General features: G+C 32.8%; 4 protein-coding genes across 4 annotated transcripts in view; all 4 read left to right on the top strand.

The window, feature by feature from the left end:
• The window catches only part of LOC132720646 (uncharacterized), a 7,433-nt gene extending 4,155 nt beyond the window's left edge, over nucleotides 1-3,278 (top strand). The window contains exons 2-5 of the mRNA XM_060704813.1: nucleotides 445-623; nucleotides 1,095-1,252; nucleotides 2,502-2,680; nucleotides 2,985-3,278. Of these exons, the coding sequence (XP_060560796.1) occupies nucleotides 445-623; nucleotides 1,095-1,252; nucleotides 2,502-2,680; nucleotides 2,985-3,025 (557 nt within the window). The 3' untranslated portion in view covers nucleotides 3,026-3,278. The remainder of the gene's footprint in view (nucleotides 1-444; nucleotides 624-1,094; nucleotides 1,253-2,501; nucleotides 2,681-2,984) is intronic.
• A 20,399-nt stretch (nucleotides 3,279-23,677) lies between these two features.
• Nucleotides 23,678-26,969, top strand: LOC132720645 (uncharacterized). The gene is made up of 4 exons (XM_060704812.1): nucleotides 23,678-23,830; nucleotides 24,676-24,833; nucleotides 25,229-25,407; nucleotides 26,312-26,969. The coding sequence occupies exons 1-4, from the start codon at nucleotides 23,750-23,752 to the stop codon at nucleotides 26,350-26,352; spliced, it is 459 nt and encodes a 152-aa protein (XP_060560795.1). The 5' UTR covers nucleotides 23,678-23,749; the 3' UTR covers nucleotides 26,353-26,969.
• Nucleotides 26,970-47,027: 20,058 nt separating this feature from the next.
• On the top strand, nucleotides 47,028-50,840 carry LOC132720650 (uncharacterized). The gene has a single exon (XM_060704819.1). The coding sequence runs from the start codon at nucleotides 47,028-47,030 to the stop codon at nucleotides 50,838-50,840; it is 3,813 nt and encodes a 1,270-aa protein (XP_060560802.1).
• Nucleotides 50,841-51,177: 337 nt separating this feature from the next.
• On the top strand, nucleotides 51,178-55,652 carry LOC132720644 (pre-mRNA-splicing factor CWC22 homolog). The gene has a single exon (XM_060704811.1). It carries the CDS (start codon nucleotides 51,222-51,224, stop codon nucleotides 53,343-53,345), a length of 2,124 nt encoding a protein of 707 aa, XP_060560794.1. The 5' UTR covers nucleotides 51,178-51,221; the 3' UTR covers nucleotides 53,346-55,652.
• Nucleotides 55,653-72,089: the final 16,437 nt, after the last annotated feature.

The raw sequence follows: 72,089 nt of genomic DNA, 5'->3' as shown, positions 1-72,089 counted from the left end.
TATTGAATATAAATCCTAGTTTGCATATTTACAATACAAAAACATGAGACAAATACATTTGTTATAATGGTAATAATAAACAGTTACCAATTGAATAATAAGAGATAAATAGGGTCGGAATGTGATAATCGGCATGCAAAACGAAAAAGAAATATAAAGAGACAAATACACGGCAGAGCAGTGCCGGACGGTGAAAATCGGTCCGCAAAATGAAAAATGGCCCCTGGAGCACTCATAATCAGTTCAAATCATAGTAATTTTGTTACTTTATGTGTATATTTAGTAACAAGTGTAAATACCGTTCTAATGCAAGGTCTATACAAACCTCTCTTGAAAATTACTCCTCTTGCAAAAAGGTGTCCTAAATTCATGTTATATCCCCCAAATAAAAAATGGGTCTATTATTTGCAAATACAAGCTTAACAGATAAATTACATATTTCAGAATGGTTGTTAGTGTTTCGTGGAACTCCAGGTATCGGTGGTGATATATATACAGCATGGGTTGACGGAATTGGCGTCACCGTAGATGACGTCACATGCATGACGACTGACGTTACTACGTGCAATAAGAATTATCGTAATCCAATAGTTGATTCTTGGAGTTCAGTAGGAATGCAACAGGTACAACATACTTTTAACAGAGAAAATATGATTGAATCATTTTATTTTATTATGAAACATAAATGTAGCTAAAAAATCACATCAGTCAATAATACAGTTTGTTCAAATGTCCACCAACCTCTAAATACTTTCCGCTTTGCAACTTTCAGAGTCAGTGAATAGGCAAATTAACACTAATTAGATTTTCCTTTTTAAAATCTTGTTGTAATACACTAGTGTATTGAAATCGTTTTTTTAAAATCCATTATTATCAATGTTCAGTAAAGTAATAGCTCACAATGTTGGAGAATCTTGTTTGATTCTGCATCTCCCACCATGAATGTCCTTTAGATAAATAACAAAGTAAAAGCAACCGGTGATAAATCAAATATCCATACATACAATTATACTTTACAAAATATAAGTTCAAAAATGACTTAGACTGTATCACATTGCCCGATTCACTTACTGAACGACCTTTTTTCTTACCAGGTAAAGTTTGCTTTTTACAAGGACAACGAAGAAGCTGCCTACGTAATATTTGACGCGACCGGAAGTGACATTACCAGCTGGTTCTCTTCATCAAATATTGTGGATTCATCTTGGACCACACTTGCCACGGATTCTTTGAATATTTTCTCCATCTATGGGTGTGTAGCTTCATTCTAAGCCATTTCATAAAATCTAAATTTTAAATAAAAAAACACAAACAAAAAACAACAACAAAAACAAACAAACAAACAAACAAAAAAAAAAATAAAAAAAATCAAAGCATAAAAGGTGCTGAATTTGTTTGGGTCTCAGAATGTCAGAAAGGTGAAGGTTGTGAGATTATAAACCAATTTGTGCCACCAATGCTTTCAAACGTTTTAATTGTAGTAAATTGGCTATAAGACTAATTGCAACACTGATATTCAATTCAATGTTTATTTGACTTAAACAATTTGAAAAAAAAATGAGTTGCCTTAACTGGGATTTGAACTCCAGACCTCTTGCATCCTAAGCGAACGCGCTTACCCATCGACCACGGTGCAGTTATATGTTATCGGCCATATTATACTAAATTAGGGTTTGTAACCCTTATTATTTCGACGCTAACTGTTGTTTAACACAGATATAAATAATCATGGAGCTTACTATAAGCATGTATATCTATAAAGAATAAAACAATATTCGACCATTCGGGAACTATTTTGCTTGAAAATTAATGTGCCTGTCATTTGACCATCTTTACGTAGTGATCTCCCCTGAATTTTTCGGCGTTAGTCTTATAAAGGGAAGTAACCGCTTCAAAAAAGCGGACTTCTTTCGGCAATTAACAGCATCAGAGTCAGAAATTTCGCTACCATTATTTGTTTGGTCTGACGACCCAAACAAATAAAAACCAACAAAAAACAACAACAATATCTTTGGAAAGATATAAGCTTAATTAAAAAATTAATAACAAAGATTTTATGGTAGAAATTTTTTTTATTTCCATGTTTATTTTTCTTAATTTTATCTTTTTTAAAAAAAAAAATCAAATTTTCTTAAGGTATTATTTCAAAATTTAACAGTTAAGTTCTACTATTTCAAATTGAATAGTACTACTGTAATTCCAGCTGTTGTTTCTTAACTATTCAAGTAGACAGCCTCCGTGGTCGAGGGGTTAGAGTCGATGACTTCTAATCCAGTTACCTCTCTGGCGTGGGTTTGATCCTCGGGAGATGCTTTGGTAGTTTAGCGCGGAGGAAGGTAGTCTAGTACTGGTGTAACTCTCCAGGAACGATGGTTAGGAAACTACCCGCCTATATGACTGAAATACTGTTGGAAAAGGCGTAAAATGAAACAACCAACAAACTATTCAAGTTTTTTTTACTCTGTCATATTGAATGAAAACTTTTATTTTTAACGTTATAGTCATGATCCAGGTAGAAGGTTTATGATCAATCGTAATTATGGTGGATGCCCTGCAGATGCCGGATATTCGATTATTGTTATTAATAAGGCACTACCTTGTACGTACGACATCCAATCGTCTTACCCACAATTCATAATTTCTACATCCGCAACTTCTGGCACTCCCGAAACGATGACAGGTAAAACGAACCTAATTATCATCAACTCTAAATTTCTAGATATTTAAGCAAATTATGAGCAAAAATGAAAGCCGCCATATTGGTATGTTGTGAAATTATGAACTCATAACGGAAAACTCCCTCTCTCTAGACAGAAATATACTAGAAGTACTTTGTTTTTTAATGTCTTGTTAATTTTGGCTAAAGTCCTGAAACATCTTTTATATTTGTGCAATGGGACTAAACATATACATTTTTGCACTTTGATTTGTAATGTAAAGTTTGATTTGTGTGAATTCCCACGGTGTCGCTATTTTTCTTTCAGGAATGGATAAAGCAGATGTTATGGCCATATTCATAAAATAAAAACACGTCGGGGAGTTTAACGTCGTATACTCGTGAACATCTACATTTGCAGAATGAACAATTGTTGAGCCAACAAAAGCATGCACCGCTTCATAATACAGCACATCACACCGTGTTATATTCATAACTTATTTAATGCTTTCATCCGTAAAAATTATATTTGATGATTTTACAGTGAAAATTATCAAAATATAATCTCACACTCTTCAATGATGAGACTACATTTTTAAGATTTTTTCCATGTGGTACCCCATTTGTATTATTGTTCACAATTCTAACATTGTCAGAACTGTTGTAGACAAAAGCAAAGTTGAAATTGATAAATAACTTAAATTTCAAAAGTAATAAAGAAGAAGACTTACTTCAATTCATTCAAATAACCAATCACCAAATATCGTCTCTAAATTTTTGTTTCATTTTTACAGTCTGAAAAATACAATTCCTTCCACATGCTGCTCTTGATGACATTTGGTCATATTTAAGTATCCAACGAGCAATAACTGCCCAATCACTTACAAAGCAATGACAGCCATCAGCCCGAAGTATAAGTAAACAAAGCCAGCGTTCGTAAGGTGGCCTTTCCACAATTCCATGTTTTCTAATTGCCTAGCTTTTTTCTGAATGTTTACACATCTGCCAACACTTATTTATTGTCTGTAACAATCCTCAAATAAGTTTTCTTTCTTCTAGAAAGATATATGACTAACAAATCCAAATGATATCCCTCTGAATCAAACACAATTTTTTTCCTCCCGTGAAATACACCACTTTTAAAAATGGCGGCCGCTTACATTTCACAGAGCCAGGTCTGATATAAATTCGCCGTGAGTAACAGAAATAAGAATGGATGGTTTGATTTTTTCTCTTACTTGAATTGTTTGGTTGTATTATTAAAACAAGCGATCATTCATATAAATTAAATAAAATGAATAATATCATCGCCATTTAACGTTGATTGACGAACTTATTTTTCAGCCAAAGCCTTCTTGTAATTTAGGAGAAATTTTACTTAATGCGGCTACCAGTGGGGAAAACAGATTTAAATATTAAAAATCATATTAAGGAAATTTAATTTAATTTTATTTATATGCATAAAATAAAAAGAAAATTTGTTGTTTTTTTGTTGTATAAGATGTAATTTTATTTCATCTCGTGAACTTTAAAAACAGTATTCTCACTAGTGGCTAAGCCACTCGTGAGAATACTGTTTTTTAAAGTTCAAGAGATGAAACAAAATTTCATCATCATCATCATCATCATCATCATTGACTATTAGCTTTAAATAAATTAACACAAGTTTTGTTTCTTTTTTAGTTTTTTAATGTTACTTACTACAAAACAGTAAAGTCAGTAAATTTGAATTTAATCATTGATATTAAATGGTAAAACAAAACATCCAAAAGTCTACTAAAGTGTACTTTGTTCTCCCAACAAAATAAAGATAAAAGTTGGATTGGGGATATTTTAGTCAAAATAAATAATTGACGTCTCGGGTAAAGGCGAAAATAATGTCGACACCACACGGAGCTATTCATGAAATGAAACTGTGAATTAATCGGAACACCTCAACAATAATTCGTAATCATCCCGGAGTTAATACGGATTAAAAATACTTAAGATGATGTAAACACAAAATTAGATGTTATCTGTGTATAATGAATAATGAATAGATATATTTGACATCCAAAGAAAAATAGTATATTCTATTTTAGTAAAATTGTGATTAAAAAGGATGTCTGACAGTCATTATTTAAATCCCTTACTGATGTACAATTATAACCATATCAGAATTATTATCAACAGGTACAATTTTTTTCACTTTCGGTTTCTATAAACATAATCAAGTCGAGTCAAATATTTCATTTTTCGAAAAAAACAAAACAAAAAAAAAAAAAAAACATGTTCAATCGCCATTTTGATTACCCAATTATTTCTATTTCATTCATATTATATCAAATCCATTTCCATACAAAATGTCGAAACGTTTTTAAAGCATGTAAATGAAGCAAGTTTACGTAAACGAAAATTAAATATAATTGAAAACACTTTTGGATAGTGTTGGATGTAAAATAATTTTCTTAACGTAAAAACAGTGGTACAAATTTTACAGATATTTGAATTATACTTTTAAGTTGGTCAGCCAATTACATGACGCCTAGTCAGACTGCGCGGATGAGCAGGCTGGCTTGGCATTATACAGGACACAAAGGCTAACCACGTTTGGTTCGAGCAGTGTAAACGTTAGGTAACGTTAATCTTAAGTTAGAAAATAAAATGGGTCAAAGACAGATAAGGCCGGGTTGCATTTGTACACCAAATATCATGAGGCTGTGATGTTACGAAAAAAATTTCCATTGACCCATTAATGTCGAAAATTTAATTCAGTAGGTAAACAGGAAGTGGATTTAAGCTACACACCTAAAATCAAATCCCACAGTATGGGACCATGTGTCAATGCTGTATGCCAAATATCAAGAGGCTGTGATAAGTAGTTTCTGAGAAAAATGTTACGAAAATTTCCTACCATTGACCATTAATGTGAACAGGAAGTTGATGAGCTGCAGACTTGAAATCGAATCCCACAGTATGGGACCATGTGTCAATGCTGCATGCCAAATATCAAGAGGCTGTGATAAGTAGTTGCTGAGGAAACTGTTACGAAAATTTCCTACCATTGACCATTAATGTCGAAAAATCTAACTAATTTAACTAAGTGGATTAACAGGAAGTGGATGAGCGACAGACCTGAAATCGAATCCCACGGTATGGGACAATATGTCAATGCTGTATGCCAAATATCAAGAGACTGTGATAAGTAGTTGCTGAGAAAACTGTTACGAAAATTTCCTACCATTGACCATTAATGTCGAAAAATCTAACTAATTTAACTAAGTGGATAAACAGGAAGTAGATAAGCGACAGACCTGAAATCGAATCCCACAGTATGGGACTATGTGCAAATGCTGCATGCCAAATATCCAGAGGCTGTGATAAGTAGTTGCTGAGAAAACTGTTACGAAAATTTCCTACCATTGACCGTTAATGTCGAAAAATCTAACTAATTTAACTAAGTGGATAAACAGGAAGTGGATAAGCGACAGACCTGAAATCGAATCCCACAGTATGGGACTATGTGCCAATGCTGTATGCCAAATATCCAGAGGCTGTGATAAGTAGTTGCTGAGAAAACTGTTACGAAAATTTCCTACCATTGACCATTAATGTCGAAAAATCTAACTAATTTAACTAAGTGGATAAACAGGAAGTGGATGAGCGACATACCTGAAATCAAATCCCACGGTATGGGACCATGTGTCAATGCTGTACGCCACATATCAAGATGCTGTGATAAGTAGTTGCTGAGAAAACTGTTACGAAAATTTCCTACATTGACCATTAATGTCAAAAAATCTAACTAATTTAACTAAGTGGATAAACAGGAAGTGGATGATCGACAGACCTGAAATCAAATCCACAGTATGGGACAATATTCCAATGCTGTATGCCAAATATCAAGAGGCTGTGATAAGTAGTTGCTGAGAAAACTGTTACGAAAAATTTCCTACCATTACCATTAAATTCGAAAAAACTAACTAATTTAACTAAGTGGAAAACGGGAAAAGTGGGGGACGACAGACCTAAAAATCGAACCCCACGGTATGGGGCCCCATTTCAATGCTGTTTGGCCAAATATCAAGGGGATGTTTAAGTAGTTGCTGAAAAAAACCCTGTTACGAAAGGTTTTTTCCCCCCCCGCCCCCCCGCCCCCCCGGGGAACGCCGCCCAACTTTAAACCATACAAACCCCCCGGGGTTTTTCCCAACCAGTGAAACCCGGCCAAAAATATAAAATAACAACTTTTATTTTAAGCGAGATTTATAATCATAAATCTGTTTATAAGGGTTTTAAACCGGGTTAAAAGTATTTTTCCCAAAAACGTTAAAAGGTAAAGTTTTTTAAATTGGGGGGGGCCTTTTTTTTTAAATTTTTTTTTTGGAAAAAGGCTAAATAAAAACGGTGGCAAAATTTTGAATAAAATTCATGTTCGGTTTTTATTGCTATCAATGGGCCTACCCTTGTCAGACCTTTTTCATCTACTGAACGTGTAGATATGAATATAATTATATTATTGTTATAATACCGTAACTTATCGCCATTTTATTTCAAAGTTCATTAAACATATAGGCAATTCTGACGTCATATATCAGATAACAATGTACGCAACAACAGCCACGTACGCATGGTTTAATTATAAACAATAAGCCATTAATCATTAATTATCGCATGGTTTGAAATTTTTTCTTTGTTCTTACTACATTATACTCAGTACACGTTCAATGAGGATTTGAAAACTTTATCGATAACAGTGCAGTGTTTTCATTTAATTATATAGGAAAAAACTCAACTTACATATCTCAGTGTAGTTTTTTTCCACATAGGCTTCAATGGGACATGCGTAGCAAATGATATAAACAAGTGTTATAAATGAAATGAAATTTATTCTCATATAATCAAAAGGTACATCCGCTGATTGAATTATTTCAACTGAAAAAAAGCCCTTTTATCTTGAACTCCACTATGTATCAGTTTACAATCCGTCTCTAACATTGGATGTCTTTAAGTTTGCAAGGGTTGTAGATATTGTCTTTTGCCTTTTTTTCTTTTTTTTTTATTCGTCAGCGAAAAAACTTCAAACAAAAACGCCCTTATTATATTGTAAATTTATTTCGAATTTAAAAGCTGCTACACCTAATTGTATGGTTTATGGTTAGTTAGGCATATTCCCATTAGCCTTACAAGTGAAAGCAAGAGTTTTGTGTTTCTGGAGTTAAATTATTAATGCTAAGGAAAATAAGATATGTAAACTTCTTTATAAAAAAATGTTGTCATTGTCCTCTAGGAATATTGTTAATTCTAAATTGATAAATTTTTGTGAAAGTGAAACCACTTAGTAATATCAGCATGTCAGAATATTTTCCTTTAACAGAAGGTAGATAATATTAATCACTTTAAAAAATATTGTGTAAGCTTAGACTACAAGATCAATTTTTACAAGATTGGCATAGTACTGTTGAATACTTGCCTCTAAGTGTTTAGTGTATCCGTACATATTAAAAATACTCATTTGTTTTTGAAAAAATAATCTAAAGATGTACTTCCTTTTGACATAGGCAAATATTTATGTAAATTTAGAACAATGAATCACCTCTTACCAATTGAAAAAAGGCAGACATTTCGCAATTGATCATAATAATAGGCTCTGTTCCTTATGTCCGTATCAAGCTATTGGTGATGAATTTCACTTCGTACTTTAATGATATAAGACGTAAATCTCTTCTTCCCAGGTTTTATATTCATCCCAATATTTTTAAACTTGACAGATTAATGAATAGTTGTGATAAAAAGATTCATATTATATGCCTTGGTTTAATAAAAACTGAAACGAAACTAAATAGCTATAAGTACGACAGCATGCGTTTTATCTCGGGTTTCCATTTGAGACAAAAGTAAAATGACACAAGAGAGAAAAGTGCACCTGGGGTTTTTGTTTGTTTGTTCTTTGTTTGCTGATTTCTATTACAAAAAAAAATTAAATTGCGGTAAAACATTTATAATATATGAAATTCGTAATTTACGGGGGAATATTATATACATGTTTAACATATATAATATCTCGGAATGTTTCTGCAAAATAATCATCTCGGCCTCAACATATTTTTTGCAGAAACTACCCCTCGATGTCGCCCAGCCAGTGTTATATCCTCGTAACTCACTCGTTTCATAAACTATAACTATTACTAATACATTTGTTACAAAATATTTTAGACAGAAAGTATAACATCATCTCAAGTTATATCAACTTAATTAGGCAATTAACATACACATACACAATCAATGTCGTTGGCCAAAAAGATATGATACCGCATATATAGTAACAACATGATCATAATTGAATATGAGTTCAATATATGTAAATCATATACATGCATAACATATTAATACGTATTTATTATAAATAATTTATATGTTAAATATTAAATTGTCGGCCATGAAGTTATATTTAGAAATTTCTTCTTAAACTATACAACTTAAATGTAAACAAGATTGCATTTGTGAAAAATGCTCTGCCACCGCATTAATACAACACTAAATAGTAGTGTAGGAAAAGAACATTTTTTGTTTGTTTCTATACTTGTACAATTGAACTTTGCCATAATACAGTTGAGTCCACAGACACTTGGGCGTGTGGAGCTCAAAAACGCCTTTAAAGTCCCAAATAAAATGCATATTTTGTCAATCCCGACACATGTACTGATCATTATACAGTTATCAAAAAAACTGAATATAAGCCGTTTTGAAAAAAAATTCATATTTCAACGTCTATGATATATCTGTGGTTGAGTCTAGTGAATTTTGTGGTCAGGCCTAAATTTCATAACTGTACATCAAAGGACAAAGACAGTGAGTCACTTTGTAAAAATCTAGGTCAACCTCTTAACACATTTCGCTTCTGTTACCTGACCTTGAAAGTCTGCCTGCCAATGACCAGCCTCCCGCACCGGAAACAAAGCCCCTGGTTTTTCGCCCGAGTGTCTGAATCCGAACGCCAACTGAAACTGGAGCAGGCGTGGTAGCCGTCACATGCCTTGATCCTGGAATTTAACGTAAGGGATAAAACGCATCGGCTTTAAACGCCATTTCTTGTCTGGCCTTTCGATTCGCCTGCAACTGTGGCTTGATACATTTTCATTTCGTAATCGGATCCTTTCGCATGTGGCTGCGTTTCGTATTCCCTAACCTCACGCCATCCTGGGTCGCTAATCTCTTTCTTTTTTTTGACGGTACCTTAAGGTGTCCGTCCCATACCTTCAAAACTTTCTGTGTGGCTGCCTCTGCTTTTAGTCGTACATCCGCTAAGAAACCCGAGTCGTCGAGCTCGTTTCTTGCTTCAGCCAACTTCCAGCACTTTTCTTGTTTAAGCTTGAACTGTTCCTCGTTTCCCCATTTTCGAAAACTGATAATTGTCAAATATATCCAATTTTAGCTTTAATTTTTCAAGCTGTTTTCTGAGATACGTTTTTGAGCTTCAGTCATTGTTTTTCTCAAACTTCCGACAATTTATCTTAAACTAAACCATCCTATTCATACACTCAAACAGATCATTTTCTCTCTCGGTATAGAACCATTTTTTTCCACGTGGTTACGCAAAACTCTTGTTTGTGACAGGTCTATATTTTTCGGATAGACCTGTTTACACAATAGAAAATCCGTTATGAGGTCTACCTTTTGCATATGCGAAGAATTCTGATCTTGCCATACAGACCCCGGTCATCTTAAAGACATGCCAATGCGCGGACAAAGAAAACATTAAGTGTTAATCAGAAATAAAAATAAAAAGCCATTGATTTTATAGTATCACTGTCACAAAAAATCGAGACATAACGTTTTAAACAAGATAATGTTTATTGAATGCAATTAGCAATTTATTCCAACATACCTGTATTGTTTTTTTTATAATATAAATAAATGGACAGCATATTCAAATTTAAGACACATTTAACATTTATTTAAATCGAGTCATTTTTGAAAGAAATAATAATCTAAGAGGTTCTTTTTGGCATTAAAATAAGTTCACAATACGACAAAAATGAACGCTGTAAGTTCATTGTTATGAAAATAATAACAGTTATTATATTTATTACAATTTAAAATCACAAAATCACTAAAATCTTAAACGTTCTAGAAATCTCACATAACATTAAAAATTGTTACCAAAAATTCATAAACGAAAAAATATAACAAAAAATGTTCGTTTAAAATGCCTTTGTCATCCAAATGACATTTGATACACGTTTTGCATTGGAAACCGAAGTCACTACCCACATTTAGTAGCTAAGTCCCTCGTAAATTCCCACCAGCTTGATAGATTAACTTGGATATTCTTAAACATATTTTCTTGAAAAAGAATGTTAATAAAGTTTTAATGTGATTTAGTATGATTCTTTTATGATGAAAAATCATACTTTGTTAAAGAACACTTTTTTACCTGTATATGTGTCGAGTTAAAAATAATCTTTGTACATGCATTATATCAAATGCTCCGGATCAGCCATTGCTCAAGTCAATAGTTTGAAGGTGTGTTGGATATCGGCCTCGTACATCGATCTTTCTGTTTAGGAAAGACCTGGTCACGAATTTTATGAAACAAATCGAGAGCTACGCGCGCTCTCGGTGTCACCAGGTTTTTTTCCTAAACCGAAAGACCTCGTACTTGGTCGCTATATCCTATACATAAATTTAATTTTGTACGTCTTTACTAAACACGCGTGTCCGGTAGACTGATTTGTCTTTCGGTAAACATCCCAAAAATAAAATACACAAACACTTAACCAGTGCAAAAGACATTTACACACGGTATATAAACTTCTCACAAAAATGAACGCAAAGGCAATGACAGTACTTTTCGCGCCATACTAAATTTCATGATTTACGGTTAGAAAAACATATATACAATGTACTGACGTCAGTATTCAATTCAACTTAATATTTATTTGACATTTAACTACAAAGCATATAGCCAAGTCAAGTATCGCTTTTATTTAATATGCCCACGAGATGTCATTATTGAGATCTTTTTTCAGTGCATTTTACATTTTTAATGATGTTTTACTGATCCAAAAAGTTTTTTACTAATATTTAAACATAATAATTTGGCCTTTTGTTATTCTCATTCGGCAAAATTTTAACGTTGCGCAAAGGATTGAAAAGTCTACATGGCTTTAACAGAACTACATCTTAAAGTCAAATGGAAATAGGAAAATAGAAAATACAATGTAGATGTGTAGCATGGTTTTCATACACTTTAAATTAAATTTTTGAGATAAAAAGTAAATCTCTGTAAAAAAAATTCACGTATGATTTTTATTATACAAATTGGAAATAATGACTATCCCGACAACACGGGCGTGGCTTTTTATTTCATCACTAAAAATATTGTTGACATTGTTTTGTTTTGTGTCGGCTTTGATGAAAATGTGTATCAAAGGACTAACGATATATTTCTACAAAATACTTTTACGACAGTCACAATTCTACAAGAGTGAAAAATGTTGTGCTTATTGTGATCAGACGGACGGCTGTGATGAAGTGTAAGTTATCAGGAATCATCAAAAACTTGCAAGTTGTCGAGAGATCCATTAGTATCTGTGTTTGTGAACGGACAGACGGACACTACAGTTGGGAAAAGTTACAGTAAAAATGGTAAGCTTATTGATAAAGATATTATAAAATTATACTAACTTAATCTTAATCTGATTGAGAGGGCAATTTATTTATTTTTTAACATTTCACCCAAACTGACACATTCATATTCAGTGGTTCAAGGATTCAGGAGGATTGACATAATTTTAAAACTGAATACAGGAAGAAATTATTCCACGCACTGCTTATGTTACTCCTTCACGCCAAGAAGTCCACCCCCCCACACACACACCCAAACCGGAAATTCTAGAGATCGAGCTTATCAAGAGTTTCTTCTTAAAGCAGATTCATGACTTTTTAAAAAATATATATCTCTTAGATATTGTAAAGTGAGCAAAGAAAGTAGTTTACACATTTGGAAAAGGCACTTGTCATACTGTTTAATTATACACTTCAATAACAAAAGACAGAAGCCAAAATATGCAACAATAGCCCTTTACTGCGTTAGTAAACGCAATATGGTAATAAATACTTCAAAATGAATCATTACTTATCGCACATACCATGTAAATAATTAAATCATGAGTCCCTTTTCTTAGAATATAAGGGTTTTTTAGGTTTTTTTTGTTTTTTTTATTTTAATTTTCTTGAAACATTTTGGTTCATCAGGAGGCATGCAGTTTTAAATAAGAACGTATACCATCATTGATTTTTTTTTTGATAATTATTTGAATATTCTTTTTAAATGCTTTGTTATTACTGAGTAAACAAAATTTTTTTACCGAAGTGATAGTTGCGACTGCGAGATGTTAAATATCTTGAATGTTACACATGTAGTTGGTAGCTATTGAATACCGAGTCTCAAGAAATGAACAATAGTTAATAATAAGTTTTTGCATGTTGATATTTCACTTTATTCAGTTGTCATCATTAAGTGATTGAAAATTGTTAACAGAAAAAAAGCACTTTCAAGTAAGAAAAATATACTCCGCTTATTTGGTTCAACCCTTTCCGTATGTTTTATTTTATAAATTTTGAAATTGTTTGTTTAATTGTGTGTTTGTTTCTTATTCACATGCTTTCATCATGTATTGGCAGTCTGTCCACAAAACCGGCGTTTAAAATAATGCTCTATTTTTACTTTTATTAAGTTGAAAAACAAAGAGAATCATGCTAATTTTCATGAAAATTTTTGAAAATATTTTTAACAGTAATAATATTGTAAAGTAAGCAAAAGGAAGCAATTTACACATTATCAATGACACTAACCTACATGCCAAAAAGAGGTAAAGTTTTTGCAATATTAAGCCTTATCTGCGTTAGTAACGCGGTAGAAATATAGTTGTAAATATTAAAACAAATCAGCTCTAACATGGCAATTATCACTTGAATCTTTGAATCTCTTTACTTTTCCTAAAATCTTAGTACATGTACATGTAACATTTTTTCTCAAGTTTGGTTTTATTGAAATACTTTGGCTCATCTGGAGGCATGCAGCTTATCAATCGAATAAGCCTATACGTACACTAATAAATTCTTTATGTCTAACTAAATATATAATAAATTTCTGGACAAGTGACCGACTACTAATCCCAAATGATTTCGTAAATCAGCGGTGAAGAGACATTTAATGACCATTAGGCTCAATATCTGAGATACAACTGTCACAGATAAATGAGGCCGCGTCATGACAAAACCAACATAATGGGTTTTGCGACCAAGCATAGATCCAGACCAGCCTGCACATCCGCGCAGTCTGATCAGGATCCATGCTGTTCGCTTTCCAACTCTTATTACAAGTAGAGAAACTGATAGCGAACGAAATTTCACCACGTCCGAGGATCGAACGCGGTAACCACTTGGTCCCTGTTTGAGCTAAATTAACAGACATTAAAGGTCAAGTATGATTTCAACAATAATTTAAAACCGGTATGACTGAACGACCCTTAGAGACCTGATGTGTTCATCATAGTTTAGGACCTTTCTGTTGAAAATATGTCAGAGTTAAAATCGTATATACATATACATGCACAGTGCGTTAGCTAGAGTGCATGTAATTAGTTACCCGCACCCCAGAAGGTCATGCCCAATTGAATTGTGACTAATTTTGCTGGGGTTTGCTTTATTGTGACGACATGAAGGGAAACCATCGGAAATATCATATTGCAGATGGCTTGGGTTCATTAGTTACTTTTTCTGGGGTTCCATATTGTGACAACAGGGAACGTGTTTTTATGTTGATCTGAATTGGTTACAAAAGAGAAAGAAACATCAAAAGCAATTCGGCAATCTGAATTAATTTAATCGAGGGCTAACGCCCCCTCTTCAAAATCAAGATAGCCTCGTTTTTCGACTAAACTTATATATTAAACAAGTAAAAAAATTGCTGGGAAATGCAGTCAATGTGTATTGTCACGGCGCGAAAAAAAAAAGAAAAAATACAAAAAAAAACAGTTATTAAGTATAATGTTAAGGTTATCTCCAAATAGCTTGAGTTTTAAATTGACAAGGTTAACTTTTTAAAGAAAGGTTTTTAAGTATTGTAATGTAACTTGTTAAACAAGAGCCATCATATGTAGTAGAGGCAAAATTAATTTATTATTCTTGTGGCTGCATCCTCTTGAGTGAGATTCTATCCACATTGAAGTTTTCATGTTGATATCTCAAAGGCTTTTGTAGTTATGGCCCTGGAGGAAATTAAGTATGAAAAGTAACAAAGGGCAATACCTGAAAAAATAATGCACGGTAGGTGTGTGCCGCACTCCCCCAAATGAGATTTATCCACCTAGAAGTTGTCACTGTTAATACCTCTCTAACACTGTTTGAGATAAGCTCCGGACAAAAAGGGTTTGAAAAAATAACAAAGGGCGCAATAACCAAAAATTATAAAGGGGTACATTCTTTCGCAAAACATTCCTCTCAATAAGATCAATCCCCCAATGAAAGTTTATGTTGACATCGCAAAAGACCTTTTGAGTTATACTCCACTCAGGTGAAAAATTAATAATGAAAAAGTACAAAGGGCAATTACTCAAAAACTATGAAAGGATTAGTCACACTCTTTTGCACTGCACACCTCCTGAGCTGAGATCTATCTACCTATGAGTTCTCATGTTGATATTTCAATGGCTTTTGTAGTTATCAAAGGTTGTAACCTCTAAAAATTTTTGAAATAAGCTCCGGCACAAAAAGTATGAAAAATAAGCAGAGGGCATATAACTCAAAAATTATAATGGGTAAAGTTATTAATAACCAGAGGGCTATAAACTCAAAAATTATAATGGGTAAAGTTATCATTTTTGTGCAAAAACATTCTTCCTAATAAGATTTATCCACCTATTGAAGTTCATGTTGACCAATTTTCACAAGCTTTTTTAGAAAATATTCTCCATCAGGTGAAAATTTAGTTGAAAATAACAAAGGGCAAAAACTAAAATATATGAAGGGGTATATCACCTCCTGAGTAAGAATCTATCCACCTATTGATGGTTCATGTTGTATACGTCTCAAAGGCCTTTGGTAAAGTTATCTCCTGGAACAAAAATTAAGTATGAAAATACACCAACAAAGGGCAATAACTTTAAAAAAGGCCCGGTAGGTTTTTCATTCTTGCATGCTGCATTATCCCTCCTCAATGAGATCTATCCACTTATGAATTTCAAATTTATCCCTCCCTTACACTTTTGAGATAAGCTTTTTCCCCCGGACAAAAAAGTACTAAAAAATAACTAATGTCAATAAACCAAAAATTATAAAGGATAGAGTTAACATTCTTTGTGGCACAACATTCCTCCTTAATAAGATTATCCACCTATGAAGTTTATATTGAACATTTCAAAAGCCTTTTTAGAGATATGCTCCACTCAGGTAAAAATTTAAAATAGTATGATAAATAAAAAGGGGGCAATAACTCAAAAGATTATGAAGGGTAGAGTTATCAACCCTTATGCACTGAACACCTCCTGAGTGAGATTATCTAATATATGAAGTTTCAATGGTTGGGATATCTCAAAGGCTTTTGTAGTTTACTCTGGACAAAAATTTAGTATGAAAAATAACAAAGGGCACTATAAACTGAAAAATAAAGCACGCTCGGTTATCACTCTTTGTGTGCAGCACTCCTCCTCAATGAGTCGCTATCCACCTATGAAGTTTCAAGGTGTTAAACCTCTAACACTTTTTGAGATATGCTCCACTCAAGGTGAAAAAATTTAGTATGAAAAATAACAAAGGTGGCAATAACTCAAAAAGAGTATTAAAGGGAGAGTTACACCTCCTGAGTAAGATCTACCTCTTACAACTTTTTGAAAGTTTATGCTTGGACAAAAAGTAAAAAAATAAAGACAAATGTCAATACTAAAAAAATTATTAATCAGTACAAGTTATCATTCCTTTCGCAAAACATCCTCCCTCAATAAGATCAATCCACCAATGAAGTTCCATGTTGACAATCTCAAAGATTTTTTTTAGTTATGCTCGACTCAGGTGGAAAAAAAGTATGCAAAATTTACCAAAGGGCAAATTACTCAAAAACTATGAAGGGGTAGATTTATCGACCTTTTTTGGCGCACTGACACCCCTGAGTGAAGAACTTATCCTATCTTAAAAAAGCTTTTTTGAAGTTATGCTCTAGACAAAAATTGAGTTTTGAAAACAAATAACAAAAGGGGCAATAACTGAAAAAAATATGTATACTATAGCGGGTCAGAATCATATTCGTGTTCGTGCACTGCACTTTCTCCTAAAATATGATTTAATATCCACCTATGAAGCTTCAAAGTTTCGATACCTCAATACTTTTTAAAAAGATATGCGTCCGGACTAAAATTGAGGACAGAAGGGACAGAACAGACTAAGGAAGGACAGGCAATCAGAACGGGGACTAATTTTATTATCCCCCCAACCGCCTTTTTCGGCGGGATAAATTTAAAATAACATTTTCCAGCTTAAGCTAAGGAAAAACGGAATTTTGCTCACAATAATGAGACATGAATTTCTGAATGCAACGTTCAGAAGACTTTGGTGTAAAAGACCTGATTTATGGACCAAATTTTAAGTTATTGTATCACCTGGTAGGTAAATGCTTATTCTGGACAAACGCATATGGAAAACGATGAAGTCTCATTTTAGGGAAAAAATGTTTATTGCAGGCAAGAAAATGAAAATTATTAAAAAAAGACAACAAGAAAAGACATTGATGCAGAAGCATCAAAGGGCGACGCCAAAAGAATTTGACCTAAATACTTAACAAAAGATGTGTACTTTATAGCTGTAAGGCTTTTCATGGTTGACCTGGAGGCTAAGGCCCAGTTTAAAGTTTGAAACTTAATGCCAAAAAGAATTAGACAGCTGTCCTTGCCAAGATTCAAAGACAATTTATAGCAATTAACCAATCTTAAGATTTATTTTAAACCAGATACAAGGATACCTTGAGTCATCCATCATATAATCACATGCCACGAGTAACCGAACCTGGAAGAAAATCTTATCATATTTTTTCTTCCCAGGTCTGATACTTGCATAATAATAAACGGCTTTAGTATTGCTTAGGGTGCAGACATGTCATTTGAACATATTTTAGACATAAAAGAGGACCTAAAATGAACATCAGGGGGAACACCATAGTAACTCAGAGCAAGAAGTAGAAGGGGAGTACCGGCCACATCAACCAGCTGCTATCAAAGATAAAACTGAACCATGTAAGAATGTCATAACATATGCAGATGCTTGAAGTTTCCATTAAGAAGAAGAAAAAGAACTTCTCATGTGCAGTATTAATGTGATTCAACTGTATCAAATGGCTTTTGTTATGAATCTAACAGTATCATGCCAATACTGCCTTTGTCCATTTCAAATTAAATAAGCACTTTATTAAAATGAATAAAACATGTGCCAGTCGCAAACCCACTTCTAAACCCTGACTGAAACTGCCTGACCAATGACCTCGAACAAACATGACTTTCAGAAGACCAACTGAGGCTATCAGGCCGGCTACACATTTTCTCTAAGAATAATGAAACAGTTCTTAAAAACCCCACAAACATATTTTCTCCACTATATTGATTAATTGTCCTTGAATTTCTGATGTAACGAGAGCATAGTGAATTTAAACTCCATGGTTATATGCAGTCCACAGGATGATAAAAAACACTTTCTGCTTTCACCAATTATAAACTCAAACCTGTGACCCACAGAATAATGTTCTGAGGCTATCTGGCCACTTACACATTTTCTCCCCTAAATAGTGAAACAGTTTTTTAACCATGACAGATATTTAGATTTTCAAACTTAACCAGATAAATAAATTCTTTAATTAATAAATAATAAAAAAAAACATTACATAACTCATAATGTCTTAATTAAAGATAACAATTTATATACCATTGTATAATTATTTTTTACTATAAAGGGCTTAGAGAGTTATTGGTTGTGCCATATATTTATAAACAGGTTAAAATTTTAAAAGTGAACATAACTGTGGCTAATTCATGTACAATATCTATTTTTTTGTACAGATAAAAAAAACTAACCTTTTTTCTATGATAAGAATTTTATGAAAAGACTGATTTGTTTATTTTGCGATTCATTGAGGGCCCGACCGGGGCAAAACATGAAAATTGATGCAACCAAGTAGATTGTATTTTCATGTTTTCAATCTGGCGCCCTGGTTACTTTTTGTACTTTTCCATGTTGGTTTTTCATGTGGCACATTAAATCACCCACTATAAAATTTAGTGTACAAATTTATTCAAGGGCAAGTAACAATCTACTCTATGAAAATATGGTTGTCGGGTTGACTCAGGAGACTTGGAGGATTGAGACTGGTGTCCCTCCATTAAGATAAGGCAGAAGCTTGTCCATTTCAAACTATGCACCCAGTTAGAAAAAAAATAGAATGTAAAACTATTCAGAATATGATTTGTTTTGAGACTTTATCAATTATATTGGCTGGAATCCATTTTGAGATTTCAGGACATTTCAATCAATGGCATGTATTTACCATTTATAACTTTAAATGAAAGTCTCAATCTTTTAAAAAAATGACATAAAAATGTAACTCTTTAAATTCAGAAATATTATAAATCACATATATCAAAAATACTAAAATTTACAGTATGCACATAAATTAATAATTTCCCCGGGTTTTTATTAAATAAAATGAAATCCAACATTAAAAATTCAGGTTTCTTTAAAGGAGGAATTCAAAAACTAGTAGAAAGGAAAAATATAATATATAAACCGTTATAGATCATTATTAGCCAGCCCCAAAACTGGGTATTCATCTTTTAAACCCGTTGACCTTTATTATGTTTTTTCATTTAAAATTTAAAACAAGTTTTCATCCACAACTTGGGAAGTCTTTAATAAAGAAAATAACCCTTATACCAATTTTACTATGAACACTTTTATGAACATTTTCATAAAAAAATTCTCAGGTCCCTAAAAAATAAATATAACATCCTATTAACATTGGTTTTTTGGGTGGAATTCAAAAATTTTTAGGGAAAAAAAAACTGTAAAGTACATAGTTTTTTAGTATAAAATTAAAAAAAAAAACTCAAAAAAAATTTTATTAAAATTTTAATTTGTGGGGGTTTCCAAAAAAATTAAATGATATCTCTTACAGTAAAAAAACTGTCCCCATTTAAAATTTCTATAAAAATAACTGTAATATATTTAAGTGTTTTTTAAAAAGAGGACCCCCTATGTATAGCTTAAAAGTCTAAACCCTTTTTATTTAACAAAGGGTTTTTTTATGAGCAAATTTCATTCCAAAAAATACAAAAAAATAATTTCAAAATTGATTAGGGAAAATTCCCTAGCAGAAAACCTGAATGTCTAACTGAAAAAACTTTGAAAAAATTGGGCAAGGTATTTTAAAGCCCAGTAAAAAATATAAAAAAAAAAATCAATTCACTCATCATGGCCTCTATCCTTTTGATTAATACCTTACCCTGGTAAATTTGAAACAAAAATAATAAGTAAACCCTAACTTCAAACCTAAGATAGACCGAAAAAACAGATTAATTTAGTAAACCGGAGTTACTTCCCCCTTAAAAATAGAAAAAACCTGAAAACCCAAAAGAAAACCCAAAACATCAAAATTAAGAAATGTTGCAGGAATCAGTTTTATTAAGCCATATACAAATTCATGGTAAAGTATCTAAAAAAAAAATGGGATGGCCATTTACGCAGTTTTACAGAAAATCGGATAGCTTCAACATCCGGAGTACTGGTACACCTTGTAAAAACAACCATTTCTATAAAGATAAACGTAATTTTTAAAAAATTAATAGGATAATTCGTTTATAATAGTTCATTACCTTATCCTTTATACTAAATTGGAAAGGTGTGAACTTTTCTTCTTGTAGGAAAATTTTTTAAATAAAATTAAAGAATGAACGGATGGGTACCCGTAACCCGGGATAATTAGACCACAACGATAAATTTGAAAACCGTGTTTTAAAGTATTCAAACTTTTTCAAGTGTGGGCCCAAAGGATTTTTCGAAATTTTGTAAATAAAATCACGCTGACATTTCGCCTGGTTGATAAAAATACTTTAATTATATGTTTTAAAGGAAAATGTTTTTTTGTAAATTTGCACGGGAAAGGGCTGTCAATGGGTTCGTAAAAAGCCAAAAAAAGTCGGGTGTAAAATCACCCATCACAATAAACACGGGGGTTGAAAAGCCGTGAAATTTAAAGGAAACCGAAAAAAAATCACCCGGGAAATTTTCCATTTTTTAAATATTAAAAGTAGGGTTTTTAACATCCCCTGCCAAAAAAGGTAAACAAGTGAGGCATTTAAACATTTGAAGAATACCTGATTTACAAAAAAATTCACCATTCATTTAAATTTAATATTTAGAAAGTGGATTCTACAATGTTTTTGTAGTATACGGTAAATTTAAATTCTAAATCCCATTGTGGTCTTATCTATTTTTTGGGTGGTTGACTAAATGGAACGAAGGACAGAATGAAACAGTTCTCAATATTTGTTTTAATTTTGAAAATAATTGATGTAAAATATGAACATTATTCAAGAATGTTCTGGTTTCCTTCACAAAATTTTATTCCATTTAGGCATCAGCGTTAGCCAAAACGATTTTTATCAATATACCTTCTAATTGACGATTATTGCGATTTCCAAAAAAACCAATATTTTAAATTAATAAACATGGCTCAGAAACCTAATTGTTAAAAATCGTAGTTCCATTTTAAAAAAACCTTGGATGAAGTTAAAAACCAAAAAAACAATAACAACAACAAAAATAAATAAATAAGAAAAATAAAAGGGAAAAATGTTTTCGAAAATAAAGTTACGCTTAGACTGCATGCATATTCAAGAATTATTTCATTGTTTGGTTGTGATTTCTTCGAAAGCCTTTTTATTTCTGATTTTTCTTGTTATAGTTTCTATGAGATAATTATTAGCAAACTTGTCCGAACATTCTTTTATTTTGGTGCTTGTTGGCAGTTAGTACAGTTATAGTGATTTACTATATTATATGGAAGTCAAAAATACTATTGTTACATTACAAATAATTTCACAGTCACGGCGTCACGTACTTTTGGTAGAAAAAGCATCTAACATGCTCTAAAACCATTCCTTAAACGTTAAATTATTGATATTTGCATATTTGCCATGTTTGCAAAGAAGGATTTTTTCGTTTCTGAGGCATAAAGTGCCTTTAAATATACGTTTGTCAAATGGCATGTTACTGGTGTGCACTTGACATCGTCATAGTAGAGCTTTCACTTTTATCATTGTCATCTGAAGGTACACCGGGAACTGACATTTTCAGTCCATTTTTACAAAATACATGTATATAGATTAAAAACATTATGCTTGATTATTTCTGTTGTGAATAATATAGTGCCCCCACCTCGTGCCCCACCTCGTGATGCCGTAACAGTTAAAGTTTTAAAAAGCCAAAAAAAAAAATTACCTTTTTTAATATTTCTGTTTTAAAAACAGAAAATTTATCGTAAAACAGGGGACTAGATATATAAAATATCTGTATCTTTGACTGATCAAATATATTTAAATCATTATATTGTCATGAATATGTATGTTTTATGTTAAATTAAGAGTTATATGTCCCTTTATATTTATCATACTGCAAAAATGAAAAGAACGACTGACTTCGTTCGAAGATAAGTTTATTTCTTCAGCATCCCGTAAACTTCGGGACAAGAGGCCCATACGAATTCATCGGGTTATTAGGCAGTGTCTATTTGCGAGAAAATATAGTTATTCTTACAATTTCCCAAATTTGTCAATGTCTAATGAAGGGAAGGGGGACATTAAGAATATCACTGTTATTTTTTCTGTTACTGTATAAACGTATCTATATCACTGTTCCTGTACAAAGGCAGGAGCATGACATGTTAGCCGCCATTTTACCATGCCACTTGAAAAATAGTTCCAATATGTCGCCTTTTATTATGGCAAAAAGCAATAGCAAGATGAGATCCGATTAATCGATAGGATACTTCTATCTGGCTCACAAACAGTTTTTAAGTTTCAAGTTTTATTGAATATAAATCCTTAGTTTGGCATATTTACAATACAAAAACAAGAGACAAATACATTTGTAATAATAGTAATAATAAACAGTCGTCAATACATGGTTATGCACATAATGTTTTCTGAATGGGTTATTGGGCAACAAAAAATTAAATAATGCTATCAGATTGCCCTCCTATTAGACTAAAATCAATGAATGAATCTTTATATCGATTAACTTATCATTGGTGCGTGACATTTTAAATCACATTGTTTAATCTATGTCTGAAATACTGAACCTATATTTACTATAGCGGTTCGGGTTATATAATCAAACAGTCGTTTATATATAGCATTATAACTTGTCAAAACTATTTATAATCTAAAAATATAAATCATTGAAAATTGATCGCCGTAACGTATGAGCTGCGTCACGCGGCTCTTATATCGAAAGAAATATCGGTGTTAAATAAAGAAAGAGGAACTATATATATATATGTAAACGATGGGCATATTTCTCAGTTCTTGAATTCGGAAGCATACTAAAGACCCTTCCAGCCATTGAATAATAAGAGATTATTAGGGTCGGAAGGTGATACTCGGCCTGGTAAACTATAATAAGAGATTAATACATAGCAGAGCAGTGCCGGACGATGATAATCGACCCGCAAAATCAAAAATGACCCTGGAGCCTCATAATCAGTTCAAATCATAGTCATTTTGTTTCTTTATGTGTATATTTAGTAACAAGTGTAACTACCGATCAAATGCAAGGTCTATACAAACCTCTCTTGAAAATTACTTCTCTTGCCAAAATATGTCCTAAAATTCATGTTATAACCCCCCCCCCCCCCCTCCCCAAGTCAAAAATGGGTCTATTATTTTAAATTCAAACTTAACATACATATTTCAGAATGGTTGTTAGTGTTTCGTGGGAACACCAGGTATCGGTGGTGATATATATACAGCATGGGTTGACGGAATCGGCGTCACCGTAGATGACGTCACATGCATGACGACTGACGTGACTACTTGCGATAAGAATTATCGTAATCCAATCGTTGATTCTTGGAGTTCAGTAGGAATGCAACAGGTACAACAGACTTTCAACAGAGAAAATATGATTGAATCATTTTATTTTATTATGAAACATAAATGAAGCTAAAAATTTGCATCAGTCAATAATACAGTTTGTTCAAATGTCCATCAACCTCTTAATACTTTCCGCTCTGCAACTTTCAGTCAGTAAATAAGCAAATAAACACTAATAAGATTTTCTTTTTTTAAATCTTGTTGTTATACACTTTCTGTATTTAAATCATTTTTAAAGATTCTGTTACACAATTTTTTCATGGTTTTATTTCATAAATATGATGCTAAAATTAAGATTTGTCAATATTGTAAGTTCAAATAAGCATTTTTTATAAAGAGATTACCCAATTTAACATTTCATGTAAATAAAGGGAGGTACATGTAATTAGAAATTTATTTTCTGTAAATTTTAAGTCAAAATTTCCAAAAAAAAAAAAAAATGAATGCATGTAATTTATTGATTAAATATAATGTGCACAAATATTTGCAGTACACATTTTACATATTCTTCGGTGTTTGAAAATTGTTTTTTTTTTGCATAATTATATACATATATAATTTTTTTTGCAAGTGTGGTATACACACAGTAATAATTTCAATCACAAAACATACAGGATCTTTAAAATCCATTAATTGTTCAGTAAAGTAATAGCTTATAATATTATGGTTTGATTCTCAAGCTTCCACCATGAATGTCCTTTATATTATTAACAAAGTAAAAGTAACCGGTGATAAATCAAATGTCCATACATTACAAAATATAAGTTCAAAAATAACTTAGACTGTATCACATTGCCCTATTGAATTTTGGGATTCATTTACTGAACGACCTTTTTTTCTTACCAGGTAAAATTTGCTTTTTACAAGGACAACGAAGAAGCTGCCTTCGTGATATTTGACGCGACCGGAAGTACAATTACCAGCTGGTTCTCTTCATCAAATATTGTGGATTCATCATGGACCACACTTGCCACAGATTCTTTTAATATTTTCTCCATCTATGGGTGTGTAGCTTCATTCTAAGCCATTTCATAAAACCTAAAGTGTCAAGGAAAAAGAACAACAGACAAACAAACAAAATAAACAACTACAACAATATCTTTTGAAAGATATCAGCTTAATTAAAGATTCCAAAGAAATATTTTATGGTAGAAAAGAAAAATGATTTTGGGTTATTCAATTAGTCGTTTTTTTAGTTTCATTTTTATTTATTTATTTTTCAATTTTATCTTATTTAAAAAAATTATCTTGTATAACTTTAACTTCTCATATAGGAAAATGTATAATTTCATTTTTTTTACAGTTGTACCATTTCAAATTGAACAGTACTACTGTTATTCCGGTTAGATGGAAACTTTATTTTATAACTATTCAAGTTTTTCTGATTTTATCATTATAGTCATGATCCAGGTAGAAGGTTTATGATCAATCGTAATTATGGTGGATGCCCTGTAGATGCCGGATATTCAATTATTGTTATTAATAATGCACTACCTTGTACATACGACATACAATCGTCTTACCCACAATTCATAATTTCTACATCCGCAACTTCTGGCAATCCCGAAGCAATGACAGGTAAAACGAAAACGTAAAACTGTAAATTCTTAAATATTAAAAATAAATATTTTTAAACAATTTTCCAATATAACGTACCTTTATGCACCGGTGCCTTATGAGCAAATCTAAGCCGCCATAGTGATATTTTGTGAAATTATGACGTCATAACGGAAAACTCACTCTCGCGAAGCAGAAATGTACTAGAAGTACTTTTTTTTTTAAATGTCCTGTTATAGTTCGTAAAAAGTTGGCTTATTTCCTGAAACATCTTTTACATTTGTTGCCTTTTGGCAATCGGCAGTTTTATATTGATTTGGATACTACTTTGATTAACTTACATTTTGCTTTTTTTAGGAAACATAATTCCACACTCAGCGCTACTTTCTTCGGGTGTTAAGCATTTAACAACCTCTTAAATCATAAAACGCACCCCGCCTTTGTTTTGTCGTTTCTGGGGCACAATATGCCTGAAAACAATTTTTCTTGGTACGTTTATGTACTTGTTTGTAGCTCTTAAGAATCAATATAGATATGCTGCGAAGAAAATAGTATGCATATATATTTAAAAGTTTTTTTAACATAAAGAATGAAAGAATTCATGCCGTTTTTGTCCGTGAAATATAAGACAATGCGATAATTTTATATAACAATATCACCACTTTTAGGTATCACATCTTACTTTGATGTCTCTACTTTTTCATATACATCTCACTGGGATAGGGCTTCATTTTTTAAAATAGGTATAAGATTTTATTTTTCATTTAGAGGTGATGCATATGCTCACTAAATTGTTACCTATTCAATCAATTTCTTATATATTTCATGTTTAGATTTTAAATGCAAAGGGACTTTGTTTTGTAATGTAAAGTTTGATACATTTGTATGAATAAACAATACTGTTATCTATATATTTTTCTTTCAGGAATGGACAAAGCAGACGTTATGGCCATATTCATAAAATAAAACATGTCGAGGAGAAGTTTAACGTCGTATACTCGTGAATATCTACATGTGCAGAATGAACACTTGTTTAGCTTAAAATGATTATTCAACCAAATCGATGCACAGCTTTATATTACAGCACATCACACCGTGTTATATTCATTACATATTTGTTAGATTCGGTCACCTTTCATGTGTTGATACATCATTAATCATTGAAAATATCATCAAGAAAAAATGTTGTCGTAAGAATCAAAAGACATTTATATATATTACAAATGCGTTTAGAAATTTAGTAACTATTTTCAATTCGAAGTCATTGTATCCTTCCTTTATCATCATCATCATCATCATCATCATCAATATTATCATCATCATCGTCACAATCATCATTGCATATTACCTTTAAATTAAATGAACGCAAGTTTTGTTACATTTAGTTATATTATTTAATTAAATAACACTCTGTTACAATTTTACCTTTTATTTAATCTAAATTGTTATATACTGCAAACAGTTAAAATCAGTAATTTTGAATTTTAACATTGATGAAAGAAACATCGAAAAGTCAAACAAAATAAAGATAAACGTTTGATTTGGGACATTTTAGTAAAAAAAAAAACGTCTTTGGTAAAGGCGAAAATAATGTCGACACCATGCAGAGCTATTCATTAAATGGAACTGTGAATCAAATGGAACACTTATACGATTATTCATAATTATCCCGGACTTAATACAGACAAAAAATAGTAGTACCAAAAAACAAAATGTAATATGTGTATAATGAATAATGAATGAATGTATTTGACATCCAAAGAAAAATAATATATTTTATTTTAGTAAAATTATGATTGAAATGTATGTCTGAAAGTCATGATTTAAATCCCTTACTGATGTACAATTTTAACCTTTTCCGAATTAGTGTCAACAGGTTTACTTCTTTCACTTTCGGTTTCTACACACATAATCGAGTCAAATATTTTTTTTTTTTTAAATATATATATATATATATACATGTATATTATATTTTCAATCGCCGTTTTGATTACCAAATTATTTCTATTTCATCTAAATTATATTAATTCCATTTCCATACAAAATGTCGAAACGTTTTTAAAGCCTAAAATGTCTTTTATTTTTTCATGTCTATCAATATTTGAAGTTAATACAAATGTACATTATATAGTGCTCTTATTTTTTCTCAAACCAATGAAACTAGTTTAACACGTGCTTCCTTTCAGCCCAACAGATTTACGTAAACAAAACTTTAACAAAATTGAAACAGTTTTGAAAATACATTAGTCAGAAGTGCGGAATGTGAAATAATTTGTCATAACGGTAGTTTTAACGTAGAAAAAGAGGAACAAATTTTTCAGATATATTTTTTTTTGTATTTGGATTACACTTTGAAGTTGGTCAGCCAATTACATGACGCCTAGCCAGACTGCGCGGATGTGCAGCCTGGTCTGCCGTTATACAGGACACAATGGCTAAACACGTTTGATTCGAGCAGTGTAAACGTTAGTTAATGTAAATCTTAAGTATAGGATAGACAGGGATTAGATTAGCGAGACTGACAATCATGTACTGTTATAACGATTTGGCCCTTAGAGTATTTGTTCCATTAACTTTAGAAGTGAGTATTGAAAATTGCTGTAGCCGGAAAGATGTTGCATTTTTAATGTCTTTTGAACAGACTCAATCAAACAGAGTGTGCATATTGAATAAATTCATTTTCGTTTTTATTGCTATCAATGGGCCTACCCTTGTCAGACCTTCTCATCTACTGCACGTGTAGATATGAATATAATTATATTATTGTTATAATACCGTAACTTATCGCCATTTATTTCAATGTTCATTAAACATATAATAAATTATTAAGGTAATGCTGACGTCATATATCAGATAACAATTTACGCAACAACTGCCACGTACGCATGGTTTGATCATAAACAATAAGCCATATTATTCATTAATAATCGCATGATTTGAAATTTCTTCTTTGTTCATACTACATTATACTCAGTACACGTTCAATGAGGATTTGAAAACTTTATCGATATATGACAGTGCATTGTTTTCATTCAATTATATAAGAAAAAACACTCAACTTATATATCTCGCACCTTGTATGTATTAGTGTAGTTTTTTTCCACATAGGCTTCAATGGGACAGGCGTAGCAAATAATATAAACAAGTATAATAAATGCAATGAAATTTATTCTCATATTATCAAAAGGTACATCCGCTGAATGAATTATTTCAACTGAAAAATGCCCTTTTATCTTGAACTCCACTTTGTATCAGTTTACAATCCGTCTCTAACATTGGATGTCTTTAAGTTTTCAAGGGTTGTAGATCTTGTCTTTTTCCTTTTTTTTTCCTGTTTTTATTCGTCAGATAAAAAAACTTCAAACAGAAACGCCCTTATTATATTGTAAATTTATTTTGAATTTAAAAGCTTCTACACCTAATTGTATGGTTTATGGTGAGTTAGGCATATTTCCATTACTCTTACAAGTGAAATCAAGAGTTTTGTGTTTCTGGAGTAAAATTATTAATGCTTAGGAAAATAAGATATGTAAACTTCTTTATAAAACAATGTTGTCTTTGTCCTCTAGGAATATTGTTAATTCTAAATGGATAATTTTTGTGAAAGAAACACTTAGTAATCTTAGCATGTCAGAATATTTTCATTTACAGAAGGTAGATAATATTAATCACTTTAAAAATATTGTGAAGCTTAGACTTCACAAGATTGGCATAGTACTATTGATACATCCTCTAAGTGTTTAGTGTATCGTTCATATAAAAATACTCATTGTTTTGAAAAATATCTAGATGTACTTTCTTTTGACATAGGCAAATATTTATGTAAATTTAGAACAATGAATCACCTATTACCAATTGAAAAAGGCAGACTTTTGGCAATAGGCTCTGTTCCTTATGTCCGTATCAAGCTATTGGTGATGAATTTCACTACTTATTTGAATGTTCGTACTTTAATGACATAAGACGTAAATCTCTTCTTCCCAGGTTTTATATTCATCCCAATATTTTTAAACTTGACAGATTAATGAATAGTTGTGATAAAAAGATTCTACTAAAATTATCTTTATTTTGTAAAAACATTATGTTAAAATTTAGATAATTAATACTTCTCATTCTCCGTTCCCATTTGTTACAATGTAAAATACATGTTGTATTGAATTCAATTCAGTACTTGAAATGAACAATATGATCTCCTTTTTTGTTTATTTAGCTAGTCATAATTGTATTCTTTTATTGTGATATTAGTGATTTTTGACTGTTATTTTTCTGTTTGTTTGTTTGTTATAACCAGTTGCATATTATATGCCTTGGTTTAATAAAAACTGAAACAGAAAGTACGACAGAATTAGTTTTATCTCGGGTTTCCATTTGAAACAAAAGTAAAATGGCACAAGAGAGAAAAGTGCACATGGGGTTTTTGTTTGTTTGTTCTTTGTTTGCTTATTTCTATTCCAAAAAATATTAAATTGCGGTAAAACATTTATAATATATGAAATTCGTAATTTACGGGGGTATATTATATACATGTATAACATATATAACATCTCGGGATGTTTCTGCAAAATAATCATCTCGGCCTCAACATTTTTTTTTGCAGAAACTACCCCTCGATGTCGCCCAAGCCAGTGTTACATCCTTGTAACTTACTCGTTCCATAAACTATAACTATTACTAATACATTTGTTACAAGATATTTTAGACAGAAAGTATAACCTCATCTCAACTTATTTCAACTTAATTGGCATACACATACACAATTAATGTCGTTGGCCAAAAAGATATGATACCGCATGAACTATATAGTAACAACATGATCATAATTTAATAAGAGTTCAAAATATATATAAATCATATGCAACATATAAATACGTATTTATTATAAATAATTTATATGTTAAATATTAAATTGTCGGCCATGAAGTTATATTCAGAAATTTCTTCTTAAACTATACAACTTATAAGTAAACAAGATTGCATTTGTGAAAAATGCTATGCCACCGCATTAATACAACACTAAATAGTAGTGTAGGAACAGAAGATTTTTTGTTTGTTTCTATACATGTACAATTGAACTTTGCTATAATACAGTTGAGTCCACAGACACTTGGGGTGTGGAGCTCAAAACGCCTTTAAAGTCCAAATAAAATGCATATTTGTCAATCCCGACACATGTACTGATCATATACAGTATATCAAAAAAACTGAATATAAGCCGTTTTGAAAAAAAATCATATTTCAACGTCTATGATATATCTGTGGTTGAGTCTAGTGAATTTTGTGGTCAGGCCTAAATTTCATAACTGTACATCAAAGGACAAGACAGTGAGTCACTTTGTAAAAATCTAGGTCAACCTCTAACACATTCGCTTCTGTTACCTTGACCTTGAAGTCTGCCTGCCAATGACCCAGCCTCCCGCACCGGAAACAAAGCCCTGGTTTTCGCCCGAGTGTCTGAATCCGAACGCCAACTGAAACTGGAGCAGGCGTGGTAGCCGTCACATGCCTTGATCCTGGATTAACGTAAGGGATAAAACGCCTCGGCTTTAAACGCCTTTCTTGTCTGGCCTTTCGATTCGCCTGCAGCTGTGCTTGATACATTTTCATTTCGTAATCGGATCCTTTCGCATGTGGCTGCGTTTCGTATTCCTTAACCTCACGCCATCCTGGGTCGCTAATCTCTTCTTTTTTTTGACGGTACCTTAAGGTGTCCGTCCATACCTTCAAAAACTTTCTGTGTGGCTGCCTCTGCTTTAGTCGATCCGCTAGAAACCGAGTCGTCGAGCTCGTTTCTTGCTTCAGCCAAACTTCCAAGCACTTTCTTGTTTAGCTTGAACTGTTCCTCGTTTCCCCATTTTCGAAACTGATAATTGTCAAATATATCCAATTTTAGCTTTAATTTTTCAAGCTGAGTTTCTGAGATACGTTTTTGAGCTTCAGTCATTGTTTTCTCAAACTCCGACAATTTATCTTAAACTAAACCATCTATTCTACTCAACAGATCATTTTCTCTCTCGGTATACCATTTTTTGCCACGTGGTTACGCAAACTCTTGTTTGTGACAGGTCTATATTTTTCGGATAGACCTGTTTACACAATAGAAAATCCGTTATGAGGTCTACCTTTTGCATATGCAGAATTCTGATCTTGCCATACAGACCCGGTCATCTTAAAGACATGCCAATGCGCGGACAAAGAAAACATTAAGTGTAATCAGAAATTAAAAATAAAAAGCCATTGATTTTATAGTATCACTGTCACAAAAATCGAGACACAACGTTTTAAACAAGATAATGTTTATTGAATGCAATTAGCAATTATTCCAACATACCTGTATTGTTTTTTTATAATATAAATAATGGACAGCATATCAAATTTAAGACACATTTAACATTTATTTAATCGAGTCATTTTTGAAAGTAATAATAATCTAAGAGGTTCTTTTGGCATTAAATAAGTTCACAATACGACAAAAATGAACGCTGTAAGTTCATTGTTATGAAAATATAACAGTTATCATATTATTACAATTTAAAATCACAAAATCACTAACATCTTAAACGTTCTAGAAATTTCACATAACATAAAAATTGTACCAAAAATTCATATCGAAAAAAATATATAACAAAAAATGTTCGTTTAAAATGCCTTTGACATTTGATACACGCTTTGCATTGGAAACCGAAGTCACTACCCACATTTAATAGCTAAGTTCCTCGTAAAATCGTAAAATTCCCACCAGCTTGATAGATTAACTTGGATATTCTTAAACAAATTTCTGTAGTAGATATAAGCCGAAAACTGTCCAATATGTAAAATATTGAATTTCATGAGGCGCGTAGCGCCGAAGGGAATTCAATATTTTACTTATTGGTCAGTTTGAGGCTTATATCTTACTTAAATTACTACTTTTACTATCAAATATGTTATCTATCAAAAAATAAGAAATAATGTATTTTTGTGCTAGAAATGTACAATATTAATGTTTTAGCAATTATCTTTTTCTTACTTGCAAACCCCTATAGGTAGCCTCTTGAATAACAAAATGTCCCTAGCATGAAATTTTCGTGTTTTGAAATATGACCAATTATGTACATAAACACAATGATATACACAAAATATACCAGTTACACAAAATGTTGGACTTACACGCATACAGTATACATCAATTTACATTTGGGATTTTTAAAAGAAATAATAAAAATGAAATGTTTTCAAATTTGTGTTGAATCTCGGATATTTTAAATGATTGACTGAAACAATCTATGACTTTTTAGAAAGGATTTATACTGACCATTTAGTGTTAAAATGACATTTTTACTTTACTACAGCTATCACGGATGTCACATTTTGGATATTAGCGCAACACTATGATATTTTCTTATTTTTTAATTGAAATTTGTCATACCACAGGAGTCTGGAGTCGTTTCTTTATATAAGCAGTCAAACATAACCGCTTTTGTTTTAAATAGATAAATTGTATTTATTTGAAAAGCTGACCATTACCCTTATTTGAAAAGTTGACCTAACTGAAACATAACGTACATACAATAAAGCAAATCAAGTATGATTGTCAACTTAACGTATACATGTATTTAACAAGAAAATAAACAAGCCCATAAAAATCATATCCTAACTGACGCTCCGCTATCTTTCACTTGGAAAGCGTAAACAGTGATATGATGTTAAGAGCTTGAAAATCGAAAATCAGTAGGTTTGGAATAATAATTCGTTAAATGAGTCTGAAAACAAGTATTGTTCTTTTCGTAAAATTATATAAAATGCGTAATGGGCGAAGGAAAGACATTGCATCATTCCTCGTGTTAACTACTAAGAGGCTACATTTTACTTAATCGTTTTTTGTTTTTTTTTTCTTTTTTTTTTATTTGGAGAATTTTCCACAAAATCCTGTGGTCATACAAGCTTCTTTTAAGACACGGCACGCTGTCTAATATTAATGTGTTACACGATTAATATTGGACTTACACATTTATAGTGGACACCTACCTGTACTGTATTAAAAATACAAAAGGAACAAAGGAATGACGTCATAGTAGTTATTTAATGAAAGTTAATAAAGTTTTATGTGATTTAGTATGATTTTTTATGATGAAAAATCATACTTTGTTAAAGAACACCTTAATATCTGCTATACAAATGTAATGATTTAATACTCAGATTTGCCAGCAATATACATACATATACGTTTTTCGTGGTCTGGTGCAATGTCTTATACGAAATACTGTCAATTTGCATATTAAGAAGTTTTACAGATATACTTTGCTCAAATTTGATATAATAAAATACCGATTATTGCTACACAGTCTTTTTGTAAATATAAAATAAACATGTTTTGACTTAACACAAAGTAGACATGTAACTAAAAACTGCCAGTGTTTGTTTTTGTGTGTGTTTTTTAAGACCAACTTTAATTGATCTGTTAAAGGGACTGCAGTTTCTATATACATGTACATTTTATTCATCATTTTATTCAAATTAGACATATTCAGTAAGAATTTTATAGATTTCAATAAATTTCTGTGATTGAAATATTTTACACAAGGATGAGCATAGTTTATCTTTGATTATCATTTTTTTAAAGAAATGCAAAATATTTTTTATTCTTATGCAGAACGTGGATAACAGGATTCTACCTGTATATGCGTCGTGTTAAAAATAATCTTTGTGCATGCATTATATCAAATGCTCGGATCAGCCATTGCTCAAGTCAATAGTTTGACGGTGTGTTGGATATCGGCCTCGTACATCGATCTTTCTGTTTAGGAAAGACCTGGTCACGAATTTTATGAAACCAATCGAGAGCTACGTGCTCTCGGTGTCACCAGGTTTTTCCTAAACCGAAATACCTCGTACTTGGTCGATATCCTATTTGTACGTCTTTACTAAACACGTGTGTGTTCGGTAGACTGATTTGTCTTTCGATAAACATCCCAAAAATAAAATACAACCACGATTAACCCGTGCAAAAGACATTTACACACGGTATATAAATTTCTCACAAAATGAACGCATACTTTCGCGCCATACTAAATTTCATGATTTACGGTTAGAAAAACATGTATACAATGTACTGACGTCAGTATTCAATTCAATTCAATATTTATTTGGCATTTAACTACAAAGCATATAGCCATCATTTACGGCATGTTTTTTGTAGATCTAATTTTTGTTTTAGAAAACCATATTGCGTCAAGTATTGCTTTTATTTAATATGCCCACGAGATGCCATTATTGAGATCTTTTTTCGGTGCATTTTACATTCTTAATGATGTTTCACTGATCCGAAAAGTTTTTACGAATATTTAAACAGAATAATTTGCCTTTGTATTTTCATTCGGCAAAATTTTAACTTGCGCAAAGGATTGAAAGGTCTACATGGCTTTTACAGAACTACATCTTAAAGTCAAACGGAAATAGGAAATGGAAAATTAAAAAAAAAAGATGTGTAGCATGGTTTCGTACACTTTAATTAAATTTTGAAATAAAAAGTAATCTCTGTAAAAAAAATTCATGTATGATTTTATTATACTAATTGAAAAATGACTTTCCCGACAGCCCGGGCGTACTTTTTATTTCATCACGTAAAAATATTGTTGACATTGCTATGTTTTGTATCGGCTGATGCAAATGTGTATCAGAGGACTAACGATATATTTCTACAAAATACTTTTACGACACTCACAAATGCTACAAGAATTAAATGTTGTGCTTATTGTGATCAGACGGACGATTGTATGAGTGTAAGTTATCAGGAATCATCTAAAACTTGCAAGTTGTCGAGAGATCCATTAGTATCTGTGTTTGTGAACGGACAGACGGACAACAGTTGGAAAAGTTACAGTAAAAATGGTAAGCTTATTGATAAAGATACAATGCTCTAATTGCACGAATGAATTTTTATTACTTTAACCAAATCTGATACAGTGCACAAATTAATTACCAAATCTAATTACCGAAAAACAATAAAGTCGATTGTTTGTTTAAACAAAAAGCAATGAAGGAGATTATGTTGTTTTTGACCAAATATGTAAATTCTGCTATAAATCTTATACTATTCTTTTTTTAAAATAAAGCTCTTCAACACCGCACTGTTGGGTCCAACGCACTTTTGGATCCGACCCTAAAGTGCGTTACACACTTTGAGGTCAATTTTTGATCCCAAAGTGCGTTACACAGGTACATACGCAAATTTTAATATCTGACAAACGACCGCTCTTTGGGTCATAAAAATTAATTCATAAAAATGAATTTAAGTGATATTTTAACGTAATATCGCGTTGTTAAATTGAAGTAGGTGAAATGTATTATACATGTAACAATAGAATATAAGCTTTAAAGTGAGATATGTAAATATATTTCATTATTATTGAGTGTAATGATACCTTAAATATCTGTTATTTAAAGTTACATTGTGCTAATTTGTTTATTGTCAAGTTGAGCTTATTTGATATATATTTCAAAAGACTGCCCGTTATAATAAGTTAGCTTTAGATAAAATATAAAATGCCTAAAATATTCAAAAAGACTGCCCCACGTTTTTAATAATTTGAACATTACAGTTATATTCAAATGGATATTTTACAAATAATTCCTTTGGTCGCGTGATTTATTCATTGTTCAATCGAAGAAAAAGATAAAATTGAAAGGAATCATGTGGCAAAATATAAACTTATTTTGACGTTCACCTGTTCAGTCACAATATCCACTGGAATGGACAAAAATGTAAATTTAGGCTTTACCCATCAACTAGCGTGGTGCGCCGATAATGGTAGTGGTTGCGTGATATACATATTTAATCGTCCCTATAACATAGGATCTGCTGATAACCCATTATTAATCTGCATGTTACCTATTTCTATAGTTATATTAAAAGTAGGTAACTTATTATTAAAATAACATCGGACACGAGACTATTTGAGCCCCGTCACGACAAAACCAACATATTAGGTTTGCGACAATCATGGATCCAGACCAGCCTGCGCATCCGCGCAGTCTGATCAGGATCCATGCTGTTCGCTATCAGTTTCTGTACTTGTAATAGGGTTTGTAAGCGAACAACATGGATCCTGATCAGACTGCGCGGATGCGCAGGCTGATCTGGATCCATGCTGGTCGCAAACGCAAACGCATTATGTTGGTTTTGTCATGACACGGCAAACGCATTATTATCATTTTATTTATACGAGGCTATCTGATTTGTATCATAGGGAAAAATAAAAAACACTTTCCTTGTCGTCAGGAAATGATATCCAGAATAAAAGAACCAATGTACCTGAAGTTATTATATACTCGACAGACAGTACGGTAACAGGAATGCGGGTAACTGATATAACAAATGTCCTGTACTATACAATGTGCATTTCTGGGTGTGAGACCTAATCTGACAATTTTAAATAGAAAGGACTCTTAACTGTATACTAATGAATTAGAGTTCTTTCTCTGAAAAGAATTAATGGGTTGCGTGGCATGCTTACACCACTGGGAACAATGAAAAGTTAAAGATGGTTTATAAGATGAATGCTAAATTATAATTATTCATCATACTGATGAAGATTATGAGTACATATTCAGTTCAGAAATTCAGTTCCACTTATGACAGGAATTTTTTTGGGTAGTTTTTAGAAAATATGAAATTCATCAACAGTATTTTCTTATTTGGCGGACAACGTTTTTGGTGGGACATAAAAGAGATGCATTGTGTAAACCTTACAGAAACTGTATGTTTTCATTGAATCAGAATATAAAATGTCCCGTGCTGTACGTTTACATTAAATTTTACTCGTCTCGTGACGATGGTGTCCAATATGACCACAAGTTGTAAATAAGTTCTTGCGGACACATTAATATATATTTAAAAATAATTTAGATTTACTAACAGGTGAAAAATCATCACTGATCAATACCTGACTAACGTAAAAGTCATTTAAATTTCAGAACGACAGCTTTTTCCAGAGATGGTTACCAAAACTACATTTACTTAAAGGCATCTTATTGCTCGAGTGATCATTTTCATTCCGTGTAGATGTTTACTGTTTTACAAACAATATTTCTGTTCTAAAATTTAGGATCAACCTTTTTCCAGATTTTTATTTCTATTTCATAACATCAGGAGTCTAGTACCCTTTGGCAGACGTAAAAAATTGCCTCGTAATTCATTGTTACATAATTTTGTTTCTTCGGGGTCATTGAATCCAGCACTTTTAAGTGTTGATAATTGATAACCACTCAATCCAGTGTTACGGGGCGCAAGATAACCCCTGTCACACTAGAGCGACGTTCTCAAGGCGTCCAAAAAATTCAGAAAGTCAAGGTGAGCGTAGTAAGATCCCAAACATCGCAGCAACATCGCTACAGTATCGTAGTGGCATCGCATAGAACGCCAATCGACGGCGCGCAATTTGAGCTCGCTCAAAAAAACAAACAAACAAAAAACAAAAAAAAACAAACATACAAAAAAAAAAAAAAAAAACAAAAAAAAAACGCCGTCTTTTTTTCAAACACACTTAATCACGGGGGAGGAAGTGTTACACGAAGGATGGAGTTCTTATGATAACTCGTTTGGAGTTCTTATGATGACTGTCACGGAGTTCCTGGAAAACGTTACGGATTTCTGAGGAAAACTTTTCTATATACTTGGAGAACTCGCCTAAAAAATGGTTATTTTTAACTTTAAATGGGGAGTTTGGGGTGCTAAATTAAACTTTGATAATTAAGCTTGCCCTACATATTGTATTCTGTTTCAGAAAAATCTTTTAGTCCATATTTTGCCGCCTTTTTTAAAAAAAAAATCTGCAAGTTTTGAGAAAAATTACCAAATTACTTGCTAATTCGTACATATTGACGTTTTCATTTGTGATCTTCTTCGTTGCTATACTTAATTACCTAATTATTATGGAGAGTTGCAAACATAAAGCCCTGGCTAATAAATTTATACCCGATTTTTCAAATGTTACGGAGTTCTTGCGATAACTCAAAATATGTCCTGGAGTTCTTATGATAACTTTTGTTACTGCCAGTGTGTTATTGTGCTTAATCACGGCGCGTTTAAGCGTATTTTATTAGACAATAAGTGTGTAAATCATTATGAAGCATAGTACGCTTATCATTTGCACAAAAATTTGGTTATATAACGTTGGTTTTGATCGTGATTTTCAGTTCAAGAGATATTTTTCTTACCTCCGTTTCTTGTGTTTTTTGTGTTTGTTTTGGTCTTTGTGTGTGTGTGTGTTTTTTTTATATTTTATTGGAATGACTGTAAACATACTTGATGTAGAGCATTTACTTACAGGATAAAAATACACCTTGAATCATGATTTCGTCATATATACATTATTCCTGGCAGTTTTAGAGAACATTAAGTAACTATGCTATCGGTATGCATGTAAATGGTTTTCAGCAAAATAGGAGGTAGTATGCACTACCTTTATCTAAATTTAATGAGGTGGGTGTCGTCTTTATGTTTCAACGGGTATTTCAATTTTTAAAAGGTATCAGTTTTTGTCATAGAAACGTATAAAGTTCTATGACAATGATATGACGATAGAAAGTAAGTCTTCAATAAGATATGTGAGTCACCGTAAGGTTCATGCCGTTTATAGACTCTATTAAATCCAATGTAGCATCACGTGACGTACAGCAATTTCCATATTTCGGAAAATTACTGCATACATTTTTCTTATCAAAGTTGGAGTCCTAGTGGAAAGTTTGCAACAACTTTTCCTGTGATTGATTACAAAAAAATATTGTCGAACTTCTTTCGCTTGAACCCGTAGGGCACGTGCGAATCTGTCGAAGAGATCGGTAGTAATCGGTTGATTTTTATGCATAAAAAGATCATACATTTCGGGTGCATGGGTGGGAAGGATATCCAGGTTATATACTATACATGGTATATAATGATACAATTTACTTAGCCGCTTCTTGATGGAAGCCCAACTACACGGTGCATATCCATATCGGTACCCTCTTTGCGAAATCTGCTCAAACGGTACCCTCTTCGAGCATGCACAGGTCATTCTCTGCTAAAACCAAACCAGCAATGGATAACAATCAAGTAAAATTTCATTGTAATAAGAAAAGTAGGTATGACACGTAGAAAAGATGTATACCACGGAACACTAGAATGTTTTATTTATGTGCTGATTTGTCATGTGCACGTTTTTCGTGTACAAGCTACAAAAAATCGACATGTCTTGCATCGCCCATCACCTCGACATATTTTTCGGGCTGAAATGAACCTATGGCTTGATTATATATGCATCACACATATTTACTATGTTCATATACATATCATCTTCGGACAAAGGGCAGTATATTGTCAAAAATAAATGAAAAATTCATAAAAAACAACCTACTTTCGGTTTTGCAGCGGCAAGGGCTACCTCTTTTCATTTGAATTTTCATAGCACAGGTACCCTCTCATTTTTTAACACATAGGTACCCTCAAAGCACGACATATACTTTTATGTGTTAATCGCTAAGTATGTAATATTTACATAAAAGTAAGAAATATTACATACATACTTAACGATTAACGCAAATAAAAGCATATGTCGTGCTTTGAGGGTACCTATGTGTTCCCGGGGATCGAACTCACGCCAGAGAGGTAACTGGATTAGAAGTAATCGACTCAAACCCAACGAACCCACGCCAAAGAGGTAACTGGATTAGAAGTCATCGACTAAAACCCCTCGACCACGGAGGCGGCCGTTCCTGAAGATAGCTTAGCATCTCTTTATCCTATGTAGATTGTACACCAAAGCAATTTCATGTCTTCTCAAGATATATTGAATGATCGTGTTTTAATTTTGCCACATGGCCTCAGTGTTGCATTTTGCGGAAACTTATGACATAAAACTTTTGTTGACGAACAGTATACACAGAAACATTTAGTGCATTCGTTGGGTTTTATAATGTCAATATGGTTTCGCATAAATTTAATTAGGAACTAAAACACGATTAAAACCAACGTTATATAACCAAATTTTTGTGCAAATGATAAGCGTACTATGCTTCATAATGATTTACACACTTACTGACAAAATATACGCTTAAAAGTGCCGTATTAAGCACAAGAAACACACTGGCAGTAACTGGCAGTTTATTATAAATAATAAAAGTTATCATAAGAACTCCAGGACATATTTTGAGTTATCACAAGAACTCCGTAACATTTGAAAAATCGGGTATACATTTATTAGCCCGGGCTTTATGTTTGCAACTCACCACTATAATTAGGTGATTATGTATAGCAACGAAAAATATCACAAATGAAAAGGTCAATATGTACGAATAAGCAAGTAATTTGGTAATTTTTCTCAAAACTTCAAGATTTTTTTAAACGGCGACGAAATATGGACTAAAAGATTTTTTTCTAAAACATAATACAATATGTAGGGCAAGCTTAATTATCAAAGTTTAATTTAGCACCTCAAACTCCCCATTTAAAGTTAAAAATAACCATGTTTTAGGCGAGTTCTCCAAGTATATAGAAAAGTTTTCCACAGAAATCCGTCACGTTTTCCAGGAACTCCGTGACAGTTATCATAAGAACTCCAAACAAGTTATCATAAGAACTCCATCCTTCGTGTAACACTTCCTCCCCCGTGTTAATGATGGCATTATTTACAGAATTAATCAAACAAGCTTGCACTTTCATAACATTTGTAATTTTTGTTTTGATTAATACTTTCGAGGCATCACCTTATTTCGCAAATTTAAGTATACGTTTCCTTGAGCGAAATCATGTGGTCCAAATACTTACAAAAATCGAAAATTGTGAAATAAGTTTGAAATGAGTTAACAGCAGTATCCCTTACGCAATGTAGCCGTTATATGTCGCAACGTTATATAATTTGCAGCTCAATTCCATATATAATAAAATTCATAGCTTTCAAACAGACATAATTCGTCTTGAGTAGCCGGATTTAATTGATATAATACAACAATAAAACCCGAGTTCAACATAGAATTACATCTTGCGACATTTAACGGTAGTGTTCGTGCGGCATTTTACGTAAACAAAAAAAAAATTAACGGCAAATAATTTTGCGGCATTTAGCGGCGATAGCGACATTGAGCGGTGTAACACCGCACTTTGTGGTCCGACCTCAAAGTGCGATACACTTCGCAACGCACTTTTGGGTCCAACGCACTATGGGGTCAAAATCGAGAAATTGACCCGAAAGTGCGTACGTATGCTAAATATCAACGCTGTGGCGCCGTTTAATGTCGCTACGCCGCTAAATGTCGCACTTGCCGCTAAATGTCGCACCATTGCCGCTAAATGTCGCAACCGCCACTAAATGTCGCAAAATCATTTGCCGTTAAATGTCGCAATGTTAACGTTAAATGTCGCACGAATTACCCTTACCGTTAAATGTCGCAACACTACCGTTAACTGTCGCAAGATTGAACTCAAGTTTTATTGTTGTATCAAATTAGTTAAATCTGCCTACTCAAGACGAATTTTGTCTGTTTGAAAGCGAGTGAATTTATTATATATGGAACTGCGTTTCAATTTTGGCGACGACATTACTCATCTTGTTAATAATGTATATTGTTTTGCGTTGGATTTTAGCTGAACTTATGGAAGTAAATATTGATAATTATACCATTGTATACTTTTTGTATGAAACTGCAAAATTGGCATTGTTCTGTAAATAGTTTTGTATAATCATGTCTGTAAAATTGGTAGAAGAGACAGCCTAACGGTCTGGCTGCCTGAGGTGGCAGTTTGATGGCCTTGTTGACTGAGGAGGCAAATTGTCTCGCAGTCGGAAGAGGAAACTTAAATTGCTGACGACCTTAGGAGTTTGCCTAACAAACGCCCTGGAAGCCTAACGTTGGCAGCCTAGCATCATGAGGAGGCAACCTAACATCTTCACAGCCTATCGATGTCAGCTTTGCAACCTGAAGTTGGCAATCTAACAGCCTAAAGTCGGCAGCCTAGTAGCTTAAAGTTAGTGACTTATATTATAAATATGGAAACAATTTGAAATACAGTAAAATCACTATGAAAGGTCTTGCAAAAGCACATACAAATACATGTACATGATTATGGAAAAACGCCTTTACCTTTAGGGCTCTTAACTTTGCAGTCTAATAACCTAAAGCTGGCAGTCTAGGAGCCTGGCAGCCTAAAATTGGTGTCATGTTAAAAAAAATGGAACGATCAAAATAATAAAATGGCATGTTGGATTTTTCCTAAAATCTACTCGTACAAATGGCTTCATACTTTACACATTTATTTATCAATACAATATACTTGATCCTGGCAAGTTACATAATTATTGCATAACTTTTTATCAAATTATTGTCATTTTCAGAAGTTTGATAATGAATATCGTGAACCAAAACCGGCAAGATGGATTTTTTTAAAGTACTGTCTATACTTATGGCTTCATAATTTCCACATTTACTTATTTAGTGAAAGTTCATGATATTGCCAAGTTATATAACTCTGACATTCATTTTCCCAAGTTATATTCCTTTTTTCACTTTGAAAATAGGACCTTGTATGGTTAACCTAATACCTTTAATGGCCGTGTATTTATTGTGGAGTAAGGGGTCTCTAGTGTCAAGGTCACTGGTGTGAAAATTTTTATAACATTTTCGCTCATTAAGCCTTTATTGTTAAGTTGTATCATAGTTTGGGGACATTGCTGTTGAAATTGTGACAGAGTTAAATCGTATACACATACATGACAGTGCGTTAACTGGAGTGCAGGTATTAGTTGCCCATACTCCAGAGCATGCCCATTGATTAGTTCATTTTGTCCGGGGTTTACGTATTGTGACAACAGAGAAAGGGATAGCGATGGAAATATCATATTCAGATGCTCGTTCATTGGTTACTTCTTTTGTGGGGTTTCATTTTGTGGTATCAGGGAACGTGTTTTTATGTTTGATTATGATACAAAAGAGAAAGAAAATCAAAACACTCGGCAATCTGATTTATACTCGGGGGCTACGCCCCCTCGTACAATCAGATAGCCTCGTGTTTCGATGCTCTTTCTATAATTTAATGTATTACATGTTTAATACAATCATGCCAAGGGAGGTCCTCTTCCTTTGGGTTTAGTTAGGGGTCCTGTGGGTCAAGGCCAAAGTCACCAATGCCAAAAATAGATTGTCATATTTTTACAGGTGCATTAACATTATTCTTTTGAGAGATGACTTTTATATTTGTAGGAACATAAAATTGAAGTCTTCTCCTTTGGATGGAGTAAGGGTTCTGTTGGGTCAAGGTCGCAAGTTCTAAAAATAGATTTCTACACTTTTACAGACTTTATTTATTGACAAATGTATTTCATATGTAACGAACTGATATTCAGTAGCTCTTATAATCCCAAAATGCCTTGAACCTTGTTTATCATTTCATTTGTTCGTTACTCCACCCACTATTTTTATAAAGCAGATTATTAAATGTGCTAAATCATCCTATTGTTGATATTTGTTTATTTTAGATAATAAATCACATTTTGTTGTCTATGTATGATATGTATGTTCATTTTCAGATTAATGTTTTACTGTGCACCGCGATATTTTATCGGAGTATTCATGGAAATTTTGTGTTCAAAATCGGCAATGTTGAGTCCTCTGTAATATGCTGATTACTTCCACTAAACCGTTTTAAACTCTTAAATATTCATATATACGGGAAATAAAGTTGAAGAACTTACTGTTTGTGCAGCAAACTGTGTTTATAAAAGTAAATATTGCATGAAATCATCAAAAGAATGTGTATTTTTAATTTACTTCCGTGTTCAGAACCGCCATTAGCTCGCGCCACTAAATCTCGAGCAATGACGTCACAGGTCATATAAAAGCGCAGCTGGCGCGAAATTCAAGACAATGTCGAACATGGACGGCATTCATACGGTCACTCTGGGTTAAATAAAAATATACCAACGGGTATATACCAATTTATAAAATATGTGCGATGAAGAGGTAAAGTTATACCAACCAAGTTTTATTAAATAAAGTGTTTCCCTTGTCTCCATCTCCTGTGTATTTTAATCGCGCGATACCAAATACCAACTGGTATCGAATACCAATACGCGGTTGTGCTATAATATTTGTTGGTATATTTGTGAAATATTTATGAATTATTAAAACAAAGTGTGTATGGTATATACCAACATATATAGAGTCTATATGAATTATATTAAATTATATTAAGAACATATTTGTGAATATTTGATAGAATACCAATATTGGTATAATTTTATCTGGTATCGATACCAGTTGATGCCAACAGAGGTTTTACTTGGATTTTGTGTGCTAGCTCTACCTAAAACTTAAATTCGTAGTGGTGATGATGCAAATCTTTATACATGTATTTTAAATAATCCTATAATTAATTTGAACGTCAGTGTTATAATTATAAACATTAATACCAAATACCAATTGGTATAATTTGGTAGCGAACACGTTATCGAGTCAAAGATGATTGATAAACGGCAATAATATACATTTGATGATATTGGTATCGTGATACCCGAATAGTGTTAATAATAACGGAAAAGTGATTAGTGTTACGTGTATATTCTCTAAATAAAGATTATTTATTAAAGTGCGTAATTTAGTGATTTCGCGAGTGTAGTGAAATTGTGAACATTATTATTAGTGTATTTTATTTCTTAAAACCGTGGTGCACAGTATATAACGTTTTGCATTGTGAATTGGTATTATTGATGCAGATTAAATAACGTTATAATATATTTATTGTTACTGTATTTATGTCTGATTGATGAATGTTGTTATATGTGACTATTTTATGTAACCGTTAATAAAGTTATAGTTTAAATCTTAAATTGCCTCCGTTATTTTATTCTTTAATCATTCTCTATTATTTTCGCCACAAGCCGGGCCCAGGCGAACTCACGTAACACCCCTTTTAGAGTTAACAGGCCAACGCTCGAAGAAGGGGTTCGTTACAAATTTGGTGGCAGCGGTGGGATAGCAATCTATTGTGTTATTATCAAAGTGCATTTGTATTTATTTATAATTATATTGCTATCATAAACCTGGTACCGGTGGTGAATATAAATATCTATTATAATGGAAGACTCAGACATTATAACATTTAAACAAAATGAGAATTTGTGCTTATCAAAAGATGTTGACTGTGAATCGTTACCGAGTGATAATGAATCGATTGACGAAAATCCGTGTAGTCCGTGCGGTGGTAGTATTAGCGCAGGAGATGGAGATAATGAGGAAAATTCTCTTGAAAAGTTAGTTAACAATTTTAATAGTCAGTTACAAAAAGGTTTGCATTCTGTACAGTTAGAAGTGAGAAAATCTTTAATTGATTTTGAAAGTAAATTAGACCATATGCAAACGCAGATTGATAATGTCCATGCTAAATCGTGCAATAAAACAAATTTATATGATGACATGCATAATAAAGATGTGAGTTCACGTGATTTATGTCTCGAAAATGGTCCAATAAGCAGTACTCCTGATAATGACGATACCAATAATAATGGTCCTAATTCTGTGACTCAGATTACGCCGTTTGGTAAGAAAAATAGTAACACGGGCGATTATTCCAGACAATATCCTGTAAATACGCAAGGTAATAGTAAAATGAAGCCACAGACTTATGATGGTTCAGATGACCTTGATGAATATTTAGCGCAATTCAATATTGTTGCGGAACTTAATAAATGGAATTACCATACTAAGTCATTATTTTTGGCAAGTAGTATAGTAGGGGGTGCACGTGCTATTTTATGCGAGTTAGACATAGAAAAACGGCGTGATTTCGATTCAATCGTTTCTGCTTTACAAAATCGTTACGGTTCTATTTATAAGGCGGAGATATTTAGATCTCGACTACAAAGCAGAATATTAGGAAGAAATGAAACTATTCCTGAATTAGCACAATCAGTTAAAAAACTAACGAGAAAGGCGTATCCTAGTGCTTCGTCAGAAGTTGTTGATTTGTTGGCATTAGATTATTTTGTTGATGCTTTGCCGGATACCGACATTCGGTTAAGATTAAGGGAAGTAGGACCAAAAACCATTAGTGAAGCTGAAAGAATAGCCGTTAGGTTAGACGCACACAAAGAAGCAGATAAAAGTAGAGGGGGGAGGAACCATGTCAGACATGTAGCTCCTGAAATAAGTTCTACTGATAGAAAATTAAATGATTTAAATTATCAGATGAAAGCCTTGATGAATCAGGTTCGTGATTACCGTGACAAAGGTGAAACTCGAACACAAAACCAGAGATCTTACAAACCAAACATACAAAGCTCTAGACATGATAACAGGGGTCATTGGTCAAATAATCACCAAGGTCGTAATAAGTATGAGCAAAACAGAAGAGACAAAAATCAAACTTATCCACAAAGTTATGCCCCGGGAAACGAAAACGGATCGAATTTGAGGGCCGAAGTTCGAGACCAAGCACAGAAAGGTCCGACCCGATTTCAATAGATAATAGTAAAGTTATGACAAAAGATGATGGATTTTTCATAATAGTGAAAATTTGCAACACTAAAGTTTCTATGTTAATTGATACCGGTTCGAATGTTTCAATTTTACGGAAAGATTTATATGATAAGTTGCCTTTAATAAATAAACCGGAAATTATACCAGTTAATATGACCATGACTACTGCTACAGGTGATACAGCTCCGTTTTATGGTAAAATCTGTACAAAATTATCGGTTGGTTCTCAGAATTTTAACCACCCAATCTTTCTTGCTGATATTAAGAGTGATGGTATTTTGGGGATGGACTTTTTCAAATCTAATCAGTGTCGCATAGATGTAGGTAAAAATACTGTAAATCTTAATGGTGAAAATGTATCATGTTTTCATCGAGATGAGAATTCTTTCTTAACTTCTTGTCGAATACAAGCTAAACAAAACACTGTTATACCCCCTGAAACAGAAGTGATTTTATTTGGTAAACCTGCTGAAGTAATTAATGACACTATTGGTATTATAGAACCAAATGAACAGTTTTCTGAAAGGAGTGGTCTGCTAATAGCAAAATCACTAATTGATATTGAAAATGGAGATATTCCTATTAGAGTTGCAAATATAGACACAAGACCATGCACTGTGTATAAGAACACAGTTGTTGCTTTTTATGAAGCAGTAAGCCCCCCAGATATTGTGCACGTTGAAACAGTTGGAACTGCTTCAAGTGACAAACCTACTGATATACCTGATCATTTAAATGATACTTTTAAGAAGGCCACGGAACATTTAACAAAGGATCAAAGTGAAAAAGTGAGAAAATTATTGATAAAACATCAGAATATATTTTCTAGAGATTCTGGTGACATTGGTAGAACACATATAGTAGAACATAATATAGAAACAGGACAAGCCCGACCTGTTAAACAAGCTCCATATAGAGTACCATTAGCAAAACGACTTGCAGCCGAACAGGAAGTCAATGATATGGCTAAAAAGGGTATTATTGAACCATCAGTTAGTCCATGGAGTAGTCCTGTGGTAATGGTTACCAAACCAAATGGTAATATCCGGTTTTGTTGTGACTTTCGTAGACTTAATGAATGCACTGTGAAAGACAGTCAACCGTTGCCAAGGATAGACGATACACTTGATGCATTATCTGGATCGGCATGGTTCAGTACTCTAGACTGCAAATCAGGCTTCTGGCAAGTTGGCATGTCTGAAAAAGATAAACATAAGACAGCATTCTCAGTACAAGGGTTTGGTTTATGGCAGTTTACCGTTATGCCATTTGGTCTATGCAATGCACCGGCTACTTTTGAAAGATTGATGGAACGAGTTTTAGCTGGGCTCACTTGGAAGCAATGTTTAGTTTACCTAGATGATATCATAGCTTATTCCAAAACATTTGAAGATCATTTGACAAGTCTTGATGAGATATTTGGTAGAATGAGTGAAGCTAACCTTAAACTTAGTCCTGAAAAGTGTGTTTTGTTCCAAAAACAAGTAAATTTTCTTGGTCATGTGATTAGTAGTGATGGTGTGGCAACAGATCCAAGAAAAATTGAAGAAGTAAGAAATTGGAGAACACCACGAAAAGTTCGCGAGATAAGAAGTTTCTTGGGACTTTGCTCCTATTACCGTAAATTTGTTAAAGGTTTCTCCTCAATTGCAAAACCTTTACATAAATTAACTGAAAAAGGTGAACATTTTATTTGGTCCGATTCATGTGAAAATGCTTTTGAACAATTGAAAAATGCATTGACCCATGCACCGATATTGTCCTATCCTATTTCTGAAGGTATATTCATATTAGATACAGATGCAAGTGCTGTTGGAGTTGGTTCTGTGCTGCAACAGGTACAAGGAGCTGAAGAAAAGGTTATATCTTACTTTAGTAAATGTCTTTCAAAAGAAGAAAGGCGTTACTGTGTAACTCGGCGAGAACTTCTTGCTGTTATTTGCTCTGTGAAACATTATCATCATTATCTGTTTGGTCGCCATTTTATTGTAAGAAGCGACCATGGTGCCTTGAAATGGCTTACCAACTTTAAACAACCAGAAGGGCAGGTTGCCCGATGGCTAGAAACATTGTCTATTTATGACTTTGAAATAAAGCATAGGGCCGGTCGTATACATTCAAATGCAGATGCATTGTCACGACGGCCATGTAGTAAAGATGGGTGCAGCTACTGTGATAGAGCTGAGACTAGGTATGCAAAGTTCAAAGATGAATTAAATCTAGATGAGAGCTGTATTAAAGATAGCCCAAGAACGTTAGTAGAGGGGACAAACAAGTTATTAACATATGAAGTTAACGTTTGTCAGAACTCAAATTTGAAAAGGATAGATTGTTGTATAAGTAATGGTGACGGTTGCTTAAACGACTTTGGAGATGCATCTAAGCGCGCAAAGAATATCTCTAAAGCAACAGCAGCTGACACGGAAGCGCTCAGAGATAATGAAGTTCTTGACGAAATCAATGAGGGTTTACATATGCAGGTCATTGAAACTCATACTGATAAGAACGAAACCTCTGAAGAGTTAGGGAGTCGTAATGATATAGAGATGAATGGTCGAAAAGGTATTCTAGACGAAACATATGGCAAAGCTGAAAATAATGCTAACATATGTAAGAATACTTTATGCTTTGAAAATATACCGGTAAGAGAAGCTGTAGCCACCCTGAATAAGAACATTATTCGAGAAAAACAAAATAGTGACACTGTTATAAGAACAGTTAAACACTGGGTAGACACAAATGAAAAACCAGAATGGTCAGATGTCGCACCTAGTTGTATCGAACTCAAATTCTATTGGAATAGAATAGAGTCTTTATTTATAATTGACGAAGTGTTGTACCATCGCTGGGAGAGTGATGATGGGATCACTTCTGACTATCTTATTGTGATACCAAAGACTTTAGTACCTGATGTTCTAAAAGAATTACATAATAGTCCCACAGGTGGTCATTTGGGAGTTAGAAAAACAAAGTTTAAAGTGAAACAAAGATTCTTTTGGTATGGACTAACAAATGATATAAAGCGTTGGTGTAAAACTTGTGATGTGTGTGCATCACAGAAACACCCTCAGAGAAAGGCAAAAGCCGCTTTAAAACAATATAATGTAGGTGCCCCATTAGAAAGAATAGCTTTAGATATAATGGGACCTCTACCAAGAAGCAATGATGGCAACAAATACGTTTTGACGATAGTAGATTACTTTACAAAATGGATTGTAGCAATCCCTATTAAAAATCAAGAGGCAGTCACAGTAGCAAACAAATTTATAGAAAAATTTGTTTCTGTGTTTGGAGTTCCAAAACAAATTCATTCTGATCAAGGTAGAAACTTTGAATCTTCCTTGTTCCAGGAAATGTGTAAAATTCTCGGATCAGAGAAAACACGTACTACAGCATTTAGGCCGCAGTCGGACGGTCTCGTAGAAAGAGGACAAAGAACAATTAAAGCTATGTTAACAAAGTTTGTTGATGAAAATCAGAAGAATTGGGATGCCTATTTGCCAATTTTGTGTATGGCATATAATTCAGCAGTACAGGAAACTACTGGCTTTACTCCTAGTATGTTAATGCTTGGAAGGGAATTAGACTTACCAATTGATTTAGCACTAGGACGCCCTTCTACGCTTACAAGTCATAACAAAACCGATTATGCCATAATGCTTTCCGAAAAACTTGAAGCTGTACATAATCTTGCGCGAAAACATATTTCAATCGCTAGTGATTCTCAAAAACGAATTTACGATAAAAGATTAAAATATTGGTCATATAACGAAGGTGACCTCGTGTGGTTATATAATCCGCAAGTTAAGCCCGGTTTAAGTGCGAAACTTTCGAAACGTTGGACAGGCCCATATGTTATCTTAAAGAAAATAAATGATGTAGTGTACCGCATACAATTAAACAAACGTTCGAAACCGAAAGTTGTCCACCATGACCGACTAAAACGATACGAAGGGACCACTGACGAATAAAGTGTTATATAAAACTTGAACTCACATCTACATTAGTCATTGTCAATAGAATGAAAAAAAAAAAAAGTGCATTTATAAATATATAAATAAATAAATAGTCAAAATAAAAAGAAACAAAAATTATATGCATATCTGACCTATATATAGTATGCCACTTGTTTAGATTATTGTTCCTAAAATGAGTGATTTTATTTTACATTTTAGTGGTTGTGTGTGGTGTGCCGCAATGTGGTGTTTTCGAAGTTCTATTTGGCATCCAGACATGTTATTGAAAAACACAGCCATTTTAATTATCAGTGTTTGAAGTGTCGAAAATTGTTTTCAAGAAGGTGTTACAATCATAATCAGTGCTATAACTTACAACTCCAAGATTTTGCTTTAATGGATCCAGAGGGAGAGCGAGAGGGAGCTGCGGCTAAACTCACCGAATGGAAAAAGAGTAAAATGCCTAATTTGGTACAAAAAGTAAAATCTGGTTTCCTTACAGAATTAAGAAGGTTACAAACTGAATATGGGCCTACCCCCTGTGAATATAATAAAACGGAAAGTGTAAAAAGCAGTGAAATCACAAGTATGGACATTGACACTGACCTGAAAATAATGATTAAAAACCCCATTTCTCCCGTGCAAAGTCCGAAAAGAAATGTTCTAATAAAAAATATGGATCTTGAAGAAATAAGTGACGAGGAACTTGATTTTGTTGATACCGACGCTGAAAGTAAAACTCAAAAACAAACCAAAGAAACGAACAAACATAAAATGAACAATAATATTGAAACATCGGACACATCATCCTCAAGTTCAAGCTCAAGTTCAAGTGATTCCTCTAGTGAAACAAGTTCTTCAGAGAGCTCGGTAGTGCCAAAGAAAAAGGTAACCAATTCACGGAAAAGAAGGCGATCGTGGAAAAGGTTTTGCACTTCCCTTAGTGACACTAGTTCGGATAGCGATAGTGATAGTGACAGTGCACTTGTTGAAACAAAGAAAAAGAAAAAAGAAAATAAAGATATGAACAAGAGACAAACAGAAGTAGATAAGCAAATAAGTGAATCCAAACAAGAAGTTAATAAGACACAAGTTGAAGTATGTAATGAACACAAAGATTTAAACTTAGATAAGACAGAGACAGTAAGAAAAGAGGAGTTAAAGGATTGTGTTGAAGTTTGCCAAGAGATAAATATGAGCAGGAATAAGGTTGAAACTGATAAAAGGAAAGTCATTGAAAAGATGTCTGTGAATGATACAACAAAAGTAAAAAGTGAGACAAAAGCAACTAACATAAAAACTAAATTGAAAAATAAAAGTGTAAAAGGTAAGGAATTGAAAGTTAACGTTGTTGAAAAAGTAATAGGCAAAGATGGGGAAATAGGAAATGAGAAAGGAACTGGTAAATCAAAAGACAAAGATAGTGTCGATGTGAAAAGTGTTGAAAAAGTTAAAGACAAAAATAGTGATACAGTTAAAGAGAAATGTGTTGAGAAGAAAATTAAGGTTAATGAAATGGTAAGAGAAGAAAGGAGTAAAAGAGTTAGTAATAAAGGTGATGAGGGGAATGAAATGAAAGATGGTCATGTTGTTAACAGGAGAGATGAAAGGAAAAAGGCTAAGAAGACGACAAATGAAAATTCAGTGAAAAAGTTCAAATCAAGTGAAAAAGAAATTAATACAAAGACGATAAACTTAAACCAAAATAATGAACAAAATAAAGATAAGAAGGATAGCAACATTAAAGGGAACGGTAATGAAAGGTTTGACATAACAGGTAAAATTAGTAAACAAAACACAGTTGAAGATGTTGGAGACATAAATAATAAAGTGATGAAAGATAAGAAAGTTAACGAAAGTGAAACAAATGAGAATAAACAAACAAAACAAGCAAGCAAAGAAATTGATAATAATGACAATATGGTTAAAGAAGGAAAAGATGGGAAAAGTGAGGAAACAAATTTAGGAAATGTTAATCATATTGAAAGTGGTGCTGATCAAGTGAAAAACAATAACAGTGAAAATAAGACATTTAATGAAAATAAAGAATGTGAAGAAGTTGTTCAAGGGGAGTGTCAAAATGAAATAAACAATCAGGAACAGACCTCAGTGGGTTATTGTAATGTGAATATAATACCATTAATGGAGGAGACCCAAAAAGAAAGAATTATACTAAATATTGGTGGGCAAAAGTTTGAAACCTCACGTGTTACATTAACGAAAGATCCAAATTCATTACTGGCAAAAATCGTAAGTCCAGAGGGAATGACCCCAAGATACGGTAACCAGTATTTTATAGATCGTGACCCTGCCCACTTTAGGTTTATTCTTAACTTCCTTAGAAATGGATCATGTGACCTAAGGACTCTCCCTCATGATGTGAGATATTTGTACGAACTATATTATGAGGCGTCTTTCTATTGTTTGCCGGAATTAGTGAATGCGGTTATAGGAAAAATCGAACAGTGTAGTGTCGTTTCTGCGAATCTGGTGCCTTTAAAGGCCCATAAACTGGGATGAACCAAGTGACAAATTATGTGAAATCAAAATGTGTGTATAAAAGTGATGTGACTTTAAATAAAATAAAGATATACATAGTGAATAAGTTAAACTTAAAGTGTGTTTTGGAGAAAACTGTTGTGCTAATTTAATATTCAGAGTGATAAAGTGAAAAGAGACACTTAAATGACACTATCATGAATATTTGTTGCTTTGTTGATTTTATGTCTTGTTTGTTTTATTCTTATGATATTTGACATTTAAATTATCTAAATATAAAATATATAGATTTATGAAACATAAGGTTCTACGCTATGCATAATTGTAAGTATTCATTGTTATGTATTAAGTTATTTCTCATTATGCAATGAATATGATTAAGAATCCAAAGACAATCTTAAAATGTATGTTGCTATGTTTACTACTTTAATCAGGACTTACAGCATTTCTTGTTACTTTTGTGAGTTAAAGTTAATATGTTTAAGAGTTCTGATATAGATCTATGTTTTAATGTACATTTTAACTGTGTAAATGTTATTGTCATATGAAATATTTATATTATTTGATCGGTATCATTAAGATGTGCTTGTTACATAATTAGAGGAAATGATATTTTGTTCTAAGATTGTTTCTATTGTTTAAAAATTTTTCTACTTATTAATTAAATTTTGGAGACCAAAACTTAAGTGGTTGGGGGCAATGTAACGAACTGATATTCAGTGGTTCTTATAATCCCAAATTGCCTTGAACCTTGTTTATCATTTCATATGTTCGTTACCCCACCCACTATTTTTATAAAGCAGATTATTAAATGTGCTAAATCATCCTATTGTTGATATTTGTTAATTTTAGATAATAAATCACATTTTGTTGTCTATCTATGATATGTATGTTCATTTTCAGATTAATGTTTTACTGTGCACCGCGATATTTTATCGGAGTATTCATGGAAATTTTGTGTTCAAAATCGGCAATGTTGAGTCCTCTGTAATATGCTGATTACTTCCACTAAACCGTATTAAACTCTTAAATATTCATATATACGGGAAATAAAGTTGAAGAACTTACTGTTTGTGCAGCAAATTGTGTTTATAAAAGTAAATATTGCATGAAATCATCAAAAGAATGTGTATTTTTAATTTACTTCCGTGTTCAGAACCGCCATTAGCTCGCGCCACTAAATCTCGAGCAATGACGTCACAGGTCATATAAAAGCGCAGCTGGCGCGAAATTCAAGACAATGTCGAACATGGACGGCATTCATACGGTCACTCTGGGTTAAATAAAAATATACCAACGGGTATATACCAATTTATAAAAAATGTGCGATGAAGAGGTAAAGTTATACCAACCAAGTTTTATTAAATAAAGTGTTTCCCTTGTCTCCATCTCCTGTGTATTTTAATCGCGCGATACCAAATACCAACTGGTATCGAATACCAATACGCGGTTGTGCTATAATATTTGTTGGTATATTTGTGAAATATTTATGAATTATTAAAACAAAGTGTGTATGGTATATACCAACATATATAGAGTCTATATGAATTATATTAAATTATATTAAGAACATATTTGTGAATATTTGATAGAATACCAATATTGGTATAATTTTATCTGGTATCGATACCAGTTGATGCCAACAGAGGTTTTACTTGGATTTTGTGTGCTAGCTCCACCTAAAACTTAAATTCGTAGTGGTGATGATGCAAATCTTTATACATGTATTTTAAATAATCCGATAATTAATTTGAACGTCAGTGTTATAATTATAAACATTAATACCAAATACCAATTGGTATAATTTGGTAGCGAACACGTTATCGAGTCAAAGATGATTGATAAACGGCAATAATATACATTTGATGATATTGGCATCGTGATACCCGAATAGTGTTAATAATAACGGAAAAGTGATTAGTGTTACGTGTATATTCTCTAAATAAAGATTATTTATTAAAGTGCGTAATTTAGTGATTTCGCGAGTGTAGTGAAATTGTGAACATTATTATTAGTGAATTTTATTTCTTAAAACCGTGGTGCACAGTATATAACGTTTTGCATTGTGAATTGGTATTATTGATGCAGATTAAATAACGTTATAATATATTTATTGTTACTGTATTTATGTCTGATTGATGAATGTTGTTATATGTGACTATTTTATGTAACCGTTAATAAAGTTATAGTTTAAATCTTAAATTGCCTCCGTTATTTTATTCTTTAATCATTCTCTATTATTTTCGCCACAAGCCGGGCCCAGGCGAACTCACGTAACACCCCTTTTAGAGTTAACAGGCCAACGCTCGAAGAAGGGGTTCGTTACACATATTTGGAAGGTAGATAACTTGCATGGTATTCTTCCTTTTGATTGAGGTAGGGATCAATGGGGCATGGTCACAAAAGTTAAAAAAGATTTTAATTTGTAGAGTGAAGTTCACACAAACAGTTCACGCTTTGATCAAATTTGCTTCTCGTATGCGTTTTGTTATTTCCATTTTAACACCAGAAAGGCAGTGGTTATTCATATTATTGTTGCAATAAATTAAAAAGATGTTTTCTTTACACATCTGTCTTATGTTTTTGTTTTGAAAAATAAAGTTCTTAAAATTATCTTAAAATAGATACTCTATTGTGCGTATGTTTTGTATTTATGGTCATTTGAACTTCACAATGACGTACTCGACATGGGCATTCGGACATGATAAGAAAAAAGTTCAAATCAAACTCGTGAATAAAAATTAGAGGATAAAACTGGTTACAGATATCTAACTAATATCTTCGTTACATATGTATTATTCATGTCTTGTGTTTTTCGAAAGATGTCAGATTTAATTTCATTGAAATATTTAAAATGAAGCTTACAGATTAAGATTTTCATTACAGCAGAGCAATGATATAAAAAGCCTTAATTCTCTGGCCAATACGGCTAGCTGTCTTCAGCCATGTAGCAAGGCCAAGTAATAGATATACCATTGCTGCGTTGACGATTTCTGGGTTTGCGTAAATTATACCATAATCACGTGACCTTTCTTATGCCTTAACCTCACGAGACGAAGTCGAGTGAGGTTGCAAAAGAAAGGTCACGTGATTATAGTATAATTTACGCAAACCCAGAAATCGTCAACGCACCAATGGTGTATCTGTTTTAACCTATAGCTCCGCCAAGAAACACTTACTCCTTCGATCTTCAAAAGGGAAAATTATACAAAGGCTGGGTATGGTATAATTTACGGTTATTGGAAATTATACTTGGAAGAATTTTACATAAGAAGCGCTGAAGAGCTATAGGTTAATATCAGCTTAACCCATTATTTGTATTCTTATTATATGGTATTTACTGAGAATCTTTCATAAGATAAAGCGACTTGGCGAGTAAAATATCACTTACCACAATGTCAAAGCGTAAATAGTGTTTGACAAATCGTAAAATGTACTAAATCTTGTGAACTCATTCTGACTTTGACATCTGCTTACTGTGTGTGTATTTGCGTTTATTTATACTCTTCACCGGTTGCCCATATGGGCGAGTCCTCTAGAAGTGTATTAGTCATTTAAGATTTTGGAGATAGTGCAATTACAGGTACAGAAAGATGCCCCAATTCCAGAAGCATCCCCTGGTTCTTTAACATGCCAAGTTGTTTAAGCACCCATACATGGGACCTCGATTAAAAGTGTTATCCGAAAGACTGTAATTTAAGTTGGCCAATCCGGGAATCGAACCCACAAGGTCGAGATTACAAGTCTCGCGCTCTAGCGGGCTGGCTGCTAACAAAAATTCCGGTATATGTGTTAATCGTAAAATTCGGTCATATCTAACGACCGACTGCGGATCGAATACTACATGATCAAGGAGTACTACATGATATTTTTTGTTTTCGATTTTCGTATTGACCGTGCATTTCATACTATGTTTTTCACGTATTTGCCGTTTCTGATAAAATAAAAAAAAATTCGCCTTCACGTTTGAAGTGAATATTAAATATGTATTTTTGGGGGAAAATATAAAAAGGGAGATAATTTAGGAAAAATACCTGTCAGGATCATCTGTCCTTTTGAAACATTAGTACTTTTATATGAAATAAGTATTTAAGTTTAAAGTGAATATGTTTGAAATTAGCCGTAACCAAAAGGTTAATCAGAGCGAAAACATCTTAGAGAAATAAGGGGAATAACTTTGCAAACTATATCTAGGATTATCTGCCCTTTGATATTGCATCATTTGATCCTGAGATATACGATAACACACAGGAGCGATAATCTCCGTGTTTCCCGTCCCCTTATCGTATGTCCCAGTATGATCATAGTAAACAAATAAACCACCGGTAGTGTCTGAGAAAATAAATGAAATTACTTAAACCAAATTCTGAGAGCGACAATACCATAATACCTTTAATCTTTTGTCAAGCAGGGTTACAAATGAAAATGGGAAACAAAAGAAAAATACTTATTTATTGAGAGTTTAGTATCAATTATCCTTTCTAGCCTAAAGATTACATTATCACACTGGCCATAGCTTTCGCAGAAGCGGTGGGTCTACCGGTGCGGCGATGGAGATTTCGTCGCAGAAGCGGTGGAAAAACATGGCTGTCGGATAGTTTTTTGCTGGTGTCGGTAAGTTTATGACTTATTTGTTAGTTATGTTTTTATGTTCTACTGATAACACATAGTGAGACTGGAGCCCACATATGTACTCTTCCAACTAATTACACGCATGGGGTGCAAATCATGACCAGTTATGCAAACACTTCTGTACAGTTTGACGAGGGGACGCCACTTTTGCCTAATTTTGTTTATAACACTACATATGTACTCAAAACTACCCCTAGATACACTGGCATCGCATCGTATGTATGATAATTACACAAAACAACCATATTTTGGAACTTTTGGAAATTGATATTACCATTTTAATAAAAGAATTGACAAAAAATGATTACAACGCAGACGGCGGTGGATTCGATTGCAACGCAGTGCGGTGGGCCTGATATCATTTAGGCCTTTTTTTTAACGTTAAAGTCACCGACACTTAGGAGTTGAGCACCAAACACCTAAAAATACAAATGGAAATATACATTTGTTAATCCTAACACATATAGTTGTTATTATATATCAATTAGAAAGTAAATATACTCTTTTTTGAAAACAAAATGACTCTTCAGATATATGCTGTATATAAATGCGCTTTGAACCAGCCTTGCTATAATCGGAGTCATTCGGGATAATGCAGGTTCTCACATTCATAGCGCACCTCATTTAAATACGACAGAGCTGGAGTTCCACGCCTTGAATTTGTTGAAATAGTTGGTAAATAAAATAAACCCGGCCGATAGTTAAAAAAATTTTCACATAGTGTGTTTTGTATATTGAAGATGAAGCGGTTTATATTGTTGAAAAAGAAAAATATGATGAAAATATATAATAAGTACCAGTAATATATGTTTAATAGATGACTCGTGTCACCTGTGATAATGCCCGAAATATTTGGAAATAGAATGCAATTGCAATGGTGATTTGAAGGATGTGCGATTTTTTTCTAACACATTTTTTAATTTGTGTATATATTTGACGTATAAATATTTACTTTTCTTCAAAACGGCATATATGTAAGTTTTATTGAAATATATGATAAGTATATGGGCTGGAATTTAAACTAAATATACAATTATTAGGGATTTTAAGCAGCACGCCTCAATATTCATGTTATTTTCATGAAAAGTTTTGAAATGTATTTATGTTTTACTTTTACTCACGGTACATGTTCCTCCTTGTTAATTTTGGTCATCCTCAGTAGAGTTAAAATATTAGGAAACATAGAAATTTGATTGTTAATGTCTGGCAGAGGCCAGACATCTTTATTGTCTAAGAATAGATTATGATATAATCAAAAGATAATCAGTTAAAACTTCAAATACGCTTTCTCATATAGAAAAAACAATTGTAGCAAACGTTCTATAACAATAGATGACACAAAGTTGCGACAACAAAAAAACACCAAACTGTCCAACCAAAGGAGGAACGACAGACCGTGAAAGCAACGAAAACTGAAAGAGCGACAATTTAAATTCTGACTTAACAATTTACAAACAAAATATACGACAATTTTGATACGCGTGCATGTGCAATTCGCTTATAGCCCAATAAACAACATTTGGTCTACCTTTTTTGTCAGGTATTTTGTAATATTTTATTTCAAAATGCATTCTATACTTTTTTATATTACATGCAGCATTATTTATAGCTTTGTACACGTTAAATAAAAATTTGATGTAATTAAATGTTAACATGTAAAGTTTATAAAAAAAAATGAAATAAATAAAATAAAAAAATAGAAGATAAAGCAATAAAGCTTAAGTTAGTGTCACTATCAAACAGATCTCATCTTCATCTCATCTCATCTATGCTATTAAAAATTTTATCACAAATCTGTTCATAGGTAAAAAAAAATAAGGTTCCAAAATATATTTATGACCAATGTGCTTAGTAATACGTTAGTTAATGATTGACTCTTGTTGTGTAATCTACAAAAACATTTTGATTTGTTTAAATCGATAGATTAAATTCAATATACGAGTTAATGCTATATAATTACATGTTTCAGCGATACATACGTTAACATACACTTCAATATGTTGAACTAGTGTCCAAAACTGGGATTTAATTTATTCAAGACATTTTATAAGTTAAATGAATGCATAGTTTATATAAAGAAAATACAAACTTTAAGTATTTTTTGATTCAATTTATAAGTTAAAATTACCATTTAAGCACTTCATAGTTAACATACACCCCAATATGGTTAAACTAGATCTAAAAAACATGGATTGTTCTATAAAAAACATATTAATAAGGGTGCATGATGCATAGATTGAAAATAGAAAAAAAAAACAAGAATAATTTTATTAATTAATGTATACATTATAATTAATTTTAAACAAACCCATACATAGAGGATATTGAATAAGTGTAAGTTCAATACTGAATTTATTGCACGAGTTGAATAAAATCTATAATTATGCGAAGCCTCTGGCGAGTGCAATAAATTTCAGTTAATGAACTTACACTTATTCAATATCCTCTACTTTATCACATACCCCAAAATAGCAGAGACCGTTAACGTGAAATAAGAGTCATTTTTCATTGGACGCGCCTATAGTATAACGCTAACATTTAGCGCGTCTTTACACTATGTTAGCAGTAACGCTAATGACGTGACGTCAAAATATATGGGCACGGCCCTTGTGCCATACCATATTTATGGAGTCGCAAAATCGGCACGGGTGTGTGAGTTAACATACACCCCAATATGTTAAACTAGTATCTAAAACAGGGATTGTTTTTTAAAAATATTTATAAGGTACATGATGCCAAAAAGCGTATATTTTACTTCATTGATATATATATAAACAACTATATGTGTTAGGATTAACAAATATATATTTCATTTGTATTTTTTGGTGAGTTTGGTGCTCAACTCGTAAGTGTCCAGTGACTTTAACGTTAAAAAAAGACCTAAATGATATCGGGCCCACCGGCACTGCGTTGCAATCGAATCCACCGCCGTCTGCGTTGGTAATCATTTTTTGTCAATTCTTTTATTAAAATGGTAATATCAATTTACAAAAGTTCCAAAATAATGGTTGTTCTGTGTAATTATCATACATACGATGCGGGGGATTTTTTTGCCAGTGTAATCTAGGGGTAGTTTTGATGTACATATGTACGTGTTATAAACAAAATTTAGGCAAAAAGTGGGCGTCCCCTCGTCAAACTGTACAGAAGTGTTTGCATAAAATGGTCATGATTTGCACCCCATGCGTGTAATTAGTTGGAAGAGTACAAATGTGGGCTCCAGTCTCACTAGGTGTTATCAGTAGAACATAAAAACATAAAGTAAAAATAAGTCATAAACTTACCGACACCAGCAAAAAACTATCCGACAGCCATATTTTTCCACCGCTTCTGCGACGAAATCTCCATCGCCGCACCGGTAGACCCACCGCTTCTGCGAAAGCTATGGCCAGTGTGATTAGACTTACAACAATTTGTAGCGCTCCGACAACATTTTAAAAAACGTCCTATATATAAAAGTATCTTTACCAAAAGTCTAAGCGCCATCAACTAATTACGTTACGGTCAAATCCCAAAGCCTTTTGGAATCTGTTAAAATCTAGAAATGGTAATATAAATGAACAATCTTCATTGATAGATACGGAAGCTTGGTTTGATTATTTTCATGAGTTATTATTTGAAAGTAACCAACCTAATATATATGAAAGTAATTGGGACTTTAGAGTTAATACTGATGAGGAAAATCAGAATTTAAATTCTGAATTTCTTCCGATGAAGTCATCAAAAGTATAAACAAATTGAAATGTGGACAATCACAGGGAAGTGATGGCATCGGAGCAGAATTCTATAAAAATACTTCGTCATTAATCGCACCTGTCCTTTGTAAATTGTTTAATAAGATATTTAGTACTGGGGTTTTCACAGACATTTGGAGGGATATTATTTTAGTACCCGTGTACAAGTCTGGGCCTCAGGATGACCCTTCTAATTAAAGAGGAATTTCCTTTCTCAATGTTATGTATAAAATATTTTCTAATATTATATAATTATGATAGGTTATATAATTGGGCTGAGAAATTTGATAAAATAGATGAATCCCGAGCCGGATTTCGAGCCGGTTACTATACAATTGATAATATTTTTATATACAGAAATATATAAGTAAACCGGGCGGACGATTTTAGGTTCTTTATATAGATTTTAAAAAGGCATTTGATGGACTTAAACATTTTAATTTATTTAATACTATAAACAGATGTGGCGTTAGGGGGGAATTTATTTCGTGTTCTTTTATCAATGTACTCAAAACTGCGTGGATGTGTACAAGTTAGTACTACCAAAACTATAGAATATAGCTAAATATGTATTTCTGTTTTGATTATATTGTGTATTTTGGGCCGGAGGCCTTTATCTACAAAATAAAATGTTGTTGTTGTTGTTGTTGTAATGCATTTTTATTACATTGCTGTTGATTTTTAATTCGTGGTACAATATGGTTCCATAACTGATCCAGTAAATGACTGTCAGAACAGCACCTGATTCTGTTTTGATAGCTGCTACTAGCACATTTTTATTAGACTTATTAGGCTGCTACTAGCACTAACAAAAGACGCCTTTTCATACTACAGTATGTTTCTGTTAGTGCTACTAGACTCTTGTTCATTGGCTGCAACACTTACATCTTTTGTTAGCGCTAGTAGCACTAACAGAAATGTGTGGTTTGGTCAGTATAGCGACCCAAGTGCTTTCCGCAATTAAATATGAATTCATGAAATGATAATTGTGTTTGGTTGTTTCTTCTTAGTTAAGGAGACGGTATAAGGTTTAAGGGAAGTACAATTATAGTGAAATAATATTTTGTATTGAAGTCAAAATACTATTTTGTTTACATTTTGCTATTTTAATGAGAATTTTTTTCATATTTATCGCTACTTTATTCAAGTAACAAGCATTTAACATTTTCTAAAATCATTTTGAAACATCATAAAATACATGTGAAGTAAAAATTTATTTGTTTCTGAGGCATATAATATGCCTTTTATATGATTCACATTTTAAATACGTTTTATATTTCAGATTGGTTGTTAGTGTTTCGTGGAACTCCAGGTATCGGTGGTGATATATATTCAGCATGGGTTGACGGAATTGACGTCACCGTAGATGACGTCACATGCATGACAACTGATGTTACTTCGTGCGATAAGAATTATCGTAATCCAGACTTCAATTGGAATGAAACAGGTACAATTGAAATTTTATGTCCTATACTTGAGAATTTAAATTTTGAAAACATATGATTGAATCATCTAAACAGTTAATAAAATTGAACAATATTAAAAACTAGTCACTGGTACAAAAAATGATCTACTTCTATTCCTTCTATTTAGTGATGTGTTAATACGCTACAATAGCATTTTAAACAAATGCAATCTTGTTTTATTTATTTTTCTATTTATTTCTTATTTTATTCTATTTTTAATCTTATATTGTATTTTTCTTACCAGGTCAAGTTTGCTTTCTACAAGGGCAACGAAGAAGCTGCCTACGTAATATTTGACGCGACCGGAAGTGACATTACCAGCTGGTTCTCTGCCTCAAATATTGTGCAGTCATCTTGGACCACACTTGCCACAGGAAGTTGTAATATCTTCTCCATCCTAGGGTTTGTAGGCAAAATCTATAAAATAATTATGCTGCAAAGCTTCTTTAAAAAAAATATACAATTTCAGATAAATCCAGCATGATATGCAGATAGACATTAGAGATGATTTTAAAAGAAAACTTGTACATTTGAAAACTTACACTTTAAATTCTGATTGACTCTAACGTTTAACATTTGAACTCTAACATTAAACATTTGAACTCAAACATTAAACATTTGAACTCTGATATTAAACATTTGAACTCTGACATTAAACATGTGAACCTACATTAACATTTTAACTTTTGCATTAAACATGTGAGCTATTACATTTATCATTTGAACTCTTACATTTGACGTGCGAATTCTTACATGATTAGACATTTGAATTCTTACATTACAGTTATGGTTCAAGTAGAAAATTCCTGATCAATAGTAAATTTGGCGGATGCAATGGCGATTACGGCTACTCGGTTATTATTACATATAATGAATTTGGTTGTTTGTTCGACACGCATTCGTCTTACCCACAGTTCCTATTTTCTACTTCCACAACATTCGGACATTATAATTCGATGGCAGGTAATTAATATAAAACTATGGTGGCTGATTTGTTACACTTTTCCGCATCGCGTTGTCGCTAATTAGCGTGTTGTCGCTCCCCGCCCCCGCCGTTTTTGTAGTTTAAATCTCGTGTTTTCGCCCCGCGCCCCCGCTAATTAGCGTGTTTTCGCTCCGCGCCCCCGCTGTTTTATACATTTATTAAACCTTGTTTGGCGCCCCCGATAATTGGCGTGTTTTCGCTCCGCGTCCCCGCCGTTTTATTTCTTAAATCTCGTCCAGCGACCCCGCGGGGCGAAGTTTTAATTCTTAAATCTCGCCCTGCGCCCCCGCTAATGAGCGTGTTTTGGCCCCGCGCCCCCGCCGTTTTTTTTTCTTAAATCTCGTCCCGCGACCCCGCGGGGCGAAGTTTTATTTCTTTAATCTCGCCCCGCGCCACCGCTATTAAGCGTGTTTTCGCCCGCGCCCCCGCCGTTTTCTTTCTTAAATCTCGGCCCGCGACCCCGCGAGGCGAAGTTTTTATTCTTAATTTTCATCTTCCGGTTTTTGGTGGGGCATGCGCAGTTTGTTTTACACAGTGTGTTAACACACCAATAGATGCATTCTATCTGTAAACTTGTGACATTTTAACAGGTAAAACAAAAATTCAATACAGTATAGATACCGATTCACTTTTGATTTAGAGATATTTTCTTCTATTATTCTGTGGAAGACGTAAACACGAAAATTAAGAAATAAAAACTTCGCCCCGCCAGACTACTTATATACTATACTTCCACCTTTGTTTGTTTGGTTTCACGGCACACCAACACAATTAAGGTCATAAGGCGCCTAAACAGGAACGGTGATTTTGCTACCCTTGGGTATTACAAACTTAAAGCAACACCACGGGTCAAAACCACCTAACCTACTGAAGGTAAGGGTTTCATAGACTCCAGTAATTCGAACTAATATAGGTTAAACCTTAAGGCACAACTAATGCAATGCAGCAAACATTTTATTTGAACATAAACATCTTTTTTATCTGTGTTGATATAATGTAAACTATTCCTTAGTTACTCGTGGCCACGACATAGTAACTCGTGCGCACGAGATAGAAAAAAACTCATATATGTCACCCCTGTGCCATGTCACGTACCACACGGCCACGGGCGCTCCTTTTCTGTTATGTTTGTCACCAGTATAGAGTCAGGCCAGCACTAATTTCTGTGAAGTCTGATAAGATTCAATACTGTTGGCAGATCATCTTAAAATTTTTATCCTGATATCTCCACAATTGGTCATGGATGGTTTCAGACATAGAAGCTGGACAAGTCCATGTTATAACTTTAGCAGGTTAAGCGTTAATTTGAATAGAAACCAATGTCACATCAATATCGGAAGGTTTACCATTCTCATTAACTAGAACATACAGAAATCCAAAGAAATTCTTGAGAATTTTGTTTACTTATTCACGGAGTATTCATATATGGAGGGCGTTCGTTGCCAAAATTCCAGACATGTAAAGTGTTCCTTTCTAAGATGACTTGAAAATGCGAACTTGTATGCCTACCATTTTTATTGTATACCTCTTAATTCAATCTTTTAATTGAAGGTTACCGCCTTTATATAACAAGTTTACATATATATCGTAACAACTGACCTAACATCTAAAACGACAACAAATTTACAAGTTCGTATCTTCCATTGCATGCAATACATATGCATGTTTGCACACTTATAGATCTGATATAAGATATTTAGATCTTTACAAATGGAACGTAAAACTCGAATACTGAAAATAGAGTTTAAGAAAACGTGTTACCAGTTGTAGAACTACAAGAGTACGTTTACACAGTAACATGTTTAAAATGACAAAAGTAGATTCACAAAGTTAAACGATTTTAAGTCAAGCATAACGCCCCGCCCCTCTCGGAGTATTTACGAACTTCTATTGCGGACAGGTATAAAACGGCGCCTCTCCCATATTTTTAAATAAAACTGAAGGACAACATACGGCATTTTTCATAACATTTATATGTTACATTTGTTACAAAAGTTTTGTCACTAGCAACATCACTTGAAAATTGCTGATTTTACCATTTATGATGAAGATAACTTATGCATTACCTTATTATTTAACATCGTGTTCTTATCAGTTACAAATTATTTATCATTTTAGTGATTAGCCTGTCCGTGCTCTGCCTAGTGCCCTGTCCTGTGTTTTGTTTTGGGTCCGCCTGGGCTTCTTGCCACTTGTTCTTGTTGCTGGGTCATGTGGGGTTGCGTTCATTGAACGCCGCCTTTCATTGTTGATCTTGTTTATCATATATTCTTGAGAAACATCGGCGATTTGGAAATTTTTAGGGGAAACAATGACCAACTTCAAGGGAGTAATTTTATTGAAAATGTAAAAAACCATCCAATATTCTTATTGGTTTCATTGAAAAATGTATTGGCACAAATTTCATTTTCAACAAGAAACTATGCAAGTATATTTTAAAGCGGCCACCGAGATTTCCTTTCCGAAATCAAGAAAATACTTATCCGTAGCACATATGTACAATCTTTAATAAGGTATTTTCAGTATGAATAAAAACTTTTTGCACTTGTTCATTATCCCTCATGTACAGACTCAATCAAACCGAGTCTGCAATTCTTATGTAATTTTGTAGTGATTAATGCTTCCGAGGGATCACTTTGTTTCCAGATTTTTATACTTCACAACAGCAGGTGTCAATTGCCGTGTGACAGCTGTAAAAAGTTGCCCCGTACTTCACTTCAGTGTTGTTATATTTTTCTGGTCTTTCAAATCATTGATGCCAGCGCTATTAAGTGTTGAGAATTGAGGACCGTTCAAGCCGGTGCTAGGGGCGTGAGGCATGTTGCACTTGTTCATTATCCCTCATGTGCAGACTCAATCAAACCAAATCTGCAATTCTTATGTAAGTTTGTTGTGATTAATGCTTCCGAGGGATCACTTTGTTTCCAGATTTTTTTACTTGAGTCTAAAATAATCAACGCCGCCTTTCTTTGATGATCTTGTTTATCATATTCTAAAATTATCAAAATTGACCAAGAAATAAAAAAAGTAAGTAGGGGGCGCCATGTTTCTCTTACTGAATTTCAGAGTGTGTGTGTTTTTTTTTTACTTGGGGATCATATGCCGTTTTTCATGGTATGGCACTTACGTGTCACATTGAAGGTTCCATGATAATCGCCATATTAACACATCTGCGGATGTTTCAAAATTCAAAATTGTACCAGTTCATGTTGAATTTTGCTTAAGCCGGTGCTAGGGGGCGTGGACGATAACTTGCTCTTTCCATTACCGTCCATGAGCAGGCTCAATCAAACCGGGCCTGCAACATTCTCAATTTTGTCGTTTTGAGCGTTCTTTAGGGATTCTTATTTTCTCTATTTTACAGAAAGTAACATGACAAACTTTTTAACGAAAAGTTAATTCATTTTGATTTTGAGGCATATTAATATAATTATATATCATAAATCATGTTATGCACACTTTTATTTCAATATAAAATTATCAAAATATATTACGAAATAAAAAAATGTTTGGAGGGAACGCCGTATTTTTCTTACCAATTCGAGAGTGTTATTTTCAGAGTAAAAAAAAACAAATAAAAAAATCAATTCATTTTTATTTCCGAGGCACTCATAGAAAGCTTATGGAGTAATCTTTCATTTGATACCAATAATATTGGACTTTTTATAGAAATAAAAAAAAAGTTAGAATGGACGCCGTGTTTTCCTTTACTTTATTGAGAAATAGGAGAGAGGCGACGGGTATTATACCTGTCCGCACATTTCCCTGATAGAAGATCGTAAATACTCAGAGAGGGGCGGGGCGTCATGCATGACATAAAATCGTTTAACTTTGTGAATCTACTTTTGTCATTTTAAACATGTAACTGTGTAAATGTACTGTTGTAGTTCTACGACTGGAAACACGTTTTATTAAATTATATTTTCTGCATTCGAGTTTTACATTTCATTTGTGTTTTTCAGGTACAGATATATATCTACAAGTGTGTAAACATGCTTATGTATTATATGCAATGGTAGATACGAACTTGTAAATGTGTGTTAGGTCAGTTGTTAACATTTACATGTAGACTTGTTATTTAAAAGCGGGTGCCTTCAATTAAAAGATTGGATTAAGAGGCATATCATTTGCTGTGCACGAATGCAATCAAAAATGCTAGACATACATGTTCGCATTTTCAAAAGTAGTTTTCAAAAGGAACACATTACATGTCTGGAATTTTGGCAACGATCGCCCTCCATATTCATAAGGGTCATATCTTCGAAAGCCACTTTATATTAATGATTATCAGTTCCTTATTTCAAATAATTGACTTTAACATAGAGTACATGGTCACTGACGATGACGATGTACAAAAATTTGCATATTGACAAGTAAAAAAACTATTTGAAACAAACGGAAAGAAGAAAACACTCACATACACACACTCGCTCACGCAAAATACGCCCGAACACACTTGAATTGGTCCTGATTTGTCGGTTTGTGATCAACGGTTTAAAATAAAAATGTTTACAGTATTCAATTCAATTCAATATTTATATTTGGCATTAAACTACATATATCATATAGCCATTTTTATATCATACATTTGTCATAAAGGGAAAAGTGAAATATATTTTTACATTAATTGTGAATAATACGGTACAAAATGTTTTCAGAAAAGTTTTTACATTATATCGTCTTGTAGAATGTTAACATAAACTAGAATGACATATTTTTAATAACTTGTTCATATTTCAATCATGCAAAACATTTTCAGAGAATTAATTTGCGGTATGTCTTTATGTACATCAAACAATTTATAAGGTAGTCAGAGTTTCTTATTATTAGTGAAAAATATCAATATCTTCAGAAATTATTATGTTGTTAAATTGCTTTAGTTGTATTCTTTACTTACTTACATTAACACAATTTAAGTATTTTTCAAATCCAATGTCATATACCTTAGGTTTGTAGTCTACTTAATTTATTTATTTCTGAATACCTAGTTTGTTTATATATATCTCATATTCTATCTTTTTATTGTTTGAAATGAAATATTAATTTCGCTTTGCTGTAGCCATTGAAGGCATTATTTCGTCAAGTATTGCTGCCCACGAGATATCATAATTGACATATTCTTTCAGTGCATTATATATTCTTCTTGTCAAAGTGTAATTTACTGAGCCCAGTGATTTAGTTAATATTTAATCATAATAATTTGACGTTGTATTTTCATTGGATACCGTCACAGTTCCCCGTCATTCTTCTAATTGGAAAAAAAAAAATTCTTCACATATTGAAAAGTTTACATGGCTTTTACAGTACTATATCAAAAGTCAAACGGAAATAGGAAATGGAAAATTACAAAATAGGAAATACTCGTGTAGCATGGTTTTCAATCACTTAAATTATATTTTTTTATACACTTAAATTATATTATCTATGTGATAAAAAAGATCTGTGTAATATTTTTTCATGGATGATTTTATTATACTAATTGCAAAATGACTATCCCGACAACACGGGGGTGCTTTGTATTTTATCACGTAAAAATATTGTTTACATTGCTATGTTGTGTGTCGGGTAATAAAAATGTGTATCAAAGGACTAACGATATATTTCTACAAAATACTTTTACGACACTCACAAGTCCCACAAGAGTAAAATGTTGTGCTTATTGTGATCAGACGGACGATTGTATGAGTGTAAGTTATCAGGAATCAACTAAAACTTGCAAGTTGTCGAGAGATCCATTAGTATCTGTGTTTGTGAACGGACAGACGGGCAACAGTTGGAAAAGTTACAGTAAAAATGGTAAGTTTACTGACAAAGACATAATGCTCTAATTTCACGAATAAATTTACATTACTTTAAACTAAATGATTCAATGCACAAATTATTGATCAAATCTGATACATAAAAATCACTGTGTAAATAATTTGCGTTGCTAGTTGAACAATAAAGTCGATTGTTGTATTAACAAAGCAATATAGAACTTGTTTTTGACCATAACATTGCTAGTCACAGGTGTCAGAAAGTTCGTGAGGAATCTTAAATTATGGGATGTATTAAACATGTGAATTCTACTGTTAATATACTATTTTCACCATCACTGAAAGTATATCAAACTATATATCTGCTGTCTGAAAATTACAAAAATTATAATTTGAATTTAAAATCAAAGTGCTGCAGCACTGAATGCGACGGACGTGCAACCGGAGAGACATTAAGGCTTTTTTTTTAGAAAAAACAAAAACAAAACAAAACACAAAATATATAACAGAGAAAATTTGTTCCATACAAGTTCGAGATTTCTAGAGCAATATATTTTGTGTCCCAAACTGATATAATTCAGATTTTCTACTTTCAAGCACTTAAATACAGAATGAAATTTTGCCTAAAAACTCTGGTCAACTTGTAAATCCCGTGTCCTTATCGATTTATTCCAAAAACATGATATGTAAGATAGAAAAAAAAAATACTGTCAACGAAAATATTTCTTAAATAAAACCATGCAAATAAACTTCAAGCATAATACATTATACATTTGAGAATTCTATTTAGAATTGCTTCGTGTTATATCATAGTGGGCATATAGACAATAAAATATAAGTCAATTGTATTTTTATTTCTCTTGGATATGTCTCATTAAACAAATTTTTGGTTAAAATCATCAGCAATTAATAGTGTATTTTTTAGATTTTTTTTAATTACAACATGTACAAGGTAGAGGCCAGAGCACATCGTTTTTATTTTATTTTAAATGTCACTTTAAGCACTACAGTGTTTAGTTTTGTCCTTTTCAATTTCACACTAATTCCATTTTTCATATTGTTTGCTTCTTACAATTGTATAGAATTTCTAAAAGTATTGCATGTTAATCCGCTGCCGTTTATACATGTATAATGTGTACTCCCTAATCACCTGTCCAAAAATCAGCACAGTGAAACAGAATCTATTTTAGAATAACGAGGAGGTTAACTCATATCGTGACCTAGAAAAATATGTAAACAAAACCAAAGAATCGGAAGTAGAACTGATATTATAACTTCTTACCATGAAAGAACTACATGGTGGTAAAAAGTTGAAAAACTCTCTTTCTTACATGCATTTTCAAAAATAGATATTTATACTAACCATTGTACTGTATCTAATTTATTAATAACTGCTGAATATTCAGCTAAACCCGCGTATGAGTCACGAAAATAGTTCTTTCTTTTATAATGCGGCCGAGTTATCCTAGAAGTCACGAAAAAAATTTTGATTTGTTAATAATAATGTTTTGTTATAATGTAGAAATATTTATTTCCTTTACTAATAATGTCTTGGAACTCAAGCTTACACCTTTATTGTAGTATAATTTGCGTCCTACTTTTTCGACAGCGGTAAATCGTTTCGGCAGTAATTTGCATTATTGCGCAATAATTACTACGGGACTACAACGTGTCTATCAATAATATACGTTCATATTTTAACTTGGATAACTTAATTTGAAATTGAAAAGGCTAAATATGGAAGATTTTAAAGAATATCCTGACAAAGTATGGGAGTTTTGAAGGATCAAATTCATGTACTATTTCTTTGGAGGCTGTTAATCGGTTTAGGACACTTTGCGCGATTGTAGCCGACAAAAAATCCCGATGTGTAGATGATTTAGCTCTGAACGCGCCCTGTCGCAAAAAAGAATATTTCCAACAAGACATGCATAAAGAAATATGTTTGCATCTTTCTTTCAAAGCAATGATGCCATGCACGCCACGCAAAAAATCATCCGGCTAAACAGTTAAAATCCTACACATGTTAGATAGCAAAAAGTATAATTATGTTCCCGGAACATTTTATTGTGTGTTTTCATAAAATATTTTTGTTTTAAATAACAAATATTTTTTTTGTTCCAACTCGTTTTGAGAAATCGGACCCTTTAGTTTATGGAAAAACAAAATTATTTTTACTGCTTATAAATTTC

Source organism: Ruditapes philippinarum, unplaced genomic scaffold (genome assembly GCF_026571515.1).
Source record: "Ruditapes philippinarum isolate M1 unplaced genomic scaffold, ASM2657151v2 ctg3744_1_1_1_1, whole genome shotgun sequence".
NCBI lineage: Eukaryota > Metazoa > Mollusca > Bivalvia > Venerida > Veneridae > Ruditapes > Ruditapes philippinarum.
Note: the sequence above shows the minus strand (reverse complement) of the source record. Positions and strands in the feature narration are given on the sequence as shown.

Coding starts and splice junctions, on each gene's coding strand:
- LOC132720645 (XM_060704812.1), top strand. CDS start 23,750: ATGACGACTGACGTGACTACTTGCGATAAGAATTATCGTAATCCAATC. Junction 24,834..25,228: donor AATATTTTCTCCATCTATGG/GTGTGTAGCTTC, acceptor TTATCATTATAG/TCATGATCCAGGTAGAAGGT. Junction 25,408..26,311: donor CAATCCCGAAGCAATGACAG/GTAAAACGAAAA, acceptor TTTTTCTTTCAG/GAATGGACAAAGCAGACGTT.
- LOC132720650 (XM_060704819.1), top strand. CDS start 47,028: ATGACTACTGCTACAGGTGATACAGCTCCGTTTTATGGTAAAATCTGT.
- LOC132720644 (XM_060704811.1), top strand. CDS start 51,222: ATGGATCCAGAGGGAGAGCGAGAGGGAGCTGCGGCTAAACTCACCGAA.